Genomic DNA, 72,089 nt, shown 5'->3' with positions numbered 1-72,089 from the left:
ATATTTAAAATTAAATTATGAAATAAAACTAATTAATAAATATTAAACTCTATGGATTGAATGATGTGAATTGAATGTGGTGGAATAGTGACTAAAAGACCATTTTACTCATTTAAAAAGTTATAGTTACTTAAATTAAATGTATCAAGTATTGTACCATATGAATAAATTCTTAAAATTAAAAAAACTTTTAACATGTCCTAGTCAAATGCTTTATAATACAGTTTACACACAACACACATATGGGTGAGTTAACGTATAATAACCGATTAACGTACATTAGGTAAACGAATCACGTACGCTCAACGTTAAAAATAATACACTCAAGGCGCATTCCAAAACCTAATACGATCAAGCTTAAAGCTTAAAACATTCAAGGTTAAAACCTAATACGTTCAAGGTTAAAACATAATACTTTCAAGGTTAAAACCTAAAACGTTCAACGGTAAAACCTATTACTTTCAAGGTTAAAACCTAAAACGTTCAATGTTAAACCTATTCCTTTCAAGGTTAAAACCAAATATGCTCAAGTCAAAAATTGATTCAATTGAAGATCCAAATGTCTTTGTTTTGATGAACTAATGATTAATTTGATCAATTTCAAACTTTAATTGATCAATTGCTAAAGCAAACATGTGAACAAGGGGAGTGACGTTCTGCGTTTTTCCGGTGAGTTGATGGATGCTCGTTGTTGACATCGGGGATGGTGACAAAGGAGTGTTGATGTCGACGACTGGTGGATCGATGGCGGCAAAGATGGCTTGATAGAGATTGTTGGATAGAGGAGTGTTTTGTGATTTAGGGTTAATGAAAATAAACGATTTAAATAGTCACGTACGTATTCGTATACAATGGGTATATATTAAAAAAAAATATATCAAACTTAAAAAGAGAGAACTCACAAGAGGCAAACAATCCTTACCCTATGCGTGCGTGTAATTTTGACTTATAAATTGTAATTTACCCATTACTTTGTAAGGCAAAAACACACCATGTTAGATACTCATGAGTTATAAGGGTCGACAAAAGAAAATATTAAATAGTTAGCAATGAAATTTTAAAATTATAAAATTGTGTTTTGAAAAAAGAGATTGACACTATATATCTCATAGAATAGTAATCAACTTTCAAAAGTGTTCAAATTAGGTCACTTCTGCATATTTTTTTCAAATTGGGTTACTAAATCTTCAAATCGAGTCTTACCGATTTTTTATGCTTCAAGAATGAAATAGAAGATAAGATGTGGGGGTCGGAATTTTCAATATATGTAGTTATATTTTAAAAAAAAATAAAAAACGTTAATTATATTATAATTCAAAAATAAAAAACAAAATCCACGTCGCAACTCAACGTTAACATAAAAAAAAGATAAAAAGATTTCCTATGTGAAATAAAAAGAAAAACGATAAAAAAAACATGTTAAAACCTTTAATTTAATAAAGTATGAAAGTTGAATGACCTAATTAGAACACTTTTGAAACTCGGTTACTATTATATGAAATTGCCCCTTTTTTATATTATCTTACCAAATTAAGAAATATACAAAGTGGTGAAATATAAAGAACATAAAGAAAATCAAATTTGAGATTACAGTATTGTAACACGTAGACAATCTCTTAACTTATATGTTATGTATAAACGTGTTTCATCATGTATTGGACATTAATTCTTGTTATTATATATCAAAGAATAACATACATCATGCATCAATCTTCTTTTGATCAAAGAATTATAATCTCAAATTTAAAGCCTTATGTTACTCCCTTGCATATATTTTTTTATATTAACTATTCAAGATATTGTAAATATTTCCTTTGTCAGTTACACACTAGTGTCTATCTATTGTATAAATATCTTTGTATTTTTAATAGAAATAAGTAACATTTTACAATATTTCATACCTTTTATATTATATTTTAAAACATCTCCAAGTAATATTTATTTTATAAAACCTTTGTAGACTTATTTGTAATGTTAGAAAACACAAAACAATTTGTTTAAATATTATTTTTCAGTCAATTATATATTTCTTTTATAAATTCTATTAACTGAAAACAACACCGTGATTTTTCTTTTTCTTCTTTTTCTGGGGGTGGGGTAGGGTTGTAGAGTTAGGTCAATATGCAAGTGCTGAGGCAATTATTTGTTTATAGGAGTTGGGATCAGCAAACGTAAGAAAACTCAAGGTGGGATCAACTTATGAATTGTATTAATAGCAACTTCATTTAACCCTTTTATCCTACTTTTAAATCAAATTTACGTTGTTAACTTATCTAATTATAGTATATTAATTTTAATGTATATTGGAGTAATAATTAGAATAGTATGAAACCTAACATGCTAAAAAAATAAATAATAAAGGTGTCATTCTCATATTTTGTAAAGCAAAGTAACAGAATACATCATTTTATTATAAATGTAATAAACTAATAATCACATAATAAACTAATTTAATGCAATTTATTCATAATTTAAGAAAAACAACATTAAGGATTAGATATTTAAAATGACTATCAATATAATAACTGAATAACATTAAATTAATATATATATACACAATATTTTGTTTCATATCAATGTAGAGAACCAATTGCTCCATTTCCACATAAACCACAACACAAAATAAACTTCTATGAAGATATTTATCTTCTCCCTTTTCATGTTCGTAACAACAGACATGAAAATAACTCAAGAGACTTCACACAAGTCATAAAGTTATTATAACGAATGAAATGACATATTAAAGTGTGACGGTACACAAATTGAAATAAGTGAAAATGAATAAAGAACAAAAGGTACTCTAGTGAATAAAACTGTTTTACATAATAGAGTATTTAATTGCCATGTTTATATAGGACCGTTTATTCGAAGAAAATTGGTGTCTCAATAACGTATCAAATAGCTGAAATCGATATTAAGGCATCTAATATGAGACTAGGAGTGAGAGTGTTTGGACCATCTATGAGAAAGATGTTTATATTGTATAACACTTATTTCTTGTTATGTTAACTTTTTATTTTTGTAATAAAAGTTTTTAACCAGTAGAAATTATGTATTTACGACCTGTCTCTTTTTAAGGCCCGGTTAAATACTAACAAATTATAATAAATACTAAATTATTTTCTCAGTTCGTGACATAACTTACGTTAAATGGGACAAAGTTTTAATTAGACAAAAATTAAAAAGGTAGGATTAGTAGTGGGTTGCATCATGGCAAAAGGAGTACACAAAGTGATCCATGGGGTCATTGGGGATTCTTTAGTGACACAAATTTGTGGGTCATGGTGTGATATAACAAAGAATTGTATTATATTGATGGCCTCGGCATCCTTTTTGTAATGTAGTAAAAAAGGATCTTAACGGTGGAAGTACTTATTTTTGGGAGGACTCTTGGTGTGTTTCCAGTCATCAAATGATGGGTCAGTTTACTTGTCTCTTTGCTTTGCTATCAAATAACTATCTTACCCTTTGTTAGAGATGTAGGTTTTGTAGTATGTAGTTAGTTATCTTAATAAATCTGGCTTGTGTAAATCACTTTAGATATTAAAATAATCATACCATTGAAATTTTAATCGAATAATTCAGAATGAAACAATTCCCAAAACAGACCAAAGAGTTTCGTTTTATAGGTTTTAAACCATCACAATGGTAAGTTGAAAATGCAATGCTTCATAAAAGTGTGTGACACTTGGCAATTGATTTGGTTATCATTATAAGAAACTTTGTTAGCATGAACTTTGTTAACAGTGATTTAGTTACTTCTAATCATTGGCTTTCATTAGTAGTGACTTACTTATCATTGATCATCTGGTTAGTGTTGATTTCCCTGTTACCTACGATCGCCCAAAACTGATCTCAAGAGTTTTTGCAACATAATTAAAGTAGGACTTTATAATTTATTATGAGAGTTATTTTTTTATTATATTGCATCAAAGTTGAAAGATATTAAACAAACACATGGTTAAAATTTACTGAATTGTGGTTCATGACATAGTAATAATGCATATGATCATTGACTGAATTCTGGTTCATGACGTCATTGTTTACTATTGTTATGTTTATTACTCCGTATAAGTTATGTTTATGGTGCGGGTAAATTTCTCACGGTTTTGTTTTGTTCGGTCAATAGAAGAAGTATTGGACCATAAGAAATGTCTCACTTCAAATATCACCAACACGTTTTGGCAACATCAGTTTCCAGATGAGAGCAGAACTCCACATTTTAGCTTGCTTGACTGGGAGTGATCCATAATAGACAACTTCGTAAGAAGTTTCCGCTCAGACAACTTAAAATAAATCCGTAAACTCCTTATAACAAAGAGGATAATACCGGTTAATACATTTCTGGTACCGTTGGCAACAACTTCCCAGCTTTTATGCTCTTATCAGGCTTGCACATGGAGGTATGGGTTCCTTTAGGTTTCTTGGTACTCTTACCTTCGTAAAAAGTTTCAACTACTTTTAGTCCCAAAAACAAGATTCCCGATTGTACTGAATTGTTTGCTACCACCATAGAAATTGGACTCATATATGGCCTGAAATTGTGAAACATGGACTTTAATAATTTACTTTTTTCTTTCTGTGCATGTGGCCAGGTCTTGTTATAACTTGTAGCAACAACTAGGGTACTTGGATGTTGGTTTTGGTATAAAGTATAAACGATCCAACACATTTAAAAAGATTGTATAAGTTGCATTTAACATGGTCAAATTGCAAATTTAGCACCGCGATTACCCGAACCATATGCTTGATATTTTAATTTTTTATTTTTTTTATTTCCATGTAACCTTGTATAATTATGTTTCAATCTAGTGATTCATTATGTGAAAACCAACTTTTCTTTTAGATGTGTATTTTGTGACATAATATATAGTTTGTACGATATATATGAACTTATCGTTTGGAATTTATATCATTATCAAATTTTCATATCTTCAAACATCTTATGGTAATGTCGATATGTATGTAATTTATCATATTATAATTTGTTTAATTGTAATAAAGATAAAGTTGTAAATAAATAAGAATGATAAGGAAAAAAATATACTTGAAATCCCACTAGGGAATTTAAACAAACTAACTGTTATACCTGATAGTTATGGATTATGCATGATACCGTATTGGGACTGGCATGGATATGGTTTTACAATCGAGAGTGAGACTAAGATTGCCAATACTCTTATACTTGTTTCATTGTCATCCCTGTTAGCATTGAAATTAGGCGACACGCTGACACCTCAGCCTATGCGTCTAGAGTAGTCGTACTACCTCACGTTGAGCATTGGCTAAACATATAAGGGTTTAGGATTACAGCCTCCTTCAATCACCATTGTTGCACCAATTATTTGATGAGTTGGACCAACATGACACATCTAATGTATCACAAAATAACTTGTTTTGATTTGTTACCCGACCCAACCATTTTACCCTCACTAGGTTCATTTGAGTCTTTACTTTATGATTAGGTTGGTTGATATGAAATTATTGTTTTTCTAGCATGGTGGTCCTAAGTTATGTAGTTGGTTTGGGTTTGTGTCCGTGAGCCATGGTATACTTTTGTTGCGTCTAGTTCTCATCATTGATAAGGTGAAGAACATGGAGAAATAATTGTGTTTCAATATCTCAAATGGATTTTCTACAACATTTTATATATTTAATTTGGAGAAATATTTAAAATAAGGGTAGTTGTCATATGGTTCAACTTTGATAAAAATGATTATTATTTCACTTCAAATGTCACGCTAAGTTTTGAAAACGTACGCCCAAAGTGATGACAAAGTTGATATAGACGTTTTAAAGTTGAAATAGATATAGTTTGACGTCTGGTAACTTCGCACAAATGCTTAGTTCATGATTGCAATTACTTGTTTAAATTGTTTATTGGTCTGATTTCGTGGTCGAATTTTAAATATCCGTAGGGGTCAAATCAGTGAGCTTGTCTAGACTAAGTATTGGTCTAGTTTTAAATCGAGTTTTTTTTTCCACTAGTTGATCTTGACGTTCCAATTTCGGTTAACCACATATATTGAGCTCAATGTTCGGTTATACCTTAAAATATTGTTTTTGGTTTCTATCTACTACACCAAATTTGTTTGGTACAATACTTTATACATATTCAACACCTTATGCATGGTTAAGAGATGAAAATGGGCCAGGTGGTTTAAATAAATCTAATCTACACTTGTTTCTAAAATCACGTCTTATATCCGGTTCCATCCTATCTGATACTCAATACTCATTACCCAATGAGACATATGACTACAAGGTATATACCAATTTAAAATCTTATGTGGTTAAAAATTGCATGTTGAAATGTATAGTACCATGAAACCCGAGCGTAAACTCAACCACATTTGTAACATTAACATGGTTTTATCCGTTTAGCGTAAAGTGTTTGGGGTAATCAAACGACTAACATCTATATGTGTCATCGAGCTAGATTCAATACTCGTATCTGTCACTAGTATTTGAGGCTTTATGGTTTCTCGTCTAAAGTTATTTTGCTACTTCTATGTGTAGTTTACGACTGTCAAATCTTTAAAATAGATTGCATTTTTTACTCACTTTTCTCAGTTCTAAAGTCCGCATAAAAGCCACGACAATGATATCAAAACAAATCCTGTAAAATTTAATATTTTTTGTATGATAAGGAAAAAAAATACAATTATGATAAACCATGAACGTCACTTTATAAAAAAAAAATTTAACCCAATGCAAATACATGAACGTTGCTTCAATAAGAATACTTAACATGTGTTCCATAAAACAGAATTTTCAACAGGCGTAACTAAATTCACGTTACTATAAACCAAAACCAAAATATCATAAAACAGAATTCTCAACAAGCACAAAACTTATAATATAATAATCCGAAAATATGCAATTTCTCATAATTAAACCACCCTACATCAACACCAAAAGCAAGTACAAACATAACAAAACAGATACCCCGCTTTTAAAAAAGAACCAAAACATCTTAACGCTTCTTGGACACACCAACGGTCTTACCCCTACGACCAGTAGTCTTGGTGTGCTGTCCTCGTACTCGAAGACCCCAGTAATGACGAAGACCACGGTGGTTCCTGTCATCAAAACAAAAAATATATATAAACTTTGAGAAACTTTTAAACAGATTTATCTTTGAATCTAGCCAAGCTTAAGCCCGAACTCAACCTTATATAAGAGCCAGCTTAAAGAACAAGGCACAAGTTCGAGTCCAGGCTTATCAAGACTATTGTATCTAAACATATAAGCATAATTATTTTTATATAAATACAGAAAAAATAATAAAAATAGATGGCGTGTTAATATAAAACTGTAATTACAAACACATCAAATCTTCATCAAATCAAATTCGGGTCATTTGGGTAATTAAATTGGGTTATTGAAATTCGAATACAAATCACAAAAAAAATAAAATTAAATAAACTATACCGGAGAAAAAACAATAATAAAAAAATACAGAAAAGTTCAAAAAAAATCTCAATAAGATTCTTAATAATATTTTGACTAGGCTAGCCTATTTTGTGTGTGCGTTTGTGTGTGTATATATATATATAACAATTTGTATAATACAATAGCACATTATAAATATAAAATAAAAATTTACTATACGAAAAATGCTAACTATAAGTATATTAAATTTAGTTATATGTATATGTATATAAATATATTGAAAATTTAAACAATTAACTAATATGTAGTCAAATTAGAGTTCGATCAAGCTTCAAAAAAAGAGTTTTAAACAAGCCGAGCTAAAGCTTAGCAACCTATGGCTCGGCTCATTCACACACACGCAGTGTAGTTTCCAGATGTTTTGAAACATTTTATAAAGAACTGAAATTAATATGAACCTGATTTTCTTCAATCTCTCGAGATCGTCCCTGAGCTTCATGTCAAGAGCGTTGGATGTGACTTGAGAGTACTTGCCATCCTTGTAATCCTTCTTTCTGTTAAGAAACCAGTCCGGGATTTTAAACTGTCGAGGATTTGCAACAATTGTCATGAGGTTATCAATTTCAGCGCTTGAAAGTTCTCCTGCCCTGTTTATTCAAGTTCATATAAGAAACATTAAGCAAAGGGTAAATATTTAGTTCTAAAAATAACATATAGGGCTATTAAACTGTTAAGAAAAACTTATATGAACACAAATATTCAAAGGCATTATAGTTCCTTGACAATTAATTTATATTCATCTATCGAGTAAATTTCTAATGTACGCTTAACATATTACCTAAAAGCTGAATGACAAAGATTGAAGCTTTAAACAAAAAAGTTATTAACATAAAGCTATTGACTTCATAAAATGTGTTGGCCGATATTTTTCTAAACTTAACCTTGAATCATTTCATACAATGATAAAAAATAAAGATCAAATATTCAGTTCTAGCAATAACATATATGGCTTTTAAACAATTAAACAAAACTTATGTTAACACAAAAATTCATCAAAACTCTGCTAGCCTGATGATACTATATAAATTAAACTTCTAATACAATTTCTTAACATATAACAAGCAAAAATTAAATGTTTTTTCTAGTTCCTTGGCAAGTTGTCCATGTTCATTAAGATTCTTCTGCTAGCCCAATGACATTAAATTTTGATTAAATTTCTCATATAATTGCTTAACATATAATAAGCTAAAAGTTGTATGACAATTGAATCATATCATATGTGAAAAAAAGTAGTTAATACCTCTTGTTCATATCAACATCTGCTTTTTTGCAGACGATGTTGGCGAAACGACGGCCAATACCTTTGATGGAGGTCATGGCGAACATGATCTTCTGCTTTCCATCAACATTCGTGTTCTGGACACGAAGAATATGCTGAAAGTCTTCATTTGCTACCAAACTCTGTAAATTGCAACACCTTCACATTATAACTCTTTACAAATACTACGAAATCGGAAGGATTTGGAGATAGATTTACCATGGCTGCTGCTGCTGCTGCGATTTGATTTCAGTTTGTTCTTCAAGCGGCTGCTGCTGCAAAATGCCCAAAATATATCACAGCTCCGTGAAACCAAACCCTAGCTGAAGCTGGATAATTGTGGGTTATATGGTTAAAGGTATCTTTGTTCATAGATGGGCTGGGCCAGATTTTAGGCCCGGAAGACAATTGGGGGCCTGCCTGCAGTGCACTTCTGTATGATGAATTGATAGAGAGTATCAATATTATTTATTTTAAATAATTTAAATATTCAATTGCATAAATTTTATTTTTACAATTTATAAGGACTATACATAAATTATTATATTTGTATTAATTTTAATCTCTATAAATACTAGTATTCTATTTGATATTTATCTCAATGAATAGAAATTCTATGTTTTATCTTTGTCAAATTTCCTCTTTGTTGTTATAAGCCTATTGGATGTAACTACGAGGCCATTGGTTTTACAACTCATAAATTACAGGTAATTTTATTGTTTCAACAGAAAAGAAAGAAGCTACGTTGAAAGAGATTCCAATATTACTTGATAGAAGTTAAATTGCAAGTCAGATGTTGGATAACCTAAATAACTCAAAACATTCATATTCTAAGGGCAAGGGCAGTGGGGGTGGGGGCGTGATCCAGGTGGCTGCCTAGGTGGCTCGCACACACCACTACACCACACAAGTGAACCGGGGCGCGGACGGCCCAAGTGGTCCGGACCACGGGGCTTGAACAAGCCTTTGAGCATGGGGTGGATTAAATACTTGGGGGTGGATCAATCAAGCCCCACTACACCCTTTGGGGCTTGATCCAGCCATGTCATCACCTACGTGTCGGGTTTTGAGTGGATCACTTGGGGCTCAACCAAGCCCCATTACCCTTAGTCTAAGAGTAAGAGTTCATAAGAAAGTTACATTGTGTACATTATACAAACTCTTCAAAAGAAAGACGTTGCCAAAGAGAAATACTAAATAGAGAATTCGGTCTAACTGACGTATTTAGGTAATAAATGAGAAGTTAAAATATATCTAAACAGATATTAACCAATAAATGACACACAAGAACCAAAATACGCTCACTTAAAAGTCATATGACTTAACACTCCATGCCAAAAGAAAATGATGCTTCACTCTAAAAACCAAAACTTGTAATTTTTGTTTTATGGCCAACATATTTCAATCCACTTGTAGCCAATGTCTAGCCAAGTCAAACTATACGCCCAAATAGACCAAGGCAAAGGAAACGAACCCAACCCCATACAAACACCCCTTAGATATTAAAATCTCTCTAGTTTGCCTATGTTATACTTGCTTGAGTTTTATCTATTATGAACCCAAAGAAAGCTCACCGCCTTCATCTCTTCCACCACATCAATTAGCCTAATTACCATACCACCCTCTCGTGAACCACCATGTTAGCCTTACACGAAATCCAAATACTAACCAATGTTATTTGATAAAACGCCTTGGCCTTTTTGATTTTTCCTTGAAAGCATATAGAAATTATACAACTTAAGAAGATCCTGAATGGCGGAAACTCTCCACCAACACAAAATAACATGCCATACATCTTGGGCTGGCCCGCACGAAACAAAAATATGTTCCATTGTTTCTTCAAAATCCTCACAAAGAGCAAACGAGACCGAGGGGCAGCAATATTTTGAGCCACCCGAGTTGGAAGACGATCTAGTTCCGCCCTCCACGCCACTAGATTAACCTTGTTACTTGGCAAACTCTTGGACTAACTCACAAATGTTCAAAAGAAATATTTTCATATTATTATAAAATAAAATTAAACATTGCAATATATTTTCATATACATTATTACATGCAAATTAACGTTTCCAAACAATCTCATACTCTCACGTCCATAACCGTCACGAAAAAAAAGTAGATAACCGACCACCGGACGTTCATTCACCGGCGGTTATTCTCCGTCAACGTCAACACAGGTACGATATACGTTCTTTCGATTTACGATTCTACGTTTTCACTATTGAAATCGCATCTATCAAATCATTTGTGTGTTAATCGTGTTCGTACATTGACGTTGGGATTTAGATCTTCGTCTACCTCATTATTCTCACATTATTATTTTTATTATTATTATCTTCCCGGATTTCATATAAACGCAACGATCTTGTAATGTTGAGTTTATTTAATTTCAAATTGGAATATTATTTCATATTGATTGACTGTCTGGCCTTGTATTCATGTTCCTTGGTTTGAAATTGATTGAATTTAACAGTTTACTTTTTTGCAAGAGCTAAACAATTTAATGACAATATAGTGATATTAGTGCGTAGGCCAACTTTCTAGTGAAGTGTTCGATAGGAAGTTCGTTTATATGAGCACAGAGCACATGTCTTGTTCGTTTAACTATTGTGTTGATCGTTTGTTTGGTTAAAATTAAGCGAACAGACATGAACATTGAATATGCTCCTGTCGGTCCATTTGAAGATCTAGGTGTGCATGGGTTCGGTTATGCCGTTTTGGACTCAAACCCGACCAAAAACCAAATATTTGGTTTTTAGCTTTTTAATAAACCGTTTGGTTTTTGTTTGTCGCATCGCAATGTGTTCAGATTGGGCTTAAAATTCTATGGCCGAACAAAATTGATTCACTAAAATTGTCTTATTATTATTTTATGAATCTCTTATAAGGTGGCCTTAATTTTACTTCCTTATGACTTTTCCACGTAAGTCAATAAGTTACAATATTGTAAGTTTTTGGCTTATACACTCACAAACATTCCCGATAACAAACAAGCTTATAACTTTTTCCAATATTTTTATAATTTGGTGAAAATACCTAAATAAGTAGCATTCAAAAATAAAAATTGTAATTCACAAACTCAATGACAAAAATCGGTTTTTTCGGTTTATACGCGTTTGGTTTGGTTATAAAAGTTGGTTCGTTTTTGCAGGTTCAGTTCAGTTTTTTAGGCTGTTTGGTACAAGCAAAACCAAAATGAACCAAATTTTCGATTTTGAAAAAACATAAAACCAAGTCGTCAGTTTGTGTTGGGTTAGGTTCAGTTTTTTCAGTTTATACGGGTTCGGTTCGTTATGTCAATTCAGCTTTCACGCATTCGATTTAGTTTTTCGGTTTTTGGTACATGCAAAACCAAACCGAACCTAATATTCAGTGTTTAAAAAAACATTAAACCAAATCGTCAGTTTTAGGTTCAGTTACTTAAGTTATTTAAGTTACGATTCAATTATTTCGGTTTCATGCACAAACTAGCTAAAGTGATGCTTAAAACTTAAACTCACCACTAAAACATGATCTTTCAAAACTTGTATTTGCAGGATTGTTTAATACAGACATGGATTCGGTTAAGCTCTGCCCCCCGGGCCACAGCAAGAGGCAAATACTCGTGGACCGCATTGTAAGAAACCTCACAACACCATCCATATTAACAAGAAAATACGGGCTTTTAAGCAAAGAAGAAGCAGAAGATGATGCTAAACAAATCGAATCCGCCGCATTTGCAGCCGCAACCCAACAATTTGAAAAAGAGCCAGATACCGATGGCGGGTCAGCGATTCAAGTCTATGCCAAAGAATCCAGCAAACTCATGGTCGAATTCATCAAAGCCGGGCCCAAACATAAAGAAGACCGAGACACAATAACAGAGCTGACCACATTTGACAACGAACACGTGTTAGACATCTCTGGAGGCCGTCAGGCCTTCATAGATGCCGAAGAAGCTAAAGAGTTGCTAAAACCATTAAAAGAGCCCGAAAACAAGTTTACTAAAATCCGTTTTAGTAACAGAAGTTTCGGGCTCCCTGCAGCCCATGTGGCTGCATCGGTTTTGTCAATGGTCAAAGACCAGTTGACCGAGGTTGACTTATCGGATATTGTTTCGAGGCGGCCCGAGCCAGAGGCGGTTCAGGTTATGAAGATGTTTTCAACAGCACTTGAGGGTAGTAATTTGAGTTATTTAAATTTGTCTAATAATGCTTTGGGTGAAAAGGGGGTTAGGGCATTAGGGGGCTTTTGAATTCTAAAGGGAGTCTTGTTGAGTTGTATTTTATGAATGCGGGAATATCGCAAGAGGCTGCGAAGGCGGTATGCGAGTTGATTCCTTCGACTAGTAAACTTAAGATTCTTCATTTTCATCATAACATGACAGGAGATGAAGGCGCGGTTGCTATTGCGCAACTCGTTAAAGGGTCTCCAAATCTAGAGGATTTCAGGTAAAATTTTCATTTTCTTTAAGGCGATATGTTAATTCTTTTTAAAAATCCTAATCTAGAGGGTTTCGGGTAAAACTTTAACTTGTTTTAGAATTCATAACGCGATATCCAAAAGATGTCACAGCCCCCGACCCCTATACCCCGGGAGGGAAGCCGTGAACATTGATTGGTGGTATCGGTATTTATTAAATTATTTTGCAGCGGAAAATTTCATCAGAACCGTAGTTAGGAAAAATGATCATAGTTATAAAAACACCATGATTATTATTATGATAAATCGAAAATTTAATCCCTTTTTATACAAACATAAGTTTTATAGGGTTAAACCCTAATTTACAAAACACTTTCTTTATTCTGGTGACAAGCCACTTATTTAAGCTGGAAGCCCGCAGGCATCATTCATTTGTCTCTAACAAGTCACCTGAAACATGTTTAAAATATTTGATCAGCAAGAAATACTGGTGAATACATTCATTTGTAAATGACACATTTTTACAGTTACAGCATTAAGATGTTTTTACATCTGCCTGCTTACAAATTACCGAAAGGTACTTGTCACTCGACCGTATCTATGACTGTGGTCATATTACTTATTGGCTAACACTTGTCCAATAAGTAACGTGTAATAGCCTAGTAGGCAAGCCTTGTATACAAAACCCCACAATACCAGTAGTAACCATCCCGTAAATCTGCAGATACTTAATCACTGTAATGTATTTAAAATACTTTAAAAATATATTTGAAAACATTTAGACCATTTGCGATGAGTTTTATAAGTTTTGAAATCCTCATGACAATGGCGGAAAAATAGTTGTCTCACGTAAATGTGAGTGGTATAAAAATTCGAATGTCTCACCTTGCAAGTTTATATATTAAAGAACACCTCCTGGTATTAAGCACCTAGGATAAACACAATGTAGTATCTCTAGATTAGTATAAAACCAATAATCATAACGATAATCACGAGAGTAGAAACTTTACACGATGACACAATGTCATACCTTAACAGGGAGAGCTTCGGATTCGTGTATATCTCTTTCGATCGGATATCATTACGACACTCGGGTATCGTTATCTTATACTTATATGTGTGTGTATTCAGAGAGAAAAGAGATTTGAGCGAATTCTGAATGTCCCGTCACCTTTCTATCTATAGCAAGTTTCGGACCGCGATGGCCATTAATAGAAAGCCATCGCGTATCGCGAAGAAGTATGTAGCTATGATGAGTCAGCCCTAGGCCTGCGACGTGGCACGCTGCGTGTCCTCTGCGTAACCTCCACGTCGCGGTACGCGATGGGTAATCTGAACCTGTCGCGTATCGCGATGGAAGGATTTTATTTTATTTTATTTTTCTTTGCGAAGTGCAAAGTGCGCCATCAAAGCGCCACATTGCGCCCATCGCACTTCGCCCGTGCGCGTTCGGGTGCTTCGCACCCTCCGCTAGGACCACTGGATGTGATATGTCTTATAAGAACATTAACATAGAAATTTCCTTTCTTATAAAGAGCTCTCTAGTTTTATAATCTAGCGATGTGGGACAAGATACTTACACTCCTATTTATACTAAGGTGGAAGTCTCTCCTTTCCTTTCCTCCACCAATGTGGGATGGAATTTTCCATATTCCGTTTCCTTACTTCTCATTTTATTTAATTTTTGGTTTGTTATAAAAGATCTTTAAACAAAGAGGTTAATGTAATAATAATAATATAAAAACCCAACATACTTTCTTAAAAACACGAAAAAGTATCTAACACAAGCACCCTTAAAAAAGTACTTTGTCGTGTTTTTAATTTGCATGTTTAGCGACTTTAATAGACGAAAACTGGGTTAGGAGACTTTTTCACTAAAATAAGAAAGAACATTGTTTTGTTTTCTATGATATTAACCCTTTAAAAATGTTCTAAACATATAACAAATTTTATCTGTTAATTTCAGGTGTTCCTCATCAAGGATTGGGTCAGTAGGGGGTGTTGCACTAGCCGAAGCACTTAACACATGCACCCTTTTGAAAAAACTCGACTTACGTGACAACATGTTCGGACCAAAACCAGGCGTCACGTTAAGTCAAACGCGCCACACAAACCTAACCAAAATCTACCTAAGTTACTTAAATTTAGAAAACGAGGGAACCATAGCCCTTGCAAACGCCCTAAAACAAACCGATTCTATGCTTGAAATAATTGAAATGGCGGGAAACAACATTACTTAGAAGCCGCAGCCAAAGCTTTAGCCGATTGTTTAATCTCAAACAAACATTCTCTAACGCGGATAAACTTATCTGAAAGTGAATTAAAAGACGCGGGTGCAATGATGATTGCTAATGCACTTGGAGACGGATTTGGGGAGTTGTGTGTGGTTGATTTGAGCGCCAATGGGGTTGAGACAGGTGGCGCCGTGGCATTGGCTAAAGCGGTTGTGGGTAAACCGGGGTTTAGGTTGTTAAATATTAATGGTAACTTTTTGTCTTATGATAGTGTTGAGGTTGTTAAAGGGATCTTTAAGGATTTTCCTCGTATGCTTGGACCACTTGATCAGAACGATCCCCGTGGTCACGAGCTTGATGAGCTTCAGTCGAAGCTTAAGGATCTTGAAATGAAGCGAAAAGATTAAGGTTTGTGTTGTCAAATGAATTTTAAGGAGATTCGAAACGAGTCAGATCAGGTCGGGTAAGTATAATGAGTTGACTCAAATAATTCGTAAATAACCCATATATGCATAATAAGACTATGAAGATATTGTTTAAATAAGGGTTTATAAGTGAAACAATTGGAGTGCTAATGTAGTTTATGTAAGGGTTAGGATAAAGTATTTGTTTGTTTGTTTGTATTTTCATTTCTTTATTGTACTACTTTCTGAATTGTTTTAGAATTAGTAAGATAATGGTGTTTATATTATTTCACTGTTTATAGTACTTCTATCATAAACCAAACGATAAGTGATCGACGATTGAATTTGTCGGTTTCAGTCTTGTGCGGTTGGATTTATCGGTTTCAAGAATGTGGACCGAGTTATGCACCCCTTCAAATAAATAGTTTAGAATTGAATTTGATAGGCAAATTTTGAAACACCTTAGTGTAAAACTCCCATCTATTTTGGAAGGGCTATTACTACTAACATAAAATAATATTTTTTAATTAAAGTTGTTTTAATAGTAAAAAATTAGTAGATGTATTTTATGAAGGATAAAAACATATTTCAGATAATGAACTTCAAATCAGTTTTAAAAATATAAAAATTAACAAATATTACAAAAATAAATATAAAGATAATTAATCTACGTATTTGGAGTTTTGGACTTTCCATTCGAATACCTGAACCCAATTACAACCTACGGGCCTGACTAAAAAGGGCCAGGGATTTTTGGGCTGGATGATTCTCTTTTTTTGTGGGTCTGTCAAATAAACTTTTTATGTAGAGTTGTAGACCATCTTTAAAAATATTTGTTTTTATTTCTCATTTCTGCATACATAAATTAAAATTATAATAAATCCAGTTCATGATTATAGATCGATAAAAATTTAGAAATAGGATGAACATGGTCAATGCACGATGAGATTGTGAATCGCAATTGGGATAAAATCAAGCCAACGAAAAGTGAAGCCAAAAAATAAAATATCAAACGACATAACAAATAAGTTGACCGACATACACAAAAGCAATAATGAAAGATCATATGATAAAGTGTAAACTCTTTAAAAAACAGTGTCCAATCAATTTAAAGAACTTTTGTATATATGACTTTGTGATGCTAATGTGCTTGTTTAGCATTAGATCGTCTGTGGTGAAGGTAGAAGAGGGCGCCATTCACTTGCATGTCACCCTTTAACGTCCCCAACATCGCTAACATGCTTTTTAAGTTAAAACCACTACACACATTCAAATTGAGAATGAATCTTAAGAGAATCCCCTTATGGATCAAAGTATTTTTGTATAAGCTTGTTACACGCATACTTTCGAATTTACATGAGGTATTAAACAAAAACTTTTGAATCTAATTATTTATAAGCTTTTTCAAAGTTTTTGACATGTTTAACTTAGAAAAAATCTTAAAGACCTTTTAAAAATTTATTATAAAAAGGGTTAAAACTTATGGATGTTATGGTGTTCATTTATAATAGATAATCATGAATGTAACCTAACATCTTTCTTTTTATTTCAAATTACACTCACCCAAAATAGTATAACCAAGAGAGACTACATTACTCACCAACCAGGATATATATATCATGTATGATGACGTGTCTTAAAAAATTAACAGATCTCATCGTTGATTGAACACTCGATCACGTTGGAACTTTGCACACCTTGATTCTACAAGAGAATTCCAAAAGAAAATTTCAATCAAGACAAATAATAAAAATTATGTGTCAATGAAAGAGAATACTGAATATACAATTATGTAAAGAACGACACGTAAATTTCAAGATATTGTTCTATATACATATCAATCTCCTATCATTATTGGTTATTATGTTTTTCAATTTTAACAATTGTATGATTGTTAGATAAAGTAGGTTAGGTTTAAATTATTGAGGAAACACACTTGACTTGACCTGAATAATCGTTCGCCATTTTTATTTAAGTCCAGTGTTCAATTTAAAGCATGAACATTTATAAAAGAAAATTTGATGGGTGGTGAGGGGCATATTCTTGTCTTTATAGATGATTCATGTAGCAAAAGGCCGGCTAGGGTTATATTTTTATATATAATTTCTTATTTAACTACTTTCATTCTATACCTTACTATTTGCCAAATTTTATTCTCTACTTTATATAAACAAATGTCGTGTCCAAATTCATGCATGCAAAAATAACATATATATGCATACCGTAATCGTCCATCTTTACACGAGATCCTAGATGTCCGTTAGTGACTTCATTAAAAGGGGTCGTTTGCTTGAGTTTTTTACCAAACTGGGGTTAGGGGATAAAGTATTTATCAAAATAGGTATTTATGGATAAACTTATTTTTCTCATTCCTAATTATTTTATTCATACTTTTTTTTAATTCAAGAAAGATAAACAATAAAGTTAATTAAAAAGTAATAATTAAACTAACTTATCTATACTATACTTTTCTTTCATCGTAAAATAGTTCAAGAAGGTATCAATATATGTTATTTGATTAAAAAGGTCACTACGAACAAACAAATTTTTATATTTTTTTCTTCGTTATATTTCGGGTAAGATTGTTGTTGAAACTAAATGTTTTTTTTTCTTGTAAGGTTTACAAGTATCAATATTGTACCATACTAAGATAAACCAAAATAATTTTAACGAACCAGACCGGTACTGATGTCGGTGTACCCACATTCACTTTTATGATCTTTGTAGTTATGTTTATTTTTTATTTTGGACATTCTGAAACGAAGTTTTTTTTTAAAATAATATATCTTTTTAATACCGTACTAGTATTGATAACAAACCAAACCGATTCCGACTTAACAACATTGATACAAATATCGATATTAAGTTCAATTCAAATATTAATCACCCTCAATATAAAAAAAATTGTAAAAATAATAATAATAATGCAATAATAAAAAAAACAACAAAAATAAACAAAAACCAGCACTTGAAACAGCTTTAAAAAACAATTTTTGAAGTGTTTTCGTAAAAATGTGACGGAATGTAAAAATGTAAATTTTGTTTTTTAGTTCATACTTTTTATTATCTTGAATTAAAAAAAATAATAGAAATTATATTTATCCAGTGACATTAGGAGTGAGAAAAGTAAGTTTATACAAAAAACCTAGTTTGGTAAATAGTTTTCAAACTCCCTATTTTGGTAAATATTTTTTGCCCACACCCTATTTTAGTAAAAAACTCTCGTTTGCTTATCACTCATAGTCGTAGACTCTTAAATAATAGACTATGATGTTTGATGCAATGTTTTGAAACCAACGTTTAAATAAGTCTTGTAAATCTCATGGCCGACAAGGCGACAAACAAATTTTGCTTAATAGGTTCCGAAAACAACTTATACATATCAAAAGGAGAAAAAAGAAAACCCATCACCCCTCATATTATTCTTTCGTTTATAAAAATTAAAAACAAACACTCTTAAATGGTCGATAACAAGAATCCAGGTATTACCTTGCAATGTCGTACATTTAGATGGTGGTGTGAAAAAAACACGAAAACCACATAATACATTTATAGATATTGGTTGATAAATATAACGGAGTTTAGATGATCATCTCGTTTATCATATTTAAAACAAAATATATAAAGATTATATGGTTCTTACATAAAAATATTTTTTATAAACTCCCTTTTAGATTCTATACTCCTAACGTATAGGAGAAAAACAAACACCACTAAGTGTATTAACTGAACATATACTTGTATTTATATTTTATAAATTGATTTCAATTTTAATTATATGCTAGTTTGACTTCGCTGGTATAAAAATATTGAACATTTCGTAGTGGGTTCCATCCCTAAAAAGGGTCTAAATGTCGGCTTCTTTTGCTAATTTGGTACTATAATTTAGAACCAATTTCGTAGTGGGTTCCAGCCTTATGATTAAGGTTCTTTAATAATGTTTTAAACACTAAATTATTCTTTTTATCTCAAGAGAATTTATATATTTACTTATTTTAAAGAATAAAAAACTGATGATTATTACTTTAAGCATCTAAGCATCCAAATAATCACACAACCGTGAAGTCATCTAGGTTCTTTTATGTATTTTTTTATTTACATAAAAGTAATCAACTATTAAATAAGTGTTGTAAAACAAGCCTAATAGCTAAAACAATATGACAATGAGATGTTGGGAGAAAGAGAGAGATTTCATTAATAGGTGTGTTATACAATATGATACAATGACATGTATATATAGGAGAAGATAACTTGGAGAAAAAACCTAACTATTTTTGGTTCTGATAACCACAATAATATATATTTATAACACTCCCCATCGGTTATAAACTCAATACCCTTGGAGATGTTGCCTCATTAAAAACCTTGATAGGAAAACCCAGTGGGACAAAACCATAGCTAAGGGAAAAAGAGTGCAACGCGTATTGTCTCCCCCTGATTTATATATCCTTTAAAATGGTATATATCGATCTTCCGTGAAAGTTACCCAAAACTTTTGTAGTCACTCATTTGCATCTTCGTCACTTGACATTTGAATCTTTAAGTTAAATAATGTTGTATGATCTTCACGTAAAAACTTTTATTGCTTCATCTGGTAAACACTATGATCCTGATGTGTTTCTCTGCATAAACAAGACTAACCAAACTTGTTTTGATGGGTTAGTAAAATATAAACACATATCTTTCATACCTGAAATATATGTTTTAACTCATTCGGATGTCTCCTAGCATGACACATGCTGATAAATATAAACAAGAAAATAATAATCCTATATAGCTAACAGTATGACATAATGCATATATGCATTATGATATTTCCAATAATATTTCATATTCATATAAGAAATGATATAGAGTCATTGTTTGACATCCTTTAACGTGCTAAAAGGATTAAATTTGTCTATGGTAAAATGTCTCAAAATTTCTTAGATCTTCGATGGTTTTATAAACATATAATTACACATATACTCGAACTATAAGTCGAGCAATAATCACACCTTGTCAAGGTCTTTGAAAAATATTTTTCTCTTTAAAAGCTCATAAGTTTCTCTCGATGATATGTACATCATCAGTGCATGATTTTAGTGAAATTTTAAGAGTGAAATTTTGATAAAAAGTATGGCTATTTAAATCCAACTTATCTCCCTCTTTATCAAAATATTTTATCAAGCTCAATTCGATTAATTCATACTTAGTAAGCACAAGTCCATGCATTTACCAATCCATCATGGACTTCTTTTCAACTTGACAAATTATGCACACACATTTGCTTTTCCAGAATTTTTGCTGCATAAACTTGCTCATTAACATATCATTTTGTATGACATATCAAAAATCCATATTGTACAATTTCTTTGTTTATTGAGATATTATACTCATCATGTACATTATATGTGTATGCTTATTGATGTACAAGAATTCAATCATTAAGATGTATCAATTAACTTTTCAAGCATTCAACTACCTTAGGAAACTCTTCAGGAGTTCCATTTATGTTCAACATATTCAATAATCGTAATGTATTCAAATATGATACACAAAAATCATTGTGTTCTCGAGAACTTACTTTACATGATTTGTTAATTCAAATCCTTCAAAAACTTTCTTGTGAACCTTCTGTATCAACTGAATCACAATATTTATTAGACGCATATTAATTCTCTCTTTGTATTACCAGACTATTTAGATATCGGAAAGTCATTGCTTCCACCATTGGAGAAGGCGTCTCCTCATAATTAATCATGGGTCTCTGCAAAATCCTCGTGACACCAATTTTGTCTTATATCACTTTATATTTTCATAACTCACATAAAAGACCCATTTGTATCTAACACATTTTACAACTTTAGTTGCACGGACTGCTGGTTCAAAAACTTTCCGTATTTAGATAATTCAACTTAAATAAAGTTCAACTCTGCCCTATTTGCGTCTTTCTTCTTTTGGCCATTCATTCACATGTTTTCATTCGTAGGCAAATCTTAAATATTGATCCTCATCTTCAATTCAAGCGCTAATTATATATGTATAATGACGTCGACTTTATTTCGATTCCATATATCTTTGTAGATATGATACAATATAATTTATTGAGAGCTCTTTGTTTTCAGGTACCTAAGATTCTTCAAGAACCATCATGTCTAATCTCTTTCAAGAGACCTTTTACTGCACCTCGACTTAACCATCTTCATTATTTGCTCCAATTTTCGAGGAAAATTTTCCTTTGGTACCGATCAGTCTACCACGCTACACGCGTGCGTTAGACTTATTATCAATATGTGTTTGTCCTTCTGGGACATTTATTAATTGGAGCATTAGCAGTTCGTATAGGTGTCTTAGTTAGACATTCTCTTTTGGTCAGTGAATCATCCGGTAATTGATTCTCTAATCTTTGTACATGAATTATCCATTGAACTTTTTAGCTCATATAATTTAGTTTGAGGATCAATGATAATTCATTCCAACTAAATTCATTTTCTAACTGCTTTATTTCTCCCCCTAATGTTGGGAATGTTGATTCACTAAAGTGAAAACTAATGAGCCATAAGTAAATATCTCATTAGTGGCTCTAAGTATATAATCATAAATAATATTTAATACCGACATAAATTCCCAACTTTCTTTGTGACCTCATCTTTGTGTTTTGTGGTGGATTAATTTCAGTATATAAAACACACGAAATATTAGATGAGAAATGATTGGTTACTGACCAAAAACCAATTACAATGGGCAGGAAGTATCATAACTTGTTGGCTTGATGTGTATTAGTTTCTAAGGCATGTAAAATCATATGTACTCAAATTCAAACATCTTTGTTCTTGTGATATTGCCTTTGCAACAAATTATAGACGTTGAGTAATCGTCTTTAACAAAACAATTTATGTAAGAACATAATCTGTTATGAAGTTCAACACTTATTCCAATGACCATTATTAACTTGGATATCAAATTCATAACCAAATGTAAATATACCAATCTGGAATAATATGCTTGGTATCTTATTAGCTAAGTCATAGATCATGCAAACATGAAGTTGCGATCTTGATAACCATTTAGATGATGCATCGATTTTCAAAACACTAAATGGTATCATGTTAGGATATGTGTATCATTTTCTCAATTCCATAACATTTAGGGATTCACACCCTCCTTCAGTTGGTAAATAAATAATTTCCCTAGAGAGAAAACTTTGCAAGTTCAATTATCACGAAGAATCATTTGGTTCTTCAATATATATCACATCATTGACTCGGTGTGGTCTAACCGGTCATGCCATTATATAATCATGATCCATAAACTTCAGGTTTATGATCGTATACATATTATGCTTCTTTAATACAATGCTATAAATATGAGAAAATGAGAATATTGTATTATCGTTTCATGCGATCATGTGATTTCACATTTGTATTTCCATATTTTGTTCTCAAATGTGATTAATCCATTTGCCACTTTTGGTGGTCAATCTCATTATTAGCATGAATATCATTAAAATTCTCATGATCGATCTCATTATTAAAATGATCATCCTTACAATCTTTTCAATTATGCCCATGATCACAATAAACAATGTATAGTCACATTTACTTTTGAGAATTAAGTAAAACCAAACAAGTTTCATGACAGTGTTACTTTCGTATGAAGTTATCTAAAACACTTCATATTATTTTAATAAAATTGTTGCTTTAGGAGCAATAAAGACGTGACAATGAAAATGGTTTAACCAACTCGTTCTCATAAGTAATATTCTCTTCACATAATATTGTATGAGAACTAATGACCAAATGAGGCTAATACTTTATACCATCAATAATGAAATTTAGAAAGTATGACACCAAGGGTGTCATATCAAAACTTATTTGTATTCTTTTATGAGATTAATAATAATAAAACATATAACTTGGTCGTTTATTTGCTTTATTATATGTGTATATATAAATGTAAGATGGTAAAATAGGCCAATAATTCAATAATAAATTAAGCATCTTATATGTCTAATGTATATTATAAATTAAAATGACATGACTTTGAATTCATGTAATAATTACAAAGTATGATTCAAGCTAATGAATACACGTATATATGCATGTATTTAGAATTCATACTAGAATCTAACTAATTTTTTTTAACACCAATCATGTGGATATAACAGTTGGCCCGTACAAATAGTTTGACTTAAATTTCCAAGTTTTCATGAATAAAATACAACAAAACTGAAAATTAACAATTTGTGTATATAGCCCATGTATCTAAGCATATATGTAGTTTGATGCAAGGTAAGGTCGGGAACGGATTGAGTATTAAATTCTGGATTGATCCTTGGATAAATCCCCTTCCTTTGAAGACTTTATTCCCTGCACTCTTCCGTCTCGAAAAGAATAAATGGTGTATGGTCGCGGATAGAGTCGGCAATAATGACTTTGTTGGTGCAATGACTTGGGAATGGAAGAAGTATCCGGCCACTGTCCAAGAAATAGCTGAGGTTGTTGAGTGTTCTCAGATGGTTTCAGGTACTACACTCGACTCGAGCCGGGATTTGTGGGAATGGAATAAGGGTCGATTGCAGCAACTAACGGTACAGGAAACTAAGTCGTGGATTAAAAGTTTCAATTCAGATGCTGTTGGGCATACGTTTCGATGGAGTAGTTGGCTACCGGCTAAGTGCAACATTTTTATGTGGCGAACTTTATTAGATCGGATTCCTACAAAGGTTGCCCTTAGAAGACGGAATATCTTGGTAGGAGACTGCAAGTGTGTCCTATGTGGAGAAGTTGAAGAGACGGCTGAACATGTGTTCACGGTGTGTCGATTCGCTGACGGAGTTTGGAATGGAATCGCTCGGTGGTGTCACATTCCTCCGATCTTCTTATTCTCAATTAATGATATACAGACTATTGTTGATCAGTCGGGGAGTTCGAACCGGAAAAAGGAGCTGCTTCATGGCATCTTGGTGCTAACATGTTGGCGCATTTGGAAGGCGAGAAACGAGAAGGTGTTTACGAAGAATAATACAAAGATTACTGAGATTATTTCGGACGTAAAGTCGATGGGTTTCCTTTGGTATAAAAGTAGGGGTAAATGTGATGTAGATTGGAAGGGTTGGCATTCTTCCAATCTTTCAATTTTTTGATGTAATTTAGCCGTTTTTCCTTGTTGTGGCTTGGAACTATCTCCGTCTTGGAGTTAGTTCGTTTTTTGGGTGTTTAATGAAATTTGCCATTCAAAAAAAAATCTAAGCATATATGTGTGCACATGTAGATAGAAGCAAGTAATAATCCAGTAACATATACATGGAAAACTTTCATGTAACTAACCAATGAATAGTCAAAATTAAATTCATAATAAATTAAATTCATAATAAATTAAATTCATAAGTAATCACATTGAATGGCCTAGTGAAACTTAATCTTAATATATTGGAATTTTCGCATATCTCGTCAACGATCTCCTCTATGGTATAGTGAAAACAAACTAATTCCAAAATCAAAGTATTTATAAATAAAATTCCACACTTAATGCCACATAATGGTTAGACTAGAGATATATAAGAGAAATATTCATCTAGAAATTGCATAGAAGATATATATGCATCATAAGATGAAAGTATCAACAATATTTTATTATTGTATATAATTAAAAACTAAAAATGTATAACATCTTTTAGTTCATACAGAAATCACTTCCTAAAATAAGTATCACATTTTTCTTTTCACATAAAAGTAAATAAATTGCTAAACAACATGATTATTTATCAACAATAATTATTTGAGCACAATAAGACGAGATATCATATAAAGAATTTAATAATGATGTAAATATTTAGCCAATTCGAGAGGCATGGTTACTTCAATTATTTTACATATTGAAATTAAATCAAATGCTTAAACTTAAGGTTGGAACTTATATATTACCATATTTATCAATATGTGATATTAATTAAAAACAACGTATTCTCCAAGAAAAAACTCATAGCATATCAAACCCCAAACTTTCAATTGAGTTTATCTCCCTCATTAAAAAATCAATAACCAAAGAAAAAATAAAAGGATCATATAATATAATATTAAAATCTTTCTTCGTGATATACATATAGTACAAGTTATTATTCCTCTTAACTGTATGGTTAATAAATCATAAATTAAAATAAATGAATTAATATAGGGGTGTCGTGGGATGAAAGAATTTAAAAGAATAGCATCTATACTGGTCACAAACTTTCAGTTAAAAGCTTAGATATATTATCATACTGACAAATCAAATCTTAATTCATTATTTTACTTAATGAAATATGAACGTCGATCTAACCCAAATTTGTATATTTAAAATATGGGTTATTCTAATAGATTTAAAATAAGAAAAAGACGAATCTCTAGCATCTCGACTTACAACATAGTTTACGCTTGACAGAAAGAGAACAAATATATAACATACTTACCTTATGATGCATGTGCGATCCAACTCCAAAAGCAATTCGTGCTGATAACGTGTTGTAAAACAAGCCTAATAGCTAAAACAATATGACAATGAGATGTCGGGAAAAAGAGAGAGATTTCATTAATATGTGTGTTATACAATATGATACAATGACATGTATATATAGGAGAAGATAACTTGGAAAAAAAGCCTAACTATATTTGGTTCTGATAACCACAATAATATATATTTATAACAATAAGAATAAAATTAAACGTGTGTATTCATTGGTGCGTGGGTTGGACTTGAATGGTGTGTTGGGCCCATTTAGTTTCTAAACCCAAATTTTAAAGGAATCCCTAACAGGGGATGACGAAACTTTTATCCTCTCACATATTATTATTATTATTATTATTATTATTATTATTATTATTATTATTATTATTATTATTATTATTATTATTTTGGTGGAAGGGGGGGGGGGGGGGGGCTACATGGTAATATTTTTGCAATAAAATTTTTTAGTAGTTTAAAATAAATTAAAAAAGATAAGCTAACTAGCTTGGCGATAGAGGTTATGTCAAGGTCAAGGTGGTAAAACAAAGTCATTAATAGGGGCGTGCATGGGTTGGTTTAGGGTGGTTTTTGGCCAAACCCATAACCATAACAGTTATAGTAACTGAATATCACGTGCCAATCTATCTTATTTATTTTACTTTTTTTAGGTATAATCTTCTTCTACTTTCAAATATTAAATGGCTTAATCCTCCATTTGCGGCTCAGTGGTAGAAGACTTGAGTTCTTCAACGGATACTTAAATTCGAATCTCACTTGTGTCACTTTTGGATGGATATTAGCAATGAAGAATTTGAGCTAAGTATTATGCAAAAGTTGTTAGTTCGAACCCTGAGCCAACCTAGGTTTTCATCCACCGTGTGTTACACTAAGAGTTATGCTCTTGTGTAATGTGTGTGTATTCGTTTGATTAAATAAACAAACTCGTAGCGAAACGATTTAGTGGACCTTAGATTAATTTACGAGTCTAATTATTATGGAATAAACAGATAACGAGTAATAACATTCATTGATGCACTACCTTTTTATGAAATGACATGGTAACAAGTAATAACAACACTCATTGATGCAACTCACCATCTTTTATGAAATGACATAATGACCCTTTAAAGTATGAAAACAAATGTTTACCAAATTCATTCTCACTAGACAGCGGTATGCATCTCTATATCACAAACTAACTTGACTTTTTAAACGATGTAAATCTAACCATCAAACAAAAGCTATTTAACAATAAAGTTCTATTGTATAAATTTTTAATAAATATAGTATAATTGTAGTTAGATATTAGGCTAGTAGACGAATTGTATGTCCGTTGAACTGTTTGATAGGAAGTGACATCTAATAAATGAACAAACGTAAACAAAAAAGAAAATGTTTATATAATTAAATAATCGAACATGAACAATGTCACATTCGTTCATATATATCACCAAACTTCATTTATGCTCTTTCTTTACGTCACTGTACATTCTTTTAGGTGTGTTCTTTACTTTCCTAGGCGTTCGTTTATATTCGTTCTTTACACTCACTTGTTTATGTTTGCTCTCTTACGCTTGTTCATGTAGTTATATTTGTCCGTTTAGGCTCCTTTGTTTATTGTCTGTTTTTGTATTCGTTTAAACATTTTTAATTTTTTTTGGTAGTTGTTGCTATTACCAAATGGCTAATCATTAACTCATTCAAATTCTAGAACCAAACCTTAGGTAATATACTAACGAACAAAAACTTATTCAATTTTTCACTTTTATGTCTAATTGTCTATCCATAAATGTTTGTTTAGAATAATAATGAAAGAACACAAACCCGTATTTTTTCTTAATGAATAGAGAGAAAAGAAATACACCTATTCGTTTGTGTGTTATTGTTTGCTTAATTAAAGCTAAGTGAACACGAACAAGGGTGTTGAATAGCCACATATAAAGGTGACATTTGTTATACCGACCACAACAAAGTGACAAACATCATTGCTTAGGTGCGTTCCTTGTTCCCCTGGGCATGATTGGACTACCCACTTCTAATGTGCCTCGTTCAAACATATATACTTACAAATGTATTTATATGATGTAATGAATTCTATTAAATTTAATAAAATTTACCAATTATGCATAAAGTTTATAAATTTTGTTACATATTCATTATAATACAACTTAAAACAAGTTTTAGACTTTTTTATATCTCAAATTGTACACTATATTACAGAAAAAATGGTTTAATAGTGTTTTGTTCCCAATCGTTCATGTGATCGACTCTACCAACTTTATTTTTTTCATTAAAAATGTTGTACAATTTAAATCATAAAGTAACATCAGGACTCTATAGCCAACTGGTCTCCGTGTTGGTTCCTCACCCGCCGGACGCAAGTTTGAATCCCCCCCTCCCTCTCTCATTTTGTACTCATGTCACGTGTAACACGTTGTGAAGCGCGGGCTTCCCCTATTCTAGTTTAAGTTATATTTGAAGTTTTCTCACTATATGGTTTATTATATATAATATGTTATATTGATTTAAAAGTTAAATTCTAACTAAAATTTCACAAAACAGTTGTATATTTGCTTGCGGTATAAAACTAAACAATTATGCCATCCCAAAAAAAAATTACAGATGATTGTTTCAATAAATGTATTGCCCTGATTTATTTTCAAAAATAATAATTTATAAAAAGACATATAATATCACGAACTTCTTTTTACACAAAACAATTTCTTTATTGGTTCTTTTTCCTGTGTGTTGGTTGGTTAAATTATAGTCTAAACCAGCATTCCAACATAGGTTTTGACCTAGTGGAATGAGGCAAACATGAAAACAAATATGAAAAAGTTGCAAATCAAAAGTAATGACCAAGAAAATCACCAACGGGATCTTGTCCCTTTGTAGCCTCACTTTTGATCATAAGAAAAAGGTTGCATCAATCATATTGCTTTTGCATCACAAACTTTTAATGACCAATTATTTTCTAAGAAAAATAATCTATTATTTAATTTTTAATACTTTAAAAGTATGCGATACAAATACAAATTCATTTTAACATTATTTGTATCAGTACAAGATATATATCGTACAACCAAAACAATGATCTAATGTTTTCTTATAACATGATATATCAAAATATACGACATTGAACAATGCTATAATATATTTTACCAACGTGCTGAATTCTTCAACACACTTTCAATTACACAGCTCAAACATTGGATTTTATGTCCAAATAAATTAGTTTAAAAATGGATAAAAATAAATCAATTACCACAATGCATTAACATGCACTAGCCATGATATATTAAAAGTTATTACAAGTAATACAAAAACAAAATGATATATATTATATGTACACGACCTTCCAGAGCGTTAGATTAAAAAACACGCGGTGACAATTTCGTACATAACCCAACAGTAGTTCGCGATCAAAAGTTGTCGATTACAAATCGACTCTTATCCAAATTCATAACTCGTCGCTCAATCTAATCCAATTTCTAAACTCTAATCACAACTTAAAGTATGAAATCTCTAAAGTCAAAAACCAAATCAAAATCGAACGTCGTTGAACATCAAGAAATCTTCAAAATTGATCAAAAATGATGATTTAATCAATCGAATTGATGTGTATAAGTATTTAGATTCATCAATCGATTATGGAATTGCAGAAATGATGCACTCAATCGATCTTTGATTAGGGTTCAAAATATTACGTTTAAACGTTCTGAAACAAAATTGAAGACCTTTAAATGCTCTGACCAAAAAAGAACATCTTTAAATGTTCTCACAAAAAATGAACATCTTTAAACGATTTAATATGTTCAAAGAAGTTTTGAGTGTTCAAAAAAGTTTAGAAGTTCTTAACTTTTAAACTAAAAAAAAGTCCAGAAACAAAAAGTTTAAATGTTTAAGCCAAATTCCTACCCTTAAACATTCAAATGTTAAACCTTTAAACGTTTAAGGTTAAAAGTTTTAAATGTTCAGGCAAAAAAGCAAAAAAAAAAAAATTAAACGTTCAACTTATACGTTCAAACCTTTAAACGTTCAGAAGTTCATATATAAATTTAAACACATGTAACATGAAATTGAACACTGAAATCACTTCATATAATCTCGTAATCATCAAACAATTATCAATTGACCGTCAATTTGATCAATCGATTCCATCATATGAACAAATATGGAACGTCTGCAACTGGGTTTTTGTAAATGGCGTATTTCAATTCAAAGCAATTGAAGTGTATGTCTGCAAATGACGTCGGTGACGATGGTTGAATCGATGCAACGATTAATTAGGATGGAAACAATTTGAAATAATTTACAAATTTGCCACCGCATGTTTTTTTGAAATATATGGTTGAGGGTGTCACGTACGTAATGCACGATAAGAGATTATTGTATTTTATCCTTTATCATATGTGAGGTTACAAATAACAAATAAGAGAGGGTGTGCTTGTTCGATCGTCAAGTTCTATATTAATATTAAATTATTTTTGCTATTAAGATTATGTATTGTGAAGGAGGTTAGCTAATCAAAACGTAATAATACCACGTCATTGATACATACGTAATGGGACATTAAATAATCAACCCAAAACCAAATGTTATAAAGGAATGTTTGTTAACCAAAATATAAAGCAGTATAACCATCTTTTTTAACCAATAAATTTTGAAAACGTACTTTATTTGAAAACGTACTTTATGTATTAAATAAAAAAATGGTTTTGCATGAGATAATTTACCTCTTCACTCAATCATGTAATAATTTACCAATATAATTTTGACATCGTACTTTATGTAAATTATACAAGCACTATTGTTGCATATTTAAAGTTTAAGATAAACTAAAAATACAACAAACAAAAAAAATTATTAAAAAAAAGGTCAAATCAAGTTGTTGCAAATAGCGTGAAAATAGAATTACCGTTTGGCAAAGTAGCCAATGAAATTTCTAATGCTTCACATTTATAGCCCTCAACTAACTTTCCCCTTTCCCAAAGTGCCTCACAATTTCCAAGTTCTCAGTTTTTAATCCTTTTTAGATGGATATTGTGACATTTTTTTAAAATTTTTGTAACAGCAAGCGAAATATAGGTTGAAAACTTTTTTTTTGAACGGGCCAGTTGCAAACATAGTGTAGTAGTCAATCATTTTTTTCCTTCTTTTTTACTTTTCTTTCTTTTTTTTTCATTCACACTTTAGTGAAACTGTAGGTGGTTAAGTCATAAAAAATTAAAAATTAAAAAAAATATATTTACCAACGAGTTTAATATGTGTAACAAAATGTTGTTTTATAATTAAGCGCCCTATTTGTAGATTTCTTTAATTTTTTATTGACTAATTAAGCAACTTGTTTTATAAAAATACGTTTTTTCACTTTTTATAATTTATTTATTTTCGTCTGTTTGATAAAATAAACCACTACCGCATAAGGGGTATCTTGCGATCAGCCTCTAACTTGAAAATAAGTTACCTATATTTTAAATTTGCTAGGGAAGAAAAAAAGATCAGAATATCAAAGAGATATGGACATATGGTAGAGAATTGATGTATAATGTGTTAGAACATTAATTTGCTACTTGGACTCCTAAGGCATCTGTTTATATTTGAGTTTTCCCCCTTATGATTGGCTTGGTCATGTGCTTCATGCCCATTTTAGCTATCTACTCGCTTGATGTTCACGTAGTATGTTATAAATAACTATAAACTTATTATATTAGAAATTTATATGTAGTTTTCAAAAACTAAATTCTTTATAACTATCATGACTGAGTACTCTTCAAGTAGGTTGAATATCCCGCAACTTCCCCACCGACATATTTTAGGTTCTCTCTTTCAATTGCCATAACGAATGTTGGTGCCTAACGTTAACGTAACAAACTAAACCATACTAATATCAACGAAATTTCCATCACGTCTTCGCTTCAACGCACGGGTTCAGTCCCACTAGTTTAAACTCCATATTATAGTAAAAATAATAATAATAATAATAATAAAAGAAATATTGAATCTCTCGCTAATCAAATGGAAGTATGGGTATTCCACTTGAAGATATAATATGTGGACAAGTAAAAAAGGTGGAATAAAACCATTAAATAATTAAATTCCAGTTGCATTAAAAAGCTGTCTCTCTCTTTTCACACCTATAAATACACCCTTCATCCACTCACCTCTCTTTCATGCCATAACCATAAACCATTACTCACAATATCTTCTTATTAAATTTCATTTTTTTCATAAAAAAATTATTAAATTTCCCGCCTTTTCAATATGGCGTTGAGTTTTCTCAAAGTTCTTGATAACCCTTCACCGGATATCAAGAATCTTGATCAAAACGACGGCCTTTACGTTCATCCGATGGTCAAACGCTCTGCATCAGCATTGAGTACCAAGAGCTTAGAAATGTGTACGGAGAGTTTAGGTAGTGAGACTGGGAGTGAAGTGAGTGAAAGTGGTGATGAGTTTTGTGCAATTTCAATGTTGGAAAGAAAAAAAATGAGAGAAAGTCAACGGTCAACGTGCCGGAATTTTGACCGGAAAATTCGCCGGGGTGACTTCCCACCGCCGTTGACCTCCATCAGCTACTCCGATGGGGCGGTGAAGGTGAGGCACCACCGTGAGGGCGGAAGGTTGGTTATAAAAGCTGAGAGTGTTTTAAATTGCGGTACAAATTTTCAAGCGGAGCGTACAAATGGAAGGCTTAAGCTTTCTTTGTTGAGGGAGTGTTGTGTAAGTTATGAAAGTGGAGGGGGTGAAGTGGAAGATTATGAAAGTGAAGGGGGTGAAGCGGAAGTTTATGAAAGTGAAGGTGATGATGTGGAATCTGACGAGGATGAGAAGGAGGAGGAGGAAAGCGGTGGTTGGCCGAGGGACATGGACGGAAACCGGTGGTTAATAGGTGGAGATGGTAGTTTGAGTAGGTTTACAAGGTGCCATGAGGGTGGAAATGGCAACAAAGTGTTTGCAAATTGGGGTTCTTCTTGGGTGGCAATTTCTTGAAAATAAAATAACCTAAGTCAACTTAATGATTGGAATTTAGATAATTTTTTATATTCTCAATGATTGTTATATTATTAGTGTGATTTTTTGTGGTTTTTCTAATTATTTTTGATATCCTATTATAGGATATTTCATTATTTCTAATAGAAATGGTTTTATTATCATTAGTGTTATACTGTTTATATTTCATTACTTAAGACTCGCTCAAAAAAACCTGTTTAATTTCTTGTAAAAACATGTAGTTTAATCAGCTTGATATCGGTTCATGAAAAACCCTACAACCAATTGCGATTAACTTTCGAAAATAAAAATCTTGTTATTGAAGAAGGTGTTATAATTGAAGTTTGCATTGTAGGAGGGTTGAAATGTTAAAAGTGCAAAATGTTAATCTCAAGCTTTATGAAGTTATTATCAAAAAAAGTGTGACATGATTAGCATGCAAAAAAAAAAATGAAATTGGGCAAACATAAGTTCAAAAATCATGTGTGCCCTTTGGATCACAAAAAACATGTACAACAAATCATATGTTCTGAAATGAATAAATAAATAGACTACTCTTTAAACATGTTCCATTCGATACCCACGATAGATGGTACCACTTGCATGTGAAGCTCCAATGAAGTTTCCAAGATTTTAGTCGCTATCTTGAAATTTATCCGTACATTTTCATTTACGAAGTATACCATCTATTTATTGCTTTGTTATATATAAAGAATTAAAGATAAAGATATACATACAGAATTTATTCTTAAGTGAATAACTATAAAAATAATATAAACATATGCAATTATTGTTTATTATGATAGCCAAGGAGTATACCCGTATACCCGTCTATGTTGCTACATCTGATTAGCACTACGTACAATGCTTATGCGGCTCTTGCAATAATCTACTTAATATGTTCAATAAATCATTGTCAACTTATTATATGTTTAAGTTTAATTATATGTAACAATATACTGATTTATACGCGAAAATAAAAGAATATTAAAAGACCACATGTGACTAACGGATGTTTACTAATGTATAGATTTTTATTGAATTAATAAATTAATCAATGGTCTTGGTGGCGACGAAGGTGATGGTAATTGGTACGCCAGTGGCAACAAAGCTTGCAACAACAGTTGTGGTACTACAGTGGCGACGACAGTGTTGAGAGTGGGGAGAAGTGGTGGGCAATTGCTTATAAGAGAGGAGGTGGTGATGAAGACAACTAGTACGTGGTAACAATAAACAATGGTTGTGGGTGACGCTGGCTAGTTTGTAAGCGACACCTTGTATTTGTATGGACGATTAAAGGTGTAAACGGGATGAGCCCTTAATTAGTGACCAACTTGAGATTAGTCTAGTAAAAACTTGAGACATGTCGAGCCTCACATCTATAACATGAGTTCAAAATAAACAGACAGACTTTGATGAACCGTGAGCATAGATCATGTCGAGTTCTAGTTAGTTAAAGCTCTAGACAAAATGAATAGAGTTGAAACTGATAAACCTGTCATAATCCGAACTTGAGTTAAAATTATAAGGCTTGAAACCAGCCAATATTAGAATTTATCAATTTAAAAAAGTCAAAGTCGTGTTTTATCGGGATTTACTAGTCTCTTAAGTTAAACAATCGAGTTTAAACCTAACTGAGTTTGGGCTGGACTCTTTTATACTATGTTAAAGACCAAAAAGAAAAAAATTGAGGATGATGTGAAGTAGGGGTACGAGTCGAGCACATAAACGTGGGAAGTGGCTGGGGCATAGGGCCCATGATTGGAGCATGCACCGGTATCATAGCCGATGAATAATCATCCATCTGCATGTGATTGTGCCTACCTCACATTCCTTTTTAAGATTCTAACTATGCCATCATCTACTACAAGTACATGGTACGATATTTATAAACCCCTTACATATTATTACCTAAAAGAATACATTTTAAAAATTTTCGATTACTTTCTTACACATTTGCTAGTATTATAACGATAGTTTTAAGTTTAAAAATTAACTATGGATTCACATAAAACGTGTGAATATATTTATTATTTTATAAATAAACTTTAAAGTTGGATCACTTAATATATCATAAGACATGTTTCACGAGTTGTTTATATTAATTAAAAGGTAATTTATAAACTCCAAGGCGTGTATATGTGTAGTAGTAAAAAAAAGTAAGGTTGAATAGCTTTAGAAAAAAAGTAATGTTGAATCCGTTTTCATACCATGCCCAACAGTTTATAGACGTTATAACTACTATAATCATACTAAAACATCCAAAATATAAATCAAAATATGGATATGAATATAGACTATTGAACCACAGGCTTACGTAGAAGACACGGGCTTAAAAAATATTGAGCCTATTTAAGGTTTGATGTTTATATGTTTAAGACTATTTAGCGGTTCGTCGCTTTGAATGTTTTATTATGGTCTTTTACTTTTGGTTTTAGAATGAAATGTTTGGTTTGTTTGAATATTTTGATGTAGTACGGAACCCAAACGGTTGTCCGAATCCGGAGTGCAACCAGAAAAAATTGTTGTTTTGGATAAATTTGATTAATACGGTTTGAATCGATTTGTTCGGTTAATAGAAACCGAACCGAATTTCGATAATGGTTTCGATTATCCCTTTCCTGAATTTGGTTATGTTCGAATTTTTATTAGAGGTAAAAAAATCTCGTAACCGAGCAAATAGAATAAATCAATAACCGACACTACAAGAAAATGAATCTATTACAACCCCGTTAAAATGTTGCAATAGGCCTTGAAAAGGTTGCATTAGGCCTAATAAAAATAAAAGTACAAACAAGACAGTAGCTCTCTCAAGGACATACCCTAAAGAAACTGGATAAGACCAAAATAAAAATTCAGTTTTCCTACTGCTTAAAAGATAAAATCACTGAAAAACACGCCCGCGTCTAAAATACCTAATACCATATAGGGCTAATACTATGAGAATGCAAAATCTGGTACTCCTCTAAATACTATCGATCCAACTCATAATCAAAGGAAGAGCAGCATCGGCCCATAGCAATCACATACTCAGCAACATTCTTTATACTTTTAGAGTTCGAGCTAACCCAACGATAAATGCTTCTACGCCTTCTCCAAAGTCCAAACCAACTCCAGCTAGCAGTTGTCCTGAGCATCCACAAAATTAACATCATTGCCACACTTCAAAAGCTAAATATATACCATAACAAAATCGATGTCAAAAACCATGCAAACAACTGTATCAAGCACTATATAACAGCAGGCAATACCATTATGTATTGAGTTTGTTAAAAGCCAATATAACCTCACAAGCAGCATCAGAATTGACTAACATATTAAGATCCAAACTACAACACGTAACAATAGTATTAGACCACACAAACTACTCCAAATAGATATATCATCAACAAGATCAGATTGAAGAGAACCACTAGCAGCTAGGCCTTTTCACGGGTCAACGACCAAACTGAACCAACCCGTTACAAGTCCAAAAACCAACTCAATTATGAGTATCCTTTCATGTTATGCATGTGTTTTGCAGGTTTATCCATTTCATGAGTTAAGTATGACCATTTGAGTTTTTAATTATAAAACTAAAAAATAAATAAAAAATAAAGAGAAAGAAAAACATGACGAACTAGGTGTTAACCATCAATACTGGACACAATTTCCTTATCCTAGTTTTTATATTAAATTCATAAACTAACCATTGAATTCTATCTTTTTAAACACCAATATGTCATAAACAACTGTAGGTTTTTTCCTCAATATATAACTAAACTATCTACAAACCAAAGTAAATAACAAAAAAAATTAGAGCATATAAGCATTAACCAATTACATATGAATTTTATGGTATAAGTTTAAGTTGATGTAGGCTTCAGCTTATTGCATAAATAATATAAAATATATCTACTATTTAAAACAAACACTTTGCTAGGGGTGACTTACAGGTCAAGACAGAAACCAAATGGTGATGAAATTTAGATAATCACACCAATGATAAGAACACACAAACCGAATCTTGGTCAAATCTGATTGAACACAACTTCAATTGGATCACATTGTTAACGCCATTTCTGAAAAACAACCTAACAATAAGTATACAAAAACCAACAATTATGAACTTGATATTTATTAACATACACTTTCTATGAGCACAAGGGATAAAGTTACAAACAACATGCGTGATGATAACGAACTCTAACTGGAATGAACACATGAACCTTACTACAGATAGCAATCTGCCTGTTTGCCTGTGATTTCATGAGTAGGTATTCTCTGCTGCACAAACCAAACCAAATTTTTTGTTGTAATTAGTGCTGTGATTGTCATTTAGGTGGGTACTATATATACTTGGTATATAGGGGTGAATATGAGTCGAGCTACTGAAGCTCAGTTCAATAAAAAGCTCGAAACAAGCCAAGCCCGCCAAGCCTCAAACAAAGCTGATTTAGTTATCAATCCCGAGCTCGAGCTTTGATTGATAAGCTCATTTAGGCTCGTCGAGCCTTAACGAGGCTTGTGGATTTTTATGGTTTTTTTTTTTCCTTTTGGACTTCTATGTATTATATTCATAGTGCACACTCAAGCTCGAGCCAAGCTTCAGTTTGTTTAAGATACTACACGAGCTTGAGCAAAGCTTAGGCTCGTTTAAGATTTTTCTCAAAATATATTAAAATAGTCAAGACTATATAATATAATTAATAAATAATAAATAAGCCAAGCACAAGCTTGAAAAAATAACTTACAAGCCTACCTCGAGTTTTAGAAAAAGAGCTCAAAAACCCAAGCTGGAGCTCTCATAAGTCAAAACAAGCCAAGCTTAAGCCTAGTCGAGCTTGGGTTCAGCTAGGCTTGTTCACACCCTATTTATATATATACTTCATTGCATTAAGTTTAACTGATTTCATATGTAGATTACAACCATCGTATTTGTTATGTGTATTTAGATTCTTTATAGCACATGTTAATAGAGGATTGTCCAATAGCATCATACATTTTCTAAATTTATCAGTGTTCAAATCAAGTTGTTAGTTTTCTCTGGTTAGATCCGTATATTTTTCATCTCCGTAATCACCAACAAATAACAATGTTGAAGTAGCAAATATTTGACAGTACCATCCATATTGCAATAACCACTTCCATAATTACAAGATATATCATCAAATAAAACAACAGCCAAAATTCTAGCAAAATACGAATAAGTATTCCCAAAGGAAGCTAACCATTTTAGATATTATAAATAAAATTTTAGTTTGGTTAAAGCATTTCATCGAGCATTTAGTGTGTATCTTCAAATCTAGTAAGTAGTAAGTATGCATGTGTAAGCATAATATAACAGCCTAAAACATATACGGATTGCAAATCTATAAATATGCGTACAACAACCAATATACACATAACTGATCCTAATAGAATAACAAAAAAAACATAAATCAAATACAAAGCCTAAAAATATTTGTGAAAGAGGTTTAATACTACCATACCTTAGCACCACCATAAATTGTTTCCTGATGAAATATGTAAGGAAATCCCTTGAACCCGCCACAAGAGCATGTATCGAAATTAAAGAATGATTAATCTTTCAGAAAATGGAATTAAATCACTCGTAAATAGAAACCCAAGTCCTAAAATAAGTAGACAGTTTGGCTTGATGGTCAGTGTTTTCAAGATCATCACAAAATTCAACATAAAAAATATGAAAGTTACGAGAAATAACTTACCAGAAGTCAACTGACTTTTGTATTGTGACTATAAGGTGTCTTGAAGATAATCTGAATGTGACTTGCAATCAGAATTTGAATGTGATTTGCGAAAATGCATATAGATTGTAAGAGTTATTCGACGGTTGCTAATGCCTACGGTTTCAACTTTCAGGCGGGAAAGGAAATTAGGGATTGTACTCTCTTCAAGGCGGGGAAAACAATTTTACAGGATAAAAACCTTTTGGGATGGAATTAAACTTACTATTAATTATTCTTTTAGAAGTTAAAATATATTTATAAATAAAAATTGAATGTGGTGGTAGAGTACTCACTTTATTGGTAAGAGAGGTAGTGGTTCAAACCTCACTATCACCAAGTTATATGGGAGATATGAGTGATCTCTCGGTTTTACCGGCTCCTCGTTGCCGTGTCGTTTGACGGACGGGCGGGTCGGGTTTTATCCGGGGAATCCCTCAATAGGTGGACCGCTAGGGGCTCCATTCGTCCAGACTCGTGACCGGCTCAGGCTACCTTAAGCCAATGAGGGTCGCGTACGAAGTACCCGACGTTACTTAGTTGCTCGTTAAAAAATATATTTATAAAATAACAAATATTTAGATAAAAATAAATATGATAAAAGTTGATTTATACAACTTTTAGATACAGTTTTATAAAAATTTTACACACAATATTTTAAAAGTAAAATCACTTAATTATTATAAAACTTATACTTACTACTTAGTTATTAACTAGTATTTAGTGAATATAATGCAATTTTAAATATAGAAAAAAAGTTTTCTTTTTAATTTAAAAAAATGCAACCTTTATAACAAAAGTTGCAAATTTTAATAAAATTTGCAACCTTTGTATAAAAAGGTTACAATTTTAGTATAACTTGCAACTTTTTTATGAAAAAAGTTGCATTAGATATTCTAATGCAACTTATATGTTAAAAGAAGCTGCATTACAGTCAAATGCAACACAACTGAAAAGAGTTGCATATAAAAAGTTACAATAGCCTCATTTTCTAGTAGTGCGAACCGATTAACGTCCCTAGTACTTATAAGGGGTGAATTTCTTTACTTTTAACATTTGTTAATAATTTTGTATAGTTATTTTATATAAACTAAGTAAATCGGGCACTTTAATATGGAATATATGCAACGCAATTAAAAATGAACGAAACACATGCATGTTGGCATGTATAAGTATTGGGTTTCAATCGATGTCATGAACAATTTTGACCGGTAGCTTGTCTAGAGTATGTACCAAACACAATTTTTATGATTAGAAAGATACTTAACTTTACCTTAAATTCGGACAAAGACAAGATCGATATTTGTAGGGTATGATTTGTTGGGGACTTCAAGGAAGGTAGGATTACATTAATCCTTATAAAAGAAACGTTTTTAGATTGGAATTTAGTCTTCTATGCTCTATGCATTCATTAATCATTAATGATTAATCATGTTAATTAAATACAAGGGTTGAATAATCGTATGAATATTTCTATTACATGCATGCATGCTGTCTATTACATGAATAAAATACAAGGGTTGAATAATCGTATGAATATTTCTATTATGCATGCATGCTGTCTATTACATGAATAATCCATATATGCATAAATAAAATGTTATATTAGTATTAGTGTAGTCAGTGGTGGATCCAGACATTTAACTCAGTGGGGGAAAAATCAATAACAATAAACTACATGAAAATATAAAGTGAACTACATTAAATATAGCCAAAAAAAACATATTATACTCGTTTTATATGTGATTTCATTGTTTGAAAACGGCCAATTACAGTTTAATTTAAAATGCTGGAAAGTGTCTTTCACCATGCGATTCCAATGGGTAAAACTAATTCTCCAGACGAACTTGATATTCATGAATCGTCTGTATTTCTTCTTTGTATAACAGTTAACATCTTTTTTAATCGATCATTTAAAAAAAGAAAGAATAGGCCTGCTTATCACATTATTGAGCTGGAAGAAATACATAATATGAGGCCAATTAAAAAAAGAGGGGTCTTAATTGATTTTTTTAATCCAAATTACCACTACAAAATTTAATTATTACATAGGCTCACTAAATTTGAGTGGATGACTAACTCCCACTGGGATGGTCTTCAATCCGACATTGAGTGTATTACTAGCTATGCTTATGCTTAATATTGAGATTTATAATTTGGTCTAAAAATGTATTTGTATTATCATTCTTAATTTTAATATTTGCTTCATTCATGCCAACTAAGATATTTTATATTTGAATGGTGGTCAAAGTCAAATATTTCTTATCTACGAAAAATTAGTAGTATAGCACATGAATAAATTGTTTTACCATAACGCACACTTGATCCATGAGAAAATTGGAATTATATGGTGCGAGGTGCGTATAACCTTTTTTTGTATTTACAATAAAATATTAGAGTTATCGTTCATAAGGGAGAGAATAATGATGCTAGACTGTCACTATCTAGTAAAAAACAATTAATATTAGTTCCTAATCATCTAAGCAAGCTAGGGTAAGTAGAGTGTCGAACACAAGGAGTATGTTGTCTATATAAATCGTGTAACTAATTTATAATATTATGACGTAATGAGTTTTAGTGCTGATCACACAAACAAATAATTTGGTTTTAGTACTGATTAAACAATTTCACAAATTTAAGTAATTAACAAAGACAGATCACACCCGGGGTTCAAGAATGCACACAAACAATAATCTCATGCAACATTACATATTAACTATTACCGATTAACACAGACTGACTAACAAGCTAAACTTTAGGCACCAACAATCGCTAACACACGGCACTAGTTATCAAGCAATCCCTGCCGGTGTGACTCAACTAAAGGCAATTGCATGCTTCATTGAATTCAACTAGTCAAAACAGTCCTATGAACAATTATTATAGCAACCGACAAACTAATTGTTCTGATCAACGTAAATCTAAACCGTCTGAATACACAGTAATACTAAACATCAATACCCATAGATTAATCAAATAACAGTTACAAAGAATTTGTTCTTTAATACATGAGAAAACTAAAAATGATACAAACTCTACATCCCGGGTATGACTCGAAGAAGCTGGTGCATTATAGCTAGTGGAATTTTAGATTCTTTTCAAGAAGCTGGACGAAAGCTTCTTCAAAGTTATTTTAAAATGATTCAAGGTTTATATCTAACTATAAAATTCGGATGGGCAATCTTACCGAATGCTAGTATGGTATCGATACCGTACCGAATTATTACCGATCAAACATAATTGACATTGGTATCAGTATTCGTTTCTGATATTTCAATAGCGGTATTTTCCAATATTAATGGTGCTGAACTGAAATTATTGGTACATGGTTTTTTTTTATGATATGACACCACTCTTTATCAAGGACGGGTCGTGAAAATAAAAAAAAATTAGTATTGTTATAGTGTAAAAATCATGACCAATCCATACAAATATGTAGCGATAGTCAACTAAGAGTGTTTACGACCATTTTGAGGAAATTTTATGAGTACTTGTCTCCTTATTAAACTCTAGTGATTTCATATACTTGATTTTACAATATTATTTCCTTGCTCTTGGTACTTTCATTATTATTAATTTTTTTCTCATGGAAAACAAAGTTGTCTTTTTTTTTTCTTAGTCATATTAGACAAAAATGCGTCTACGTGGACCAATTTCGGCCGCTTTCCTTTAAAGGTTGTTATACGATTCCACGAGTGGTGAACCTATATGGTCCCCTGTTGCATACCCATTTTGAATGATATTTTACTTAAAACAAAAAAGAATAATGCTTATTTAGTTTGAATATATATTGAATCTTCAACAAAACAAGGCAGTCGTGTGCATAGATAAGAAATAAACATAAGTTAAGTATTATACACACCATATGTGTCCCTGCTTGCTAGACAATATGGATTCGTGTTATATGATATTTTTTTTTTTGAACGGCAAATTTAGGATCACTCACGGACCACTGGAGTATAGTACCAGCAGAACCACGCGATCATATCCATCTCCACTAGGCAATAATGCCTAACCACCAATTCAGGAGGAAAGCCAACAAAAGTTGGGAAAACCCCCTTTTTATGGGATTCGAACCCAGGACCTTATGGTCCCTAAGCCTTATCCCACCACCAAGATGCCACTAGGCTACAAAGCCATGGACAGTTTAATTTTATTCAAAACACAGCATATATACATACAAAATACATATATGTTTCTTTCTAATACTTTTCTACGGTCTTCTTAAGCATGTACTAAGGATAGATATTATTAGGTACGCGTAAAGAGTGTTTTTTCACACATGTATAACGTAACATGTTCAATCTTAAAAACTTGTAATCGTTTTTTTAGTATTTAAACGTTAATGATTATAGAAAAATGTTAGCAAACAGTTTAATTTTATTCTAAAGAAATCATAGTTGTCATGACATAATTGTTTATATATTTTGATGTGTAGGTGAGACAAAATATTATGAATTGGATAAGAATGATTGTTGATCACGTTTGTTCTTTCTTTTGGAATATATTCAGTATTCTTCATCGGATCCCATTAGTCGGAATTGCGGTTCAAGATGTTGGTTTTGGTATTTGTGGTTTAAGTTGTTTTATATCGGTTTCAAACATAACAAAAACACACACACAATATACACACCGATGACATAATGGTTTATTGCTATGATGTTCATCCTTTCGAAATGGAGCAGGTGGAATAAAATCCTTGTAAATGCAAGGTTAAGGTGATTTTATGTGAAAATAAATTTGTTGTTTTAAAAAGTTGAATAATCTGTGTTATGTATTCACATATGAATGAATTCATATATAAAAACTAGTACAATACTTGTAAACGTTTCTTTTCAAAACTCGTACTAGGGAATTAAAATTTAAGCTGGAAGGCCTTAAAAATTTAGCAATCTATCTATTATTGAGCTTTTATATTTCCATTGTCCACCCATTTTGTACGATTATCTTAAAAACGGTTTTAGAAGAATATGTAAGCAATATTGCTGACGATAAACCAATAATTGACCATTTTATAAAAATTTCCATATTAATGCTTGAAACAAATCTTAACTATATTATTGACTTCTAACTTGTTACTGATTTAGTAGGCTTATTAGCACAAGAGTACAATTACGATAGACAACCACGTCTCCCAGCTAACTCATTAATGTATGCCTACAACTAGGTCTATTACAGGCTTGTTACAACGACTCATCTGTAACATGGTATATAGGAAGTCTGTTTATACACGCGCATATAGTATATTAGTATGAATACTATCACAGTATCACGTTAAACATATATTATGCACCAAGTGTTTAACTATAGGAACACACAATTATATGATGAAAATTTACTTAGTTGTTATATCTGACTTCTTATAATAACTATTTTACTCACGAAGAGATCACCACTCTTGGAATCCCCCCACATGATCTTAGTGTGGAGTCATATTATTATCGACATTTAAGACGCCCAAAACACGTTGTTGGTACTTGAGAAGTTGAGGTCAAGCATTCCACATGAACTCAATATGTTTCATTTCCACAATCTAATAGACTCGTCGTCCTTGATGAGGTTTTCACCAACCATCCCGGATAACTAAAAGACATGCCACATGGGGGTTGCGATTGTTGAGCTGGTTGTGGCTGGCGGCGGTTGCGGTTAGTATTAGTGGCTGTCTGACTGACGTTGATCGTTCAATATATTGTTGCTATGGTTGTTGGTGGACAGAAACATTTTGAATGGCAAATATCAATCACGATGTTGGGCACCACGATAATTACTTTGCATAAGTATTAAATTTTTTTATAGATTAATGATAATAATTATTTATACTATTGGACTTCTTTAAACATCAAACTTATAATGAAAATCAAACTTACTTTTAAAAACCAATGATTGCGTAGTTGAATCTTTAAACAGTTTATATACTATTGATAAGATCATTGCATGCATTCAGCGAATCTTATATAGTGCCCCAGCCCCCCCCCCCCTCCTTTTTCCCTCCATGTTTTCGGTTGCTTAGTAGTGTACATTTACCCATTTCCGTCAAAAGAATTTTATAAGTAGTGTAAACTTACATGCTTTTCACCGAAAATTTGAACCATCCTGGATCTCCATGTGGCAACCGTATGTGAAAATTTTGATGCGCATCGAGTCCAGCCCCTGCTTTTCGTTCAAGCTTTGCAACCATTGATGCACATGGTACAACCTTCAATAGAGAGGCATAAGGGTCATCGTTACATGATTATTCGGTTTCAACTGTGAAATCAAACCAGTGAACGGTCTCACAGTTTCAAACGAAATAATACACCCATAGATTTATTACTTGATTATCAAAGCATGTGTTTTTCGTCGTATCACGCGAACACCCGTCTATTATCAATATATGTGTATTGATGTATAGAGTGAGCAATAGACAAGAACTTTTAGGAAAAGATTTTCCATAAAAGGGGATGATCTAATACAATTGACTAATGATGTCCCCACCAAAAAATATCAAAATGGGCCATTCATTTACTCACCTTTTGGATTTTGCAAATCCAACCCCTCTGTCTCCTTCTCATTGTTTCTTTCTCTCCTACAAAGTTCAAACTACACCCATCATTACATACAACTCAAGGCCCATAATACACACACAAAGATCATTTTCAGATTTTATATTTTTACTTAGAATAACAATATAACCCGAGTTTTATCTATTTTTATAATAAAGTTTTATTTTTCTTTTGCTAAGGAAAATTCATCACTAACATGACAGTCAAATTATGGTATGATACAACAAGCTAAGTACAAAAACCATTATCAATAAACAAAAATATAATCTATAACATCAACCAACTGAAAAGCATATTCCTATTTTTATAATTTTTGTAAAAAAGCAACTTTAAACTTTAAATTCAAAGATTGAGTGTATGATTTCAAAATAAACTTTAAACTTCAAGGAGCTCTGTAATATATACAAAATAGTATTAAAGGCTGATGATAATAGTAAATAGCTTAATCAAATAAACAAAAATAAGTAAATTATAAAAGAAATGTAAAAAATATATTTTAATTAAAGAAATAAGTTTTTAAAACAAATATATAAACTTAAAGTGAGAATACAATATATACTTATTCAAATAAACGAAAATCAATAAGTTAGATAAAAACAAAAAGTATATTCCTTTATAAAATAAATAAGTAGGTTAATTAGTTAACATAACTTAATAAATATATAAAATAAAAGTGATAAAAAATCTAAAAGAAATTAAAGAAAAAATCGAGTAAAATGTTATCTTCGTACCTAAGTTTGATCACTTATGCGAGTTTCATCCGAAATGCCCTTAACTTAATGTTAAAAAATATGATGAAACTAGCAAGAATCATGAAATCTCAAGATTCCGGTTGAAAAAAAAGGGATGTAACTCGCATAAGTAACCGATCCTCAAGGACGAAAATCAAACTTTACTAAAAAAAAATATAAAGATAAAGGAAGAAACAACATGCGTCAAAATAGTAATTTTCTTATGATATATGGTCATCTTTTATAAACGGAGGGCGATGAGTCAGTTTCAGTTTATTAAATATTTTTTTATGTTCTTACTCTATTTAGAAGATTAAAAGTATATATTTATATAAATATTCTAACAAATAATCCAGAGTGGAAATCAAAGAAGGGACTAGGGAGTTGTCGAATAATGAGAGCCTGCACTAGAAGGCCCCTGTTCCTAGCGTGGCCTGTTTTAAAAACGCACACAAAATGCCAATAAATAATAATAATAATAATAATAATAATAATAATAATACACCTTCGCAAGTATTTTTCACCTTATTGATTTTCAAACCATTTGCTTGCTCACTTTCATTTTCTAAAGTTTGTTGTTAATTGATGTTTGTTAGAATTTGCGAAAGCTTAGGTTTTGGGCTCGAATTGGTGACAAGGAAAACACGGGCTCGGGCTCACATTAGTTTCTTGTTCATTATTTATATACTTGTTATGTAATTGTACTATTTGGTTATGCGCTAATAACAAAAACTCTAGCAACGGGGGTGTGAATGTAGCCCCCCCCCCCACCCCACTATAACCAAACCAAAATAGCATAAGAATTTTGTTGTTTATATTTTCAGTTACTGTTGCGTGTTTAGTCGTTTATGTTCGTGTTGTCTCTTCCGCATTGTTGCAAGCCAAAATTTCTTCTAAACCAAATAGCGATAAGAACATAAGCGTTAGAAATTTTCACCGTTAATTCCTTGTGTTAAAGAAACTAATTACTTGCCAATACACTATATTACTATAAGTTAGGTCATACTTGATTTGGTTCATTATGTCTAGTTTTCGTAGGATTGATAACGCGTTGTTATATCATCCCGGCTTGCTAATTTAAAAACTCAATGCAAATTTAGTGAAGTAGAATCATGTCTAATCATCGGTGTTTCTAATCATCTTTCTAAAGGTGCAGTTTTTTTTTCTAAAGCTAGCATCCTAGCATTATTGAAAGACTCCTTTGTCACGTAAATATATAAACAATATAAAATTTTAAGATGAGATGAAGTTGCTATTACGTGTTACATTCAACAGTTACTACTTTTTTTTTTTATTTTTGTGAAAGCAGGCCGCTAACATGATGGTCCCAAAATGGGAAGATTTGCCTTAAAATTAAATGCTAGAAACAGAACCAAAAAACAATCGACGAGCTGTCGAATAATAAGAGCTTGCACTAAGAGGCCCCCGTTGTTGCAAACATGGTCTACACGAAAATAAAATAGCGTTTACCCAGTACTCATAACCTAAAACCATACCTATAGATGAATTTCGTTTGATCATCCATCCAAACTGAATCCAATCACATTGCAAGTTAGACTAACCTCCCCCAGCCCCACTTTCATTAATCACAACTCACACACTAAATTCTTAGTGACATAATTGAGAAATATGAAATCTTTATGGGGTCATCAAGCATCTAATAAACCAATCAGAGATGGATACATATACCACCATCACCTCCACCACTATTGATTTCTTTCTTATCAAAAGCAGGACAACAATATCTTCACCTTTTACCCTTTTCATCTCCAATTGGTGCTAACATACAAACCCTTCATGTCATTTTCACTATGCACACCATGACACCAACAATTTCGCCTCATTTATTGGACCTTTTTTTAAAGATCTATAGGAACATGAGACACTAGCAAAAACCGAGTTTTAAATAACAAAAAAAATGCACAGATAATTAAGCAACCGACCGACCATGGCTAGAAACTAGGACCTAGGAGAGTTGAAACTATTCTTTGTACAAATGTAGTTTAAAACGGACGGAAAAATAATATTAAGCAATCGACCAACCGCTTATTTCTGGATCCTATAACACAGGAGCTGATGCTTTAATGTTTAATCTAACTGGCAGAGTGACTCTTCCTAGAAGCATAGGTTCGGTATGCTGCCAATGCAATTACAGCTGCAGCCGCACCAACTGCAAATTTGCAGCTAAAGTTAAATAAACAGCAGTGTAATATGGAGTACAAGGCAAAAAGAAAAGGAAATAACAAGTTGCAGTTTCTGATATTATGCTAGTATGCTACTACCTCAACGCCATGTCACCACCCTCATTCATCATTTACTGTTTTTATTTAAATTTTAAAATCAGTTAACATCACCATATTAAAACTGCTTGCTAAACAGAAATAAAATATAAATAAAAGATTGATGTTATTTTTTTCTAAAAATTACATAATAAACAAAATGCATCAACTCAAATTGGAAAAAGAAATAAACGTAAAATACAAAAAAAAGGAAAGTAAATACATAAATAAATAAAACGGCGTACTAGAATGCTGAGAGGAATAGAAAATTAAACAAAGTTAAAGCTGCTTAAGAGACCAAAAAATACTTTATTTTGAATACAACTCGTTTTTGTCAAAATTGATATCGAAATATTGAAAGAAAAAAAATAAACAAAACAGTGTATTTAGTGTTTTTTTAAAGCTCACACAAAATATTAGAAAAAAGTCAAATTAAATGTTAACGATATTATTATAATAAAAACTAAGCGTTTACATCCTTCCCGAGCGTCAAGTAAGGGAAATTTCATGGTGCCCGCCAATGCCATACTAACCAGCGGTAGGGGTGTGCAAAAACCGAAAAAACCGGTCTGAAGCCAATCAAACAGAAATAACCAAACCAAACAAAAACAAACGGTTTGGTTTTATGTTTTCATAAATACCGCAGTTTCGGTTGGGTTACGGTTCTGCATATAACTAAAACCAAAGAAACCGAACCAAACTAATGGATTTTCATTTTTAATTTTAATTTCGGATGTTAAGAAAAATCATAAGAACATAATAAATATGTAGTTATGTACCCTAAATATTTTAGCCCAAATGTATAATAATCAATTAACCATGAACTAGCAAAAAGATTTAGACCCAGATTTTTTCATTTGGGCCAAAAAGTTTTTCCGACCCAGAAATTTCATGCCAAATTGGTAAAACCGAACCTAAACCGAAACCGAACGGCTTTCAAAAACTCAAAAATCAAATTTTCAGTTTTTGATTTGGTTCGAGCCATGTGACCTTCAAGGGGTTAAGTGAATGATTTTGAAGTTTTACCCGAAGCAAGCACAAGAGAGCGATTAACAATACGACGATACTGCTTCATGTTTCTTCCATACTCGGTTTCTGGGATACTCAAACGACAAAGTTCAGCTGCGTTTACAATCCTCCAAAAGATATTATTCATCTCTCGTTTCTTTACGCTGATACGAATGGGTGCATCTATTTTTAATTCTCGACAAATCTAGAGCAAAATGAAGTGAGTGTAACGTTCATTCATGGTAAGAAAATTTTTAAAAATAAGTTAATTACCGCTTCTGAATCCCGGGTTGCCATTGGGTAAGAATCCAAGTCATCCTTAGCAGCAACAAAAAGACATGGCACACCGTAACCGGTGTCTTCACCTCGCCTAGCCACATCCATAAGAAATTCCGATGCTCTTTTTAAGGAATATTCATCCGATCTGTAAAAACCAATTAGATATTATATGAATATTACTATGTTACCCATAGGCCAAGACTAGAAGTAGTAATTTTCAAACCGTCGATTTGGTAGTATATCATTCGTGTTCATTCATTAAGAGAATAAACGAATGGTTCACTAAGCAAATGGACACAAGTGACCATATATGAACTTAACACATATGAACATAACTGAGCAAAACCCGAAAACCAATTAAAAATAAATGTAAACATCAATTTGTTGAGCCTAAAAAATTAATAAAACTAGACTAAATTGTAATAAGTAATAAACGATATTAAAATTTCATAAACTAGACAATTTTAATGAACCTAAAGAATCTAAATTAATATATAAACGAACAAACAAAACAAACTTAAATGAACAAATGTAAATGAACGTTCACGGACATAAAAGAACGATCGATACATGTGTTCATGTTCATTCGGTTAACCAAATGAACAAACAATGTTCTACATGTTCGTTCATTTATTTAAAAACGAAAAACGAAATTGTCGAACGATGTATGAAAAGTTCATTATACGTTCGGTTCATCACCATGCCTAGGTGGCACTGTCAACCAAATTGCATAGAAATGGGTCAATTCAGTAGCATTTAATCAATAACAAGCAAAACGGGTATAATACTAGAAGTTAGCTAGATATGAAACCAGCCAATTTAGTTTGTGTTTCAATAATATAGTTTCAAAACAGGTATATTAGCAGTCACTTTGTTTAAGAAGATTATATCATTTTTTTAATGGTATAGATTTTGGTAATAAAGTTACTGTTGATGGATCAACAATCCAACGTGGTGTTCCAAAACAGGAAATAGAAGTCATTTTGTCTAAAAAAGATTATATCATTTTTTACGAATATAACTTCTGTTGTAAAAATGTTATCAATTCGGGAAAAAGGTGCTGACGAGTCAGCAATCCATTCTGTCATGTACCCCTGTTTTGAGACTTTCACATAAAAGTTGCCTGTTTTAAACTGAACCCAGTTTGACCTGATACCCAAATCTGCCTGTTTATTACTGCTCTGTACATGTAGCAAGGATTTTTAATGTTTCAATTCACAACATAGTTTTAAAACCGTATACTTGTAGGTTATTTACAAAGAGAAATCATTGTAAGTTCTTCAATTTCTTCAATCCACAAGATTGAACGGACATAAGGTCATTTGTTATGTAAATATAATAATTTCAACATTATAAGATTTATGAACATGTTTTCTGTTTTATTCCTATCTAGACTTTTCCAACATATTTATGAGCAGTCACCATGTTTTTTAACGTATAGCATGAAGCTGACCTGTCAAACGAAAACTGCTACATCGCAGGCAGCCAAGGAGTCCTTACTAGATAGAAACTGTTTGACATCATCTTCTTGAATCTCATGCAATACAAGAGTCTTCTTAGTTCCCTGTATAAAGCACATTAGTATACTTCTATTCTCTAGTGGCATAGAAAAGTTGTAGAGGATGGGTGGATTTGGTCAAATGGGTCAAAAATCTCCTAAATCATTTTAATTAAAAGAATAGATTGTTGGAATAAAATAAACACGTATTATTTCATATTTGATACAATAATTACAGATTTAGACAAAAAGTGTTTTGAGATCCTGACTCAACTCGTTAAATTTTGACTCATAAAAAGTCAAGCAATTTGACCTATTACTCAACTACGCTAGCCAGCCCATTTTCCATCTCTAAAAAATAATCAAATCAGAAGATGATAACTTTTTAATACACTATCATCAAGTACACTTCTAAAATCACTTTTTCAGTTTTTCAAGAAGAAACTCTCACCCGAAGCTGGTCAACAGCATTAACTGTATAAGACTGATAGCTATTTGAGCCATGCAAGTTTTGAAAAGGCCTGAAAGTAAACAATCTTCACAAGATATAATAGACGAAATAAACTTATGAACCTAAGAACATTTAGCAAAACTTTTGAAATATAAAAAGCTTTAGAGAATTACCTTCCAACAAAGGAATTTAGCAGGAAAGACTTGCCAGCATGTTTGGGTCCAAACACATAGCATTGAAATACATGTCTCTCTGATTGTTGTCTTTTAACATCTAAGGTTCTTTTCCTAGTAAGACAGAGTGCTGTTGCGGGGTCATTAGCATATCCTAGGTATATCAGATAGGCCAAACTTTTTGCTGGATCGAGTAACGTCATCAAGGCCCACTGAAATCATAAGTGTAATGTCAGTATACGCATAGGTATATAGACAAGTTATACAATACAACACCTAAAAGCCAATATAATTACCATTAAGCTTTTCAACCAAAAATATTTGAAAATTCTGTCAACTATGATTACAAAGATTATATTACTTCAGTAATATTGAATAGAATGGTCTGGAAGGTTACTGGCCAATTCATTCTACACTTTATCTTATTTTACCCATTTGACCCGTTAAAGTTATAACTTGAATAGAGTTACATTATTGAACCTATACTGATCCAAGTTTCTTTTCTGTATATCTTACTTATATATGTGGCTTTATATAGCATATGTTTTAATGATAACAGCAAGATGAAAAATTAAGGATCCAAAATTTTCACATGTAAGTTGAAATAATACATATACATCTATACTCTTGCGCAGTGGCGAAGCTTGGACTGAGGCACCCGGGGGCGGGGGGGGGGAGCTCAAAATATCTACAAAATTTCACAAACGAGGGAGGCCGGGCTCAAATTTTCGGCCGAAAAAGGCTAAACTTACACTACGTATAAAAATTTTCGGCCGAAAATGGGTAAATTTACACTGCTGCGCACAAAAAAAGGGGGGCCGGGGCCACCCCGGCCCTCAATGAAGCTTCGCCAATGCTCTTGCGGACCGAACTAGTACCTGGGGACTGGGGTGATGTGTAATTTTTTTTAATATAACAAATGAAATAAACACGGTCCATTTTAGATCCATTAATTTGCTACAGTGTAGCAATAGATCTTATACAGATATAGTAGGCCAAACATTGAAAATATGCAATTACACTTTCAACAAAGTTTTATTTCAATAGATGTATAGAAAGTGATCTAAACTTACAAATGTTAGATATGCCTTTACATGTTCAAAACTTGAAAAACATAAAGTCGATATGATGAGTAATTATATTAAATTATTAATACTTGGTAAACCATTTATGTATATTAAAGTATTACATCCCCATGTTTTATGAATAAAGGTGTTATCACACGCACCTGAGAGAGAAACGCAGAAAGTCGTATATCCCCAAATTCAGTACTCTCCATGCTATTCTTGTAAGGACCTTCATCCCAAGGACTGAAAAGAGAAAGTAGATTAGAATAAACGATTATTGAGCTTATAACTATTAACTAGTCAATTGAGTGAGTCACAACACAAAAAAAGTACTTAAAGAAGCGTTGTGCTGAAAGTTATATCATTCATCTTGCTTTTTGTAGATTCCACATATGGCACAGACGACTTTATGTCATAACTTCCAAATAAGGAATAAGAACAGAAGAAGGAAACGTTATGATTCACTTACTAGTGTTCTACGTGCTCGTTCATTTGTTCGGTTAAAGTTAGAAAAACGAACACGGAGAAGCTCTCTTCGTGTTCGTTCGGTTTGTTTACACGCCTATTTATATGTGTGTATTAGAAGAGAACTTCATCAATCATGTTTTACACGAATCTATATCTCAGCATGAATGAAACACAAATAATTAAAGAAAACACAAGGTAAAACGGAAGAAAAAAATACCACATGCAATGGACTAACAGATAACATGAAGGATCAAATGAACGCACACATAAAGTTGAAAACCAACCAACCTTTCGGGTGCAGTTGAAAACAGTTCATCAAGCTCAGAATCTTGTAGAGCTCCATCCTAGAAGGTGAAAACAGTTATATATGAGACATATGCATGTATAAAAGCTAGAAGCTTCAGTATGTAACCTTCAGTTCAAAGAATAATAATAACATAAACAAATAACTTCAAAATCTATAAAACAGGGAGTTCACTACAAAGGCACGGGTCATAGTAATTGAAGAAAATGAGTATATCACTGTTTTTAAGCTATTTTAACAACAGATATAATATCACTGAATATTAACTAAGCAGTTATTCAGTAAAGATCTAAAATGCAGTTAATAAAGATGAAAAAGAACTAAGAATACAACATGAGAGAAATGCGTACATTGTTAGAATCGAACAACTGAAAATCCCCATAAGGAAGTCTAGAGCTTCATTAGTCAACTCAACACTCTACTTGAACACAAAACCAACAAAAGATTATTGCCAACATTAGATATTATATATATATATATGATCCTCAGACCCTACCATAGCTTTGCTATTGGTGGGATATACTGAGTACGATAGATATTATATATGATTTAAAATATCAGCAAAACTGATCATGTATACAATTTACTTGAGTTGAGTTAATAAGAGCATTACCTGGTCAGGAGCCTTTTTAGATGGCACTGGAAGATTCTCCTTACGAAGTTCAAGATCATCATTGTATCCAAATTTACGCAAGACGCTCCACGTTGTCTCAAGGCGGCCTTTCTCGATAAATAGTGCATGGAGAAAAAGAAACCCTGTTAGGGTAAGCCCAAAGTCATTGACCCCTTCCGGGACCTTCTCTTGAACAACTCTCTTAACACCCACTATTTCAGCAGGTTGTAGAGGTGCATTGAAACACTTAACCTGTCATGAAAACAGAAAAGATCTATAACTCATCATAAAACAAAAGTATGAAACTTTCTTATCATGCAATATAGCAGAAGAAAATTACCTGAAACTCATTCAACTCGCTATCATTTAGGGCACCATCCATATCACGATCACAAAGAATAAATATCCTTTTAAGTGCTCTTATACATCTGGATTTCAGAGTTTGAGATTCTTGATCAAACAATGGGGCCGTTGGATGAAGCACTGCTTTTTGTGCATAGTAAAAGACCTCTGGTACCTACAAAACAAGATATAAAAGGTTGTGTATCCACTCATGAGAAAAACTGAAAAGGTAAGACTAAGATGCAGCAAACAAAATTCATACATTCTTATTTCACCAAACGCATGCAGGAACAGTATAAGATTAAATATCACAAAAATGATTTTACTTTACTAATACAACAAGCTCAATCTGGTGGAACTGTCTTTATGATCTAGATGTTTTCACAAATTCCCAGCACGACTATAGGGTTATTGCTAAATCATATAAAATCAAAACACATTGCATTGTGTCGTAACCGTTATGCTTTTACTTGGAATATGTTCAAAAGAAGAAAGGGGATATATGAGACTATAACTTCAGAATTCATGAAAGAGGAAGTAATTAATGCCCAACATACGACAATAAGTAATATAACATGTTAAGGGTGGCCATAAGACAGAAAAAGATTATCTTTTTAATAATCTAATTCTCCCATTATAACAAGAACTACCATTAAACTTGAACACTCGAGAACTTTATATCATTAATTAAACTTAAACAAAATTCATACCTGCACAAGGTTAGCTGCAGAGCACTCTATACAAGTTTCAATCTCCCTAAACTGTTGCATTATCGGAGCCATCACCTGCTCTAGACTCACGGGATGATGCTCATCACGCAAATCTAGCTTGCAACCAACCACAATCACCGGTACCTTCACCTGTACACACGCACACAAAACATAATCAAATCTCACATTCCCCTTCCAATATTCAAACAACTAAATACAGACATCATAAAATAAACAAATACTAATTAATACAAACCTTCAGGCGACGAACTTCCGGAATCCAGAACGTCTGAAGCCGAGTATGCGTATCCGGTTTATCACAAGCATAAGTTAACACCAGAGCATCCGCTCGCTTCAATTCCTCCTCTAACTTAGCTTTACCTTCCAAACTACATTAACAATCCAATACACAAACCTAATTATAAACAACCGCATAATTTAATCAATTAAACATATCGAAAATGCCTAATACACAATTTAAACCTAGACGCAGTGTCGATTATCGTGACGGGTACATTATCCAGATAATAATCCGCCGGAAGACGAGTCGGAGGAAGCACAGGCGAAACAGTCTCAGGAAAACTCTCCGATGCAGCTGCCGCAATTAGGCTTGACTTACGGGTGCCACGATCACCGATGACTACAACGCGGACAGTAGTCCGGCGAGTTGGAATCGGTGAGCCGCCGGACATTTAACAACTACAGAGGCAATAAATCACGTATAAGTTGAAAATTAAGCACGTGAACAGTTTGTGTTAGGTGAGATCTATAGAGCTAGTGATATACCTGTAGGAGAAACACGAATTGATCGATGGATTTGGGAGATTAGTGTGGTTGTTGATTGCTGGTGAGCTAGGGTTTGACGGTGTAATGAATGATTTATTATTATGTATGTTGATGGAGACGCCTGCATGTGAAAACTGTGACAAGTCCAGTCTCATGAAAAGGGTGAAGAAGATGTGTTTGACTTTTGAGACTTGTGGTTTACGTTATTGACCGACTATATATTGAATCTTGTAGAAAAGTTTTAAATAGAGAGTATCTTAATACAAAGTTTGTTAAAGGGTACGGGGAGGTCTCGTGATGTTATGTTTTGTTTCTCTTTGTTTTGTTGCATCTTCGAAACGAAATGGTCATGGTAATTCTTGTGTTTTCTCTATCTCGCGTTCTTTGTCACATCATCTCCGATTCTTCACCTTAGGCAATGTTGTGCCCTCCCGTATGATTCTTTCTAAACCCGTTCGTCCTGTGTTATGTGTGTGTTACTTTTTGTAGGTTTAAGTAAATATTATTTTTGTTGTTATATTAGTTTTGAAGAAATAAGTTGAATGATTTTGAATTTTCTATATTCTACTATGCTTTTGATATGTGAAATAGAAGGATACCGGTAACTGAAAGATTATAGAAAATATAAGGTTAATCGATAAATAAAATTAAAAAAAAAAAACAGTTTATCTATAGTTAACCTCACAAGAAAAGTATTTATAGGTTAATCTTATAAAAAGTAGCTCGTGTTATGTCTTAATTGATTAGATTATACGGAATAGCTCAAACTAGGTAGTAACGAGTTATAATAAGTTAATAACTCTCGTGTGTCTTAGTAACGAGTTATAATATTAATAGCTCACATTGGATATACTGGCGTATGCTTGTCTAAATGGGACATGTTGGGTCTTAATTTATAGCTCTTGGTAGATCACCATAGACTTTAAATGGTGATGAGTTTAAATGGCTCACACGGTCTTAATACACCATATCAGGTCCTTACTCTTGAGAAACATGATACCTCTTAATGGGGGGCATGATAGACCTTAGTAAGTTGCAATAGCTTATACGTATTTTAATAAGTCATATTAGGCATATAGCTATTGATGAAGCATCATGTGGCTTATGTAGGTGTTAGTCTTAATGTGTTAGATTGTGTTACATATACTCGTATTAGGTTGTAATGAATTATCATAACCGATGTATGTCATAATGGAAACATATTTGGTCTTAAGAGTCCATATAGCCCCTAATGGAGCATCATGGGGTTTAAGATGCCGTACTGGGTCGTAGATTATGTTATAATGACTAATATATGGTTCCAGTGAAATGTATTTGTTCATAATGTCTTAATGGGTCACATTTGTCTTAAGAGTTGTGATACCTTTAATGGAGTACGTATCATAGGTCTTAATAGTGGTATTAGTCCTAATGAAGCATGGTGTATCTTTCATTTTACTTAAATGTAATAAGATGAAGATGGTGTCAAATCGGAGCTTCACCCGGTGATTGATATAACCAAGATAGAGGTATATGTATTACCAAGGTTTGGCAAGACAAATAGGTGATTTTGGGACTAGCACAAGGATGTGGATATGTTATATATATTTACTTACTATTTGTGTGTTCTATGAATCTATTCCGTGTGGTGTTTTTCGTTACACAAAAGACGTTTATCATTTAACCAAACATTAAAATCATCCTTAATTTTCAAAATGTAGGTTGATGTCGCACGGGCACTCACATGTATATTCTTGTGGAGAGAACATCTTCCAATCATGCACATGGATTGTCTTGTTATGGGTCGTTGTGACAATTCACGGTTTCTAAGACACTCTTAGATTAATCTCTACAATTTTAAAGTATGGTGACTTCAACCGTTAGTCAAATTTCATTGCGATCTATCTTTATGAAGGTTAAACCAATTGATACAAACTTCCTTGATTGCTATTGTAATTTAAGAAATGTTCTTAGACGCGAGAGGAAATTAATTGTACCTTCTTGATGGTTTATATCATATGCATGGCTATAATCAGGCTATGATTATGTAAAAAGTGAAGAAGAAAGCAAGATACTTCATGATTTATCAAAGAATATATAAAAGAACAAATTAAAGTAGATCTGTTTTATATTTATAAGTGAATTGGGTTAATTCTTAGGCACCTATCTTTTTACTGGACAATAAACAATGTGACCTCACATGTGTAACATTCTAGGCGTAAATTAATTAGCTCATAAATTAATACACCACCTACCGATTATTACTAAAATAAGAAATACATTGAAAAGTCCCATCGAGTAAGGTCTAGTTTTACACATATTGACATATGCATCAACGGTGCATTAAAGGTTTTCAGTTTTTAATGGATGAGATCATTTTTCTCCTCTACCAAAAAACATCATGAAAAAGCAAACCATACATGTGTAAGTAATAAAAGAGGATCGAAAAAGTAGATATTCATTGACGACGACATTAAAAGCAAGTACACGATAACAAAGGACTACATAAGAAAAACACATACATGAAAAACACCAATGACCGTTACTAACTAGCAGGAGAGATCGACACGACTACTGGATCAACGATAGATCACCATATTTATTATTGTTGTTATTATGATATACTACTGCTTCTACATCCTGCCTTAGTCATGTCCACGTCCGTATCCTCGTTAATGCACCCTGTAACATGTTTTAAATCAATAGTATTGTTCATAAGTCAGATCAGCAAGTAAAAGGATAAAAAAATAGATGTAAAATGTCACATAATAAGTTTTATATATTATATGAATAGAGTTTGGATCAAATATATATGAAATTAACGTGCTGATTGTAAGAATTAAGTAGAATAATTATATATACAAGTAGACTAATTATGTAATTACATCATAGATTATGTAATTACATAATTATTCTACTTGTACATATAGTTATTCAACTTGATTCTCACAATTAACATGTTAATTTTATTTGTAATTGCGATTAATCTATATGAATATATTCTTGTTCTTCCTATAGATTGAAAACTTTTACTAAAATAGCACGTAGCAAAAACCGTCACTTGATAATCTCCTTTGAGATTTTTTTTTGTAAGTTTTTTTTCTTTTTTGTTTATTATCCTAGCATGTTAATATATGACACACGATTATGTATATATACGATTTCTAAAAGACACACGTATTAGAACTATGTGAATATTTAGTACTTGGAGCAGTCAGTAGTAGGGCTGATCTTGTAGGGGATATTGACACCACATTTCCCAGGGAGGCTACTGGCGGCGTCAAGGCTGATTCCAGGCACCATTCCGGCGGCTTGTTCCATGCACTTGCAAGCGGTCTGACGGTCTGTGGTGGTTGATGCGGCCTTGTAGAGTGAGGTTATCCCATTGCAGCATGCTGGTGGCACCTGACCGCCTCTAGTGAGGTAGGTGGCACACGGTGTTAGGCTAGTCACAACCGTCTGGCATGTCACCGCTCCGTCCACTGCGTATAGTGCAGTTGCCACCATGAAGCACATGACAACTGCCAAGGAGATCTTCATAACAGGTGCCATTGCTATACTAGTGTTTGTGTTTGTTTGTGTTGTTTTAGAATGTGTTAGTGAGGTGTGGGTTGTGGAGTGTAGGATTGGGGTGTTTATATAGACTTTAGAAAAGTGATTAAAGGCACTTTAGTCAATGAGCTGGGGATGGAGTGGTAAGAAAAAGACTTTATGTTTCATGCGACTCATGTTCGGTATATTCATGTTCCCATCATTTAGTTTCGGTGGCACCAGGTAATGATGAGAGACTAGACGAGTAGGTGTCGTTCACTAGCTAGTTGGATCATTGAACTGAACGAGTTTTATCTCACCGCACTGTCATGCATTCGAACAGTGTTCACAGGCGTTGGCCTTGGGTGAGGGTTTTCCTCGGATCAAAATGCGAGAGTTTACTGATGTGATGAATTTAACCAATAGCCCGTTTAAAAGATTCGTTAACCGTTAAAAAATAATAATAAATAAATAAACGCACTATTGAGCAAAAATTTATTATTATTAGACAATGCCTAGTCTTATTAAGGATGCTCATGGAGTCATGGAGGGTAGGTCGAACACTTTAATGCAAAATTTTCTTTAAATAATACAATAGTTTTTTAAAGTATTTTTTAGCGGCCCTTTAAAACTATCGACAAAATTCAAAAGTGCAACTTTTATTATTAGCCTCCTAAAACAGAAATAAAGTATAATCAACAATTCTAGGTAGCATTTGGAGTGTTACATTTTTAAGGGAAACTCATGTATCAAGAGAGTTGCTTAAAGATGTGTCAAAAGAGTTGCTTAAAAAATACTTACTAAGGTCACACGAAATGGTTAATATTCTTTAAGAAACATTTTTCATCACTCTTTGTATCCAAAAATATGTACAATAGTTTATGCCCTATAACGCCCCTTTAGTCATTACCAACGTAAGTCACATAAGACTTTATTGTAGAACCGCACATGACCCTTGTAAGCGCCTCATAAAGCTTCAAGATGGTGTAGGCCAGTAGGTGCTTTATCTGCCCTTATAATGTTCATATATGCATTATAGAAGGCCTACATTAACGACTAAATAGGTGTAAGTATAATTAGTTAATTATCTTTCTTAAAAACATAGCATATATATTTTTTACTTTGTATCCTATTAAAAAAACAAAAACAGAACACTAAGATGCCTTAGGACACTTGAAAACATTCTATAACAATATTGGCTTCAAATATCCTAATCGATTATTAGATATCCATGTCTTAGTTTTTTTTGTTAACACGTAGACCGATACTATATATCATCACCAAGACTTGGCTTCTATCTTTCAATATGATTTTTCGAATTTGACTAAAGTGCTTGAATCTTTGGAGAGTTTAGAGGTGACTTTCACGGTTAGTGTACACGCTCACACAAACAAGACAAAAGTTTCGTCTCACTAAGATGTAGGGTGTCGATGTGAAATACACTTAGACAAACTTCATTGAGACTTTACATAAGGCTCACATAAGATACACACTACGTTATTTGACACTGACTGATAGTGCTATAAGGCGTAACTTGTTGATAATTACTTCAATTTAATAAGCAACTTCCTACCAAAGTATATTGGTATAATAGCATTAATGGAACATGCTACCGATTGGACAATCAAGAACTTCAATGTTTTTTTCACTAAAGGAGATCGCAATATTTTATCAACAAATAAGACCTTGCTCACAGCTAAGATATAAGAGAATGTTTTGGACAAGTAGAAAGTTAACCCCACTCAAGCAATTGAAATTCAATTCATACAAATTTCCTTTATATTATTATTATTATTATTATTATTATTATTATTATTATTATTATTATTATTTAAAACCTTCAACTTAGAGCATTCACGATGATAAATGAGTAAAAAAAAACTAAGCACGTCACATCATCTGCCATATCAAATGTCCTGTAAGACTATAACGATAGTTCTATAATATATATAGAAATAGATTAAAAAAAATATTTATCTGTCTCCCACATATTTCTCTTTGTGTATTGGTCCAAGTCCAACTGCATGTGTCTCCGACGTCATAAACCCGTACATTGATACTATTTACATTAAAATTCCATGATTTTAATAGAACATGAAATAGTACATTTTCATCTAGATTTTACTTCCATGTAAGTAAAATTAGTTGGTAGTTGAGTTTCACATCAATATATACCATAATGGAACATTAATTGAATTTGCTTTCTTTTTTTAGTTTATGAAAGTAGCAAAATACCACTAGAATCACATAAGCCGGAAGGCAACTGGGTTTATATGAGGTTGAATGAAAGGATTAGTAGTGTTGTTTAATTAGGCTGTATATCAAATAAATGGAAATTGGTTAAATATACATATTGAAAAAGTGGATTTTTTTTGTTATTTAATGCATAATAATATCGGTTAAATGTATGTCGCCAACGTTCCAATTTCATCACTTGGCTCTTAGTTTCACAATCCGCAAGCCCAACTCGCATTCGCTACTCGCTTTAGGTGCATGGGCCGGTGTGTTAGGATACTCGATGAACTTGTGAGGGGCGAATAGAGCACCTCGCCCGCTCTTATATCAAACAGTAAATTTGCATTTACGCCCCTAACTCGTTTGTAAAATGCAAGAGTAAATCGTTTGTACCATTTATATATTTATTACTTTTAAGTACAGGATACAATTATATGAAAAAATTACACAACTAATGCTTTTACCGTGAGTCAGCAAATGGTAGGTGTGTGATTTAAAACAACGACACCAATTGTAGTGCAACCAAGGACGAAAATATTGAATGTACTTTCTTTTTATCTGTGGAATATAATCTTAAATTCACCTCATTACACCTTAAAAATTAAATATACCTCTAAACCCTATCAAACTAAATCAAATTTGTTTTATTATTATGCCTTTTTCTTTCTCTTTTAAAACATTAACCTATTGTAAAAACAAAAATAAGTTCATATTCCAGAATTTTTTTTTGCGCATTTTATATTCGTGTGTCTTACGACATAAAAAAATCACAAAAATGTTCTAATGTGTTTTTATAACTTTTTAATTGTTTACCTACACATGTGTAGGTAATACAACATAGGCATGACTTGCACATGTGTAATTTCTATACAATTGCTACAACAAATAATGGGACAAGGAAGGTGTCGATATGTCTAAGGGGTAAAGAATTCTGCAAAACAAGCACAACAGTTAGCTCACTGCATGATGGACTCTCCTGTGATCCACCTTCGACATGAGAATAAGTTAGTTGTTCTTGTGTGAAGGTAATGAAATACGAGAGGATGAGTATGAATGAGTATGGAAGAAGATGATGACACGTGATGTGCCTAAGACACCTTTTATATTGTTAAAGATGCTTGACCTGGACAGTTCGTCATGGGCACGAAAGGCTTGAAGCGGCAATGCGACTTTCTTCTTTCTAAGACGTAGCGTACGCAAGGAGACTTACCCTTTTGGGTAAGTGAGGGGCTTTATCCGCTGGATAACAGACGATCCTCTTTTCTAGCATATGCTACGATAACGCCTAGGTTTATGAGTTCGACACACTCTTTTCGTTCGCGACTGTAGAAGTCATGTCAAGGACATGCCGTTTGACTTTTTGAAACATTCAAGCCTTGAAGGCATCCACACATCGTGGCTGTTAGGCTTGAGGCTTTGGCCTTTTTTGTGGTTACCCGTATAAGAAATTTGTTCATGTATATTCTTTTAATTTCTAGAAAGTTTAATAAACATTACATTTCAATCACTTTATAGTTTATATATCTTAAAATTATTTTAAGCCTTAAAGATATAAAGATTATATTGTTTAGCGTGTTCTTAGTGTACATAGTTTTCTACTTCTGTCTAGATCACTTATATACTTTTCTAGTGTTTTCCACTTTATATAGGACTCTACGTAATTGTAAAGTATATATGCATATTTCTTATATAATTTAATTTATTGTTTTCTAGAATCACGATATCTTTAATTTCCACACAGCCCACACCAAATTTTATAATGATAATATAATAATAAATAAAGAAAAATGTTCAATAAATTTATTTGTTTGATAAAAACAAGTTTTCAATTGACTCTCAAGTGAAGATGTATAGATCCCTCCTGCATCTTTCTAGTGTCTTCATAAACTATGTAAAGTGTGTATATTTTTTACATTTTAAAATTTTATTGTTTTCTAGAGGAAGAAATATATATTATTTCCACCACAACCCACACCACATTTTTATAACGATAAATATGAACCACGTTCAATAATTATGATTTTATTTGATAAAACAAGTTTTCAGTTAATTCTTCACTAAGAAAACGTTTTATACTTAAAAAGTTTTTTTCTTTTATTTTTGATGTATAAGAAAAAACATTAAGCATTACAATTGCTCAAAAAATTATACAAAAAGTCATACAATCATTTATAAAAATAAAAAAATTACTTGATAACAATATTTTAATATGGAATAGCGCATTTATTAGTAGGATACCCAATGCCTATTATTACACCAGCGTATAATTGTTTCATGTATGGTTACAATAACATGTTGTTACAATAACATGTTGATATCATGGTGGCGATTTCGTTCTAAGCGGTAAAAATGGCTTAGTTCTTATCCTTCTTACAGCACGTAGTATGACTTCGTACCTTAAAGCAAACAATAAACCCATGTAAGGTAAAGTCATGATCCAATGTTGCACTGATGCGTCTATGTTTGTCCGAAAGAATTTAGTGAGTTGTAAATCTGATCTAAGTGTTCACTTCCAGAAACTATTTGGTATTCTTCCCCATATGCTCTTAACTCTTAAGAAACACGGATCCACTCCCCAAGTATGGATCCTGGATCCAATGAGTCCACAGGATACAATACAATAATTACTACCACGATATGAGTGAGGCTCCCTAAAGTCCAGTGACCGGAACCTGCGAAACAAACACCGTGAGTCTCGTTACAGGAAGGACGAGAGGGGGGGGGGTCTTCCTGTAACCACCCTCCGGCGTGAGAATCAGTAACGTTCGTAATGAAGAAAGTAGTGAAGTACAGGGACTAAGTGTAGTCAGAATATATGTGGGTGAATGAATACCTCATACCATTTGACAAGGTATTTATAGCCGAAGGATGAAGGAATGATGATTGGGGCAGTTGTCCTCTTCTAGAAGATCTCTGATAACCGTCTGGACACGTGTCCTCTTGTGATAGGTTGAGCTATACGTCTCATGTGCATGGGTATAACAACCTGGACACGCGTCACCAAATGATAGGACGGATTGCACCCTGGCCATGTGCACGGTTATAACAACCTGGCCAGGTGGCCTTTATTCATTGGTTAATATGTTATGTGTTCCCCAAGTTAGAATCGTAAACCTTCTTCTAGAGAATACTTGAGTGATGACAACTGTCCTACTGGCATTGCCTTCCGGTTGTTTAGGCGGACAGATGTCTTGTCCTGCGGATGACTTTTGAGGATGCCAGGATACTTCCGCGTGTGTTATGAGGACGTTCCTCCTCATTCGTGACGTGCGGGTGACCCGAGTGTCCCGCTGGTGGTTTATAAGAGGGTTCTTTATGACCCGCGGGTAGTATTTAAGGGTATTTGGGATTTTTTGGTACCCTACCTCTACAACTCTTCTACTAGATTCATCTGGATAACATGCCATTCATTTTCACCATAGGTTAACAACTTGTACATGCGTAATGTAGAGATACAATAGCCTTGGAATTTGATTAATGTATGATGGTAAATAGTTGGTTCTTCACTTCTTTTGTTCATAGCTGGTAATATGCGTCGATAGTTCTTGATAGCTGAACATGTTTAAGTCTGAAAACGTTAACATATTAGAATAACAACACTTTTTGTGGATTATTGCTCAAGGATGGACGTCCACGAGTTGTGTTGTGAAATGTAGGTCCTCGCGCTATACCCTTAAAGAGTTAAAGGAGTTGCTTAGTCATTTAATTTCCTTAGTAAACTAAGGGAGATCGGCACACTTATGTCTTGCAAATAGAAGAAACCAAATATTGCATTCTTGATACAGCTCAAAACCAACACGCAGACACTATAATGGAATACAACACATGTTCCGGTATATTTGCGGGGCATGAGGTCTTTTCTACCACAAATATGAGTAGTCCTAACTCATTTTTGAGTGTTTTTCCAAATGATCTCTAGTTTTGAGTGTTTTTCCAAGTGATACCTGTACAAACTATAATCATACAACAAACATATAAATAAAAATACAATGCTTTTATTAGATTATTTTCTTTACGGCCAAAAAAATACTTGCCGAAACTTTGGACTCATTCAACTTTTGCAACGCTCCCGGGCATGCCATCGGCTACTGTGTCTCTTAACAAACCTAGAATCAAATTAATTAAAACATTTAAGTTTCTTTTTAAAACAATAAAGATTTTTAAAAATGTTATTCAATGCATTACATATCTCTATTAATGAAAAGCCAATGTAATAGTAAAGCTAATTAACTTAAAAAAATTGAGACAAAGGTGTCAACAATATCAACAGAATCCCATAAGCTTTTTCTTGTTATTATTTTTTTAATAATTTTTTTTCCCATAAGCTTTTTCTTCTTCTTCTTTTTAATAATGTTATTATTTATTTTTTTTAATGATCACATATTTAAGTAACCATTTAATCGAACACGTTATATTTTGAGGTTATATTTTTCGTTTGGTACCCGTCACAGCACACAGGTTTAGTAGGGCGAGTTTGGACGTTAATGATAAAAACACAGCTAAACAACCACGTTTCGGTACCTTTTTTTTGGTTAAATCACGATTGTATTTTTTGGTTTTCTCTTTCATTTACTATAGTGAGTGCATATTATATATCGATGCCTTTAAAATTCTAAATTAGCATATTATATTTATATTTTTGAAGCAATTATGTTGAAATTATGCCATTTATTTATAAAACTTTTGTAGTGTTGCATAAAAAAACTCAAATAGTTTAAGTTAGGAAAATTGGTTTTAAATAATCTCAACTATACCCTATTGGTAAATAACAGTCCCAACTTTACACTTGCCTTGTGACAGTCCAAACTAAAGGTGTATTTGTTTCTAACGGTCCACGACTAACGGAGGACTAACTCCGTTAGTCCGATGATGATGTGGCTATCTCAGCTATTAAAAAACTCTTATATAGCACGATTATGTGGCGATGAACTCTTTATCATCTTTTAAATATTATTAAGAAAACAAAATAATCTCTCTCTCTCTTTTAATTATTACACAAGAAAAAAAAATTCATCTCCTTTCTTTGTGTCCAACCACCACCAACCTGCAACACCACCACCACCATCACCACCTTATTCATCCCAAAAATTACACATTCCCATCATCTTCAAAATCAATCTGTTCTTTCCCAAATATTGAACATAACCACAAAACCCTCACATAGCTCCATCAAGACCTCATATCATCTTCTAATCCTCTGAAAAATTCCAAGACCCATTGTAATTTCATTACAAAACCTTTAAACATTATACTCCACCCTCATATCTCAATTCACTACCACCAATTCTAACAACGCCACCGCCGGAGATGACCTTTCTCCGGCGATCACGAACAAGATCTCGTCGTCTCATCCTTCACTGCCTCCACACACAGCCACATATCCACCTGTCGTGGATATTTCCCCTCACCGTCGTGATGTACGCCACCGTACACTCTTCGGTCACCACTATCTCCGCCGCAAAATAATCAAGCTAGATCCCCAATTCTCGAGCCATATAAACCCTAACCCTAGAAAAAGAAGCAGATGATGAAGATTAATAGGATTAGGGTTTGATGGTAGATGCTGGTGGCGGCAGGTGGTAAGTGGTGTTGGAGGGTCGGTGGTGGTGAAATTACTGGAGTAAAGAGGGAGAAGAGAAGAGAGATAGAGAGAGTGATTAGAGAGTGGTGTAATGGTAATGTTGATGGTGTAATATGCCACGTAAGCTCGATCTTGCCACGTATTTGACATATAAGCACGATTTTGACACGTATGCATGCCACATCATCATCAGACTAACGGGGTTAGTCCTTCGTTAGTCGCGGGCCGTTAGAAATAAATACACATTTAGTTTGGACTGCCACCAGACAAGTGTGAAGTTGGGACTGTTATTTACCAATATGACATAGTTGAGATTATTTAAAACCAATTTTCCTTTAAGTTATTACATAAACACATATTTATACTATATATAATACACCAAACAATGGTAAATTAAGACACTTAATTTTAAGAGTTTTACAAGTATTAATACATAAAGTACATGTGTAATTAGGGGTATACTTATCTTTTAAACACAAATCACCCAACTTACAAGTTTGCCCCCTCATCTTTAACCATATTCTTTTTTTAGTTTCAATTTTAAACTAACTTCTCACCTACGATTTTAAACGACAATAAGTTTTTCATACGTTAATATTTTTGTAAACCATTTAAAGCTTATGAGTCCAACCGTTAGTACTCATCTTTTGTTATCCAAAACCAAAACTAAACCATTTAAAATTGAAACCAAAATGTTATTAACGGTCCGGTTCTGGTTTGGTTTGGTTTAACAATTTAAGCTTTGATAATAAAATTTGTTAAAAATGATTATTAATTTAACCGTATCATTAATTCCAACTAAGTCAAAATATGATACTTGAAATGATAAAGGAAGTAAAAAACAACCGGCTGAAAGTAAAAAAACTCAGCGGTGAAACCAAACCGATGACTGGTTCAAGGTTTTAAACCGAACCATGAACACTCATAATTGTTACATGATTAATAGGGTTCGCGTTTAAACACCCGTTTCATCGCGCGGGCACTCGTCTAGTTAAAATAAATAAACGAGTTAAATAGGTAAACCACACCGGGTTGACACAAACATGGCCCGTTTAGCTAAACGCGTTTGTGAGTTCGACCCAAAACTGACCCGTACGCGTTTAAACTAAACCCAAACCTACAAACTTCATGTTAGGTTCGTGTTGTGTCTGAAATTCACACCCTTAAATGTAAACCTAATGAAATATAATGCAAAGATGAAGAAAATGAGAAACTTTAACATTTCTATTTTATCGTGAGACGATTGCAGAACGTATATAGAAAGAACAAATGACATAAGTAGCCCTGTTCATGAGCAAGGGAACTAAGATAAGCTAATGATATTCCTAAAATTTAAAATAAAAAAGGGAAAAAAATTTAAAACCATCATGTAGTTATTTATTTATATTCTTATAGTATGCGATCTGAAATTATATTTACCTGATCCAAATAGAGTATAGAAACCAGAAGCAACATCAATTTCAGATTATTCCTTCCTAAAAACACGCATTCATTAGTATAAAAGAAAATATACAAACGGTCAAGTAGGGGTGTCCATGAGTCGGTTTTGGACTCAAACCAAACCGAAATTTTGGTTTTTTGAAAACCGTTTGGTTTGGGTTTTTTTTGGTTTCTGATTTCGGTTTTGCAATTTGGCTTTAAAATTTTTAGGCCAGAAGAAAAATTGGCCCAAAATAATGAATTTGAAGCAAAATGTTTTTGTTAATTAATAGGTAATTGATTATTACACATTTAAACTAAAATATTTGGGTTACACTATTTTTTAAATTCTTAGAAGCCACTAAAATATCAAAAAAAAAAAAAAAAAAAAACGAAACCATGTGTATCTAACAAGCACAAGCACATGTTTTGGCCATATTTGTGCATCCCAAAATTGCTTGCCAATATCAGGATGAACCTCCAGATCTGCTCAGAATAAATCAATGTAAATTTGTCCACTCAACCCAGTGAAAATTAAAAAGTGAACAGAATAAAAATTTAGCACAAATAGATGTATAAGTTTATGATAAGATGCTCAATATTTCAATGTCAAAATAGGGTGACTCCATCAATCAAAACAGCTTTTTTGTACAGACCTTTTTTTTATTAGAAATTGTGCTAAAACAATTACAATAATTATATTATGTCAATCATAATCTAACATTTAGGAAATCAGATTAGAAGGTTGTGTGCAGCAGATCTTTTTTCATTATTTCTTTAATTTGATTAGTAGTTTATTTCTATACAAAAAAGTAGAATATACTGTTCAAGGAGATTGGTGAATCACAGTGCAACTTACTATTAAGCTTAAGCTTTAAAATTCCATGTTTTTAAACTCATTTGTAGGCCTGGAAACGAACCGAACGTTCAATGAACAATTCGTCAACCATTTGGAGCAAAGTTCGTTTATGTTCAGTTATTTTTATAAAAAAACGGCATGAACAAAAACATCTGTTTGTTTATCATTAATACATGCCTCGTTCATTATGTTCGTTTGTTACGTACGTATATGTACTCTTTTAAAATTTTTGGACCATTGCAACTTAGTCTAGTTTTAATATTTAATAACTTTTTAGGGCCAACACATTATTCTTCATATTACTTTTAACTGGTTTTAGCTCAATTATGTTTGTCCATCTATGCTCAGCTCAGGTATTTTCGTTCTTTTACGTTTGCGAATCGTTCATTTATGTTGTTAAATAATGAACATGAACATGTTCATCTTCTTAACTAACAAGCACGAACAAAATAACCTATTAGATTATTTATTCGTGTTCAATCGCTAGTTCAGGTTCGTTTGGCTTGTTTACAAGCCTACAGTTATTATTTGGCCGCTGAATAATATTACGGAGTATTTGAGAACAACATGAAGTAAAAGAATCACAAAAATGATGTGGCATGTCTACAACTTTAGCAGTAACACCAAGAAAATCACTTCCTGAGTACCTCTGTATGGTCACATAAAAACAAACATTTAAAACAAATGATCAATGTATCTATCATTCGCTGTATTATTATTAATCGAATGTTAAAGGGAGTTGAAATGTAATGAATGTTTTTTTCCTTGTAGAAAAAAACTTACCAAATGCACATCAATCATGCGAAGCTGTTCGTGACTGTTGAATGAAATAAGATAAGTAACTAGTATTGAGTACAAAATGAAGAAGAAATTAGATGAACATATAACATAACATACCGAGTGATATTGACCGGTTTTGCTCATCGGAACCATGTCTCCCGGGCCTGTAAGCTACTGAATCTGAAATCATTGATAACAGTAATAATGGTAGCAACATGGTGAGCCTGAAATTTCTCATCAATTTGGAACAAAATTCCCCTTGAAGCATGGTGATATACGAGCCATAATTCCGATCAGTCTTTCTGGAGAAATGAACCTTTGAAGGATATGTGTTATTAGGTTCTTTGGGATGAAAAACAAACACATGTGGCTGTAGTTTAGTGGTAAGAATTCCACGTTGTGGCCGTGGAGACCTGGGCTCGAATCCCAGCAGCCACATACATATTTTGTAATTTTTGAACTCTTTTTTATAAAATAGGATAAGCTATATGGCCAAGAGTACAAATATACTAGTATGAAACCCGCATGATGCTGCGGCGACAACAATTTTCAATGCGATACTTGTTTATGTTTGTTTATCAATCATCTGGTGATATATTGTACAATACTTATACGTATGTTAGTTTTCTTAATTGTGTAATACGAGTATATTACAAAAGTTGTTTGACGAGTTTAATTATTACAAACCTTATTATTTATTCACTAATATAGTTGTATAAATAAGTTGTACTTTAATGCTTTATTGACTTGTACGTTATAATCTAAACATTTGTTTTGAAAATTTTTATATCAAAACGTCGACAAAAATAAGCACATCGAAATGGTAGGTTCGGTTTTTAAAAAGACACATTATATTTAAAGATATAGACGAAAACAAACAAATAAATCAATTTGTCAATTTTTTGGATAAAGATGAGGGGTTGAATGTGTAACTATTCTTAAATATTACAAAAATTATCTAAAGTTCAAGGACAATTATTATAACTATAGAAGGGTAATTATTGTAAGTATAGAATGAAAATAAAACAACGGTTGATAAATATTGTGTAAATACAAAAATTTAAAATTATATGCATTCAAAGTTGTACAAGTTGCATAATAATTTGGACCTCTTAAAATTTAAGAGGTCCTTTATATATAGTATAGATATAGATATAAAAAAGGAAGTTTAACTACGGTATCTATGAATGAATCTCTAAGGTTGTAGAGATGCCATATACTTTTAGATTTAACTACCTACACATAAGTCCAAACTCATTTAGTTAGTGTGTACGGTCTTAATAGTTAATGCAATAACAAATGCTCTGAGTGTTAATGTGTACGGTGTTTCTTATTGTCTCATGAGCCCACTAATTTAAGCATGTTTGATAAAATGATCTCGGGCTAGAGGAAGGAACTGACTTGCCGAAGTTAGTAACTCACTGGCTTCAATATTAGTGGTAGGAGACCTCAACCAAGTATCTATAAAACACTAAAACTCTCAAAGTCAATTAATCTATTTGCTACAACACTTCTT

The 72,089-nt window shown here is 32.5% G+C and overlaps 4 protein-coding genes, 1 non-coding gene and 2 pseudogenes across 8 annotated transcripts; 4 read left to right on the top strand and 3 right to left on the bottom strand.

The window, feature by feature from the left end:
- Positions 1 to 6,804: 6,804 nt before the first annotated feature.
- Positions 6,805 to 9,049, bottom strand: LOC143578457 (small ribosomal subunit protein uS13z/uS13y/uS13x). The gene is made up of 4 exons (XM_077062038.1): positions 8,933 to 9,049; positions 8,696 to 8,856; positions 7,854 to 8,042; positions 6,805 to 7,082 (listed from the first exon to the last, which is right to left on the bottom strand). The coding sequence occupies exons 1-4, from the start codon at positions 8,933 to 8,935 to the stop codon at positions 6,977 to 6,979; spliced, it is 459 nt and encodes a 152-aa protein (XP_076918153.1). The 5' UTR covers positions 8,936 to 9,049; the 3' UTR covers positions 6,805 to 6,976.
- Positions 9,050 to 12,247: 3,198 nt separating this feature from the next.
- On the top strand, positions 12,248 to 15,825 carry LOC143578456 (RAN GTPase-activating protein 1-like; annotated as a pseudogene). Its single transcript, XR_013143263.1, has 2 exons — positions 12,248 to 13,143; positions 15,081 to 15,825. The product of XR_013143263.1 is annotated as an RAN GTPase-activating protein 1-like (transcript).
- An 8,313-nt stretch (positions 15,826 to 24,138) lies between these two features.
- Positions 24,139 to 24,879, top strand: LOC143578444 (uncharacterized). Its single transcript, XM_077062031.1, has one exon. It carries the CDS (start codon positions 24,139 to 24,141, stop codon positions 24,877 to 24,879), a length of 741 nt encoding a protein of 246 aa, XP_076918146.1.
- Positions 24,880 to 32,079: 7,200 nt separating this feature from the next.
- Positions 32,080 to 33,345, top strand: LOC143578455 (protein FANTASTIC FOUR 4-like). 2 transcript variants are annotated; one of them, XM_077062037.1, is made up of 2 exons: positions 32,080 to 32,946; positions 32,977 to 33,345. In XM_077062037.1, exons 1-2 carry the CDS (start codon positions 32,484 to 32,486, stop codon positions 33,210 to 33,212), a joined length of 699 nt encoding a protein of 232 aa, XP_076918152.1. In that variant the 5' UTR covers positions 32,080 to 32,483; the 3' UTR covers positions 33,213 to 33,345. The 2 variants fall into 2 exon arrangements, with proteins under 2 accessions (XP_076918152.1, XP_076918151.1); XM_077062036.1 differs by having other exon boundaries at positions 32,080 to 33,345.
- Positions 33,346 to 47,789: 14,444 nt separating this feature from the next.
- On the bottom strand, positions 47,790 to 56,419 carry LOC143578438 (mitochondrial Rho GTPase 2-like; annotated as a pseudogene). The gene is made up of 16 exons (XR_013143258.1): positions 56,190 to 56,419; positions 55,887 to 56,102; positions 55,660 to 55,792; positions 55,404 to 55,553; positions 54,692 to 54,868; positions 54,352 to 54,603; positions 54,089 to 54,156; positions 53,723 to 53,778; positions 53,128 to 53,209; positions 51,900 to 52,111; positions 51,727 to 51,796; positions 51,231 to 51,341; positions 50,870 to 50,871; positions 49,772 to 49,922; positions 49,517 to 49,703; positions 47,790 to 48,381 (listed from the first exon to the last, which is right to left on the bottom strand). The product of XR_013143258.1 is annotated as a mitochondrial Rho GTPase 2-like (transcript).
- A 2,157-nt stretch (positions 56,420 to 58,576) lies between these two features.
- Positions 58,577 to 59,781, bottom strand: LOC143578454 (non-specific lipid-transfer protein 1-like). The gene is made up of 2 exons (XM_077062035.1): positions 59,374 to 59,781; positions 58,577 to 58,850 (listed from the first exon to the last, which is right to left on the bottom strand). The coding sequence occupies exons 1-2, from the start codon at positions 59,718 to 59,720 to the stop codon at positions 58,841 to 58,843; spliced, it is 357 nt and encodes a 118-aa protein (XP_076918150.1). The 5' UTR covers positions 59,721 to 59,781; the 3' UTR covers positions 58,577 to 58,840.
- An 11,158-nt stretch (positions 59,782 to 70,939) lies between these two features.
- TRNAH-GUG (transfer RNA histidin (anticodon GUG)) lies at positions 70,940 to 71,011 on the top strand. The gene has a single exon. It is a non-coding gene; the product is annotated as a tRNA-His (tRNA).
- The last annotated feature ends 1,078 nt before the right edge of the window (positions 71,012 to 72,089 follow it).

This window comes from Bidens hawaiensis, unplaced genomic scaffold (genome assembly GCF_021521415.1).
Source record: "Bidens hawaiensis isolate Kalapana, Puna unplaced genomic scaffold, B.hawaiensis_p1.1 tig00029273_1, whole genome shotgun sequence".
NCBI classification, from domain to species: Eukaryota; Viridiplantae; Streptophyta; class Magnoliopsida; order Asterales; family Asteraceae; genus Bidens; species Bidens hawaiensis.
This window is presented reverse-complemented; position numbering and strand designations above follow the sequence as displayed.

Excerpts from the sequence above, each read along its gene's own strand:
- LOC143578457 (XM_077062038.1), bottom strand. Across the intron at positions 8,043-8,695 it reads GATGTTGATATGAACAAGAG|GGCAGGAGAACTTTCAAGCG; the intron begins GTATTAACTACT and ends TTGAATAAACAG. Across the intron at positions 7,083-7,853 it reads GAGAGATTGAAGAAAATCAG|GAACCACCGTGGTCTTCGTC; the intron begins GTTCATATTAAT and ends TTTTGATGACAG.
- LOC143578444 (XM_077062031.1), top strand. The coding sequence starts at position 24,139 with ATGGTCGCGGATAGAGTCGGCAATAATGACTTTGTTGGTGCAATGACT.
- LOC143578455 (XM_077062036.1), top strand. The coding sequence starts at position 32,484 with ATGGCGTTGAGTTTTCTCAAAGTTCTTGATAACCCTTCACCGGATATC.
- LOC143578454 (XM_077062035.1), bottom strand. The coding sequence starts at position 59,720 with ATGGCACCTGTTATGAAGATCTCCTTGGCAGTTGTCATGTGCTTCATG.